Here is a 72089-nt window from a genome sequence, read left to right on the forward strand (position 1 = left end):
CCTTTTCTCCCCTTAACATTATCAAAGATCACCTATAAGTTCGATTTTAGAACAAGAATTTTGAAAATTTTCCGGGAGAGACCCCAAACACCTCTATTTCTACGTGCTCATCTTCGAGTACTAACCGACTCCTTTTCAAAACCAGAAGTTTAATCACCTCATTCTCTCCATAAACAATTGTATATATACACTATTCAATAAGAGATGGAAGCTTCGAAGCCATTTTTTTATGGGGAAACACGTTTAAAAGCCTCCCTCCCCCCCGCCCCCCCCCCCAAAAAAAAAATAATTTATTTTCTGGTTGCGCATCTGCTTTTGCTCCTTAGATTCCAGACACTTCTTATACTGTGTCCCAGCTCCCCCTACTTCTACAAAGTTCCTACGCCTCTGAATTCAATTGCATCTGAGTTCATTTCAACCACTCATAAAAATAAATGTATAAATAAACAAATATTCAATTTATCAGAGATTATCTTAATTTGTTAAAGGCTTTAGAAAATCAATACTTTTGTCAGGAAATAGAAAAATGAAATAAAGGGGAATTCAAATGCTCTATGACAATGGTGCCCAGCATACGGCTTTCAAAACTGATTCATGTTACCAGCTGAAATATCTGGTATAGATAAATGAATTTACTGAAAAATGTGGCTGTATTTTAAAGAATCTAAATTTAAGCATCAGTTATATTGCATTCTCTATATTTTTACTTCACTTAAATTTATATGTTAAAGCCAAACAAGAACAGTTTATAAATAGTTTCTACAGTATGCACTCACATTTTTTCAATCACAAGCACAAGTGAGCTCTTTGATGAGGTAGTGGCATTCACGTAAAAGTTTAAGACAGGAGTTTAATTTTTTTTCTCCTCAATCTTGACTAAAACCATTAAAAAAATTAATTTATTGTTTTCTGAAAATTACTCAGGACTGCTGAAATAACACTTTCTGGAAAAAAATTTGTTCAATATAACTGTGCCATGTGATTTCGTGATAGGATTTGTAGGACCATAGGAGCTATTTGTTGGTCAGAAAATAAAATAAAAAATATTAATATTATTAAAATAATTGGGACTTGAACAACGTGCCCCACTGTCCAACATACCCCACCTACCCCTACAATTTTGCTGTGGATATTCCTAAGTGAAATGCAGGAAAAACAAGCAAGTTTTCTCACGGTTCCTATAAAATTTGGAATCACGAACAATCATTACTTATTTTAGTCATCATAAACTGATGATTTCTCTTCTTAAGAGCAAAGATGATGCACACTAAAAAATATGTACATAATATTATGTACATAAATGAATGAAAAACACAATCTATGCTTGTCAAAAGAGATTGATGAATTAAAATATTCCCTGTAATATGTGTTTTACTTTTTCATGTGTTTTTAGAACACCCTGTTATTTGAAATTAAACTTGACAACACACTTAATGCAAAGTAGTTGAAATACAGCTCTATTTCAAATAAAGTGTGTTTATTTATTTTCCATTTATAATTTTATGAACTACTTTAAAAAACAGAGCCGTGTCCAAGGGGAGGGTTTTAGGGGTTAAATCCCTCCCATTGAAAAACAACAACAACAATGAATTATGAAATGATTTTTCAAAATGTATTTTAAGTTTTAATTAATTTTAGAGTTAATGCAATGATACAGTGTTCACCATCTTTAATATTTCCCTGGCATTCCTTTAAAAATTAACACTTTCCTTGTAGGATTCCCAAGCACCTTGATTGCTAAATGTTTGAAAAAAGAAATGGTTGAACAATCCGGCAATGCTGAGCATGCAGGGGAAAGTTATTTAAAAGGAGTATTAGACAATAATATAGCCAAAAGAGAGAAAAAAAAAACAAAAAAAAAAAAAAACAGAGTAACAGGGGAAATGGTTACTTTGCTTATTACTATTAGGTTTTTTCATGGCCAAAATAGGAAAGCTTATTGAGTTTCGGAAAAGAATGTATCCCCAAATCCCTTCCCTTGGATACTTCTTTGGTGTTGGGCGAATTTGTCGTTTCACGTATTCAAAGTATGTTTCTATGCGAAACAGCAATTGTTTGGTGTAAAATTAATATTTTCATTAAATTCCTGTTTAATATTATTTGATGAAAAAGAAAAGAAAGTAACTAGCATTTGGTGGCATAAAAGAACTATGTATTCAGTTTTTCCACTTTTGCAAATTGTCAAAGAGTTAAAAATAAAAATTAAAAAAAAAAAAATAAATAAAAAGAAATAGATATCATTAACAAAAAAAAAAAAAAAAAAAAAAGAAGAAGAAGGAGCTTAGTTATAGAACTAAAAAGCATTCAACATGTTTAGTTAGTTTACCTTTGACAATCTAAGTTATAAAGGGAAAAAGTTTAAACCCCTCCCTTTTTGAAATCCTGGACACGGGCCTGTTAAAAAACATTTGTGCCAATTCAAAACATCAGCCGTATTGATGATTTAGCACATTTGAAGAGTTTTACTTCAGCTTTTAAATTTATTTGCCCTTAATGTTTTTTAAGTTTCTTCCAGATATTCTGCAACTTAAAGAAAGCTCAACTACTAATTAAATTGTAGTCCTGATGCTGATGTTCTAGAAAACTCATGATAATATTGTACTGTTTGCTTAAAAAATTGTACAATAGAATGATCTCCAGTATTAAGTTTACAAGGATGTCCAGAAATCACTTTCAACTACGACATATAAATCAACGAAAATTTTGTGTTTAAATGCTAAATAGTGTAATTAAATGAAATTTTGATCTTCTTCATACAGACAATGCTGTATTTCTGATTTGTTACGCTTATTATCAAATTTATTATCATTCATTTGTATAATAGTATTGAAATGTAAAGAGGTTAAACAAACAATACTTTTGCAACAGAAATTTTGAAATAGTAGCTGGAATTCTGTTTTGATTCTCTAAATTTAGAGTTTTGAATTTGTTTTGTAAATCAACTGCTTTCTTTAGGTTTATTTTTGTTTGTCATGTAAAAATATTGTTTTCAATTGAGATTTATAATAAATTTTTTGGTATTTAAGGCAAGGCTAAAAAATTTAGGTATACATAAAATCATGAAAAATGTATTTAGGTTTGTTTATTGTTATACCTTATTTCAGCATTAAATGAACAGTTCATTTCTGCTTATTCTGTTCCTGTAATTATCCAGAACCCCCCTCCCTCTCAAAGAGAGATTTTTCTCCCCACTTAAACTACAGGACAGAATTTGAATAACTGCAAATAGCTCCAATTTTGGAAGGGATTGGTAGCAACTGTTATCTTAGTCCACTTCTGACTGTCAATGCACCTGTTCTGTTTCTGACTGAGTTCTGGAAGCATTTTTCAGGATATTAGAACATATGTTGTGTTCATCCATCCATGATATGGGGTGATGAATGGAATAACAATCTATATGAAAAAATCTGAACAAAAAATTCAATTTATTTCAATCAAGGGAGTTTTTTTTCATAAAAATTCACTTCACGAATAGTATAAGAGAAAATAAATTACAAGCATCAGTATATTTTGCCCTGTGTAATCGAAACTCCCTGATTGAGTAAATGGGAATAAAGCCTATAACAAAATTTATTTTCTTTATGTTTATAAGTGACTGAAAATTTTGATTAAACTAATGTTTTGTCCATAATTATTAATTTTAGAAAATGATACTTTGGAGTAAGGAATTTTTTAAAATTTGGTAATAATAACTACATTTTGAACATCTAAATATTTTGACGTTACGTTGCATTTCAGAAAACAGAAAGATTAATCTTTGCCTATTTTGTTACTTAAGCAGTTATTGATAATAATAGTTTGTCCCAAAATCTATAAAAACTACAAATCCTGTTTCGGTACCCTGAATTTGAGTTTAATTGCCTAGTTGAGAAAAATGTCTTTGTTTCCTTTTTTTTCCTCGTGTAAAAATGTTGGAAATTCTGTGTTTGAAATAAAGTTTACAGATGTAACAACACCAAAAAATAAATTGAACATTAGAGACTTTGATTGTAATTTTTATGTGGTAATGACCTGAAGACTTAGTATGGAATAAATGAGTTTTCTTCATGCTAAGTTGTATTTAAAATATCTGTCAAAATTAAATGTAAACATTGCTTTTCCACGAAAATTGAAAATAAGTACAAGTCCTCTACTGGTGCTGTGAATGATTTTTTCTTTGTAATATTGTTTTGATGTGAAAATATTGTTCAAAATTTAAGTAATAGATGTATGATGCAGAGAAATAAATAAATAACAATAGATACATTTGTTTCTTATTCATATGAGTTGAAAATAAGTAATGTTTAAAATTACACCCCCTCAACTCCTCAATTTATTTCTGAATATTTCTATCTACATCAAATTAAAGTAATAATTTTAAATTTTATTCAAATTAATATTTTAACCATGATTACCTACTGAACAACTAAAATATTTAGAGGTTCTTGGTATTTTTTCTTTATTTTTTTTTGGGGGGGGGGGGAGAGGTTACCTCGTTTTAACCATCTACCTATTTCTAGTATTATGCTTTCAAATTTTCCTTTGCATATTTACCTTTCAAATTTTTAATTTAATGTCTAACTTAATCACAATTAAATCAGAAAATTGTACAGGGTAAACTTAAACATGCAATTTTTTAATAGCAAACCATTTTTATTAGTAATATTGCTTTTTAGATGGTTACAGGAAATATTTTTAGATTTAAAACTCTTTATAACGCTTGCCTTTCCGAAACAAAAACAAGCAATTTCTAATGTGCATTATCTGTCGTTCATTTATTTATTTTCATTTTCTTACCCTTTTTTTATCACTTCATTTATTTTGAATTAATTAAATTCTATTACATGGAGGTGAGAATTCACATACTGTGAACCAAAAAAGTAAAAAAGAAATAAAAATTGTTACAAAAAAAAACTGTTGGCAGATTTAAATGGATATATTTTTGCTGAAATTAAAAAATAATAAATTATTCCTTAGATTTAACTGTAAAAGGCATGTGACAGCAAAGTTGCACTTTTTGAAAATTAGCATATTAGTGACTGAAGTTTTTAATTAAACTAATGTTTTCTTTTTCGGATGAAAATGCTGGAAATTTTGTGTTTTAAATAAAGTTTATAGATACAATAACACCAAAAAATAAATTGAACAACAGAGATCTATGTTGTTTACAACAACAACAAGATTACAACCATAATATCATGCTATTGACCTGAAAACTTAGCACGAAATAAATGAGTTTTCCTCATGCTAAATAGTTTTTAATTTTTAGTTTTTGCTTTCTGATAAAAATTCAAAGTACGTACAAATCCTTTTTTGGTGCTCTGAAATGTTTTAATTTTATTTCATTAAAAAAAATGTCTACTACCTAACTCCTTTCATTCTAGTATTGTTTTGGTATAAAAATGTTGAAAATTTTAAATAATAGATAGTGTACTTTCAAGAAATAAATGTAAAACAATGGAGACATCTGTTTCTTATGCATATACGAATGTTGGAAAAATATAATGTGTCAAAATACACGCCCCCCCCCCCTTAACTTCCCAATTTATTTCTGGATATTTCTATCTGCATCTAGTTTCAAATAAAAATGACCTCTGATTAATATAATTTCAGTTTTCAACTTTATACAAATTAATCTATTAACTAGGTGTAACCACTAAACCATTGAAATATTCAGAGGTTCTTAATCTCTTTTTTTGGAAGGGGGGAGCGAGATAGGATCCCCGCAGTGTGGGGGTGCCCCACGTCTTAAGGGGTCCAACCGCCTATGAAATTGAAGAAAAAAAATTGAAAAAAAAAAAAACCTATCACTAAGACTTATTTAACGTTACAAATATACACTGATGGTCTCTGGGGAGGGGCTGATTTTGTTGCAGGGAGGCCCAATAGATCTGGGCCTGGATAGGATACCTTGTTTTAAGCTTCTACATATTTCTAGTATTACTCTTTCAAACTTTCCTTTACATATACATATGTGCCACACTCCTAACAGCTCCCCCCCCCCCCCCCCGTAGGTGGGAATCCCAGGCATATATTTCCTTTCGGAATTTTTAAACTAATGCTAGACTTTGTTCCATTTAAATCAGAAAATTGTATTTTTTTCCTTTTATTAAAAATAAAGAAGTAATGCTTTTGATATCAATACAAGAAATATTTCTATGTTCAAAAATCTTTATAAAGCTTAATTCAATGTAGCAAAAACAAGCAATTTTTTATGTTCGTTATTTGTTGTTTATTTAATTTTTTTTTTCATATTCTTAATCGGTTTTTATTTCTTTATTCATTTTGAATCAATTAAAACTATAATATAATTTTCGTTGTCTCGGAATCTTTTGATTAGTTTAAAATTAATCGTATTAAAGAGAATAAGGTTTAAGAAAAAAATCTGCTTTTAATTCTGCTGACACAGGCCCATTTTGTCTTTTTTTAATGTTTAAATCAAAATCGAGCGTTTCATTTATTGACAGCATGCATTTTCGAATCCGCGGGGCGCGTGCTTACATCCTTCAGAACCCGTTTCAGCCGCTCTTCTCGCTCCCGCTTGTGATTATTTTTTTAAATGAAACTCGAAAGCGAACAAGGAGCCAATCTTGCAGCTTGGCGGCAACCCTATCGTCCCCTGTAACCGGTTGCGCTTTCCGAGCGTAGCTGTTGTCGCAACTCTGAAAACTACGTTTTCATAGGGTGCGTTCGACGAACCTCACCGGTTAACCAGTAAGTAACCGGTTACTTACCGCAGCGTTCTATGATCAACCGGTTACCACACTGGTTACCATTCTAAGCAGTTGATTGGTTGATTGGAGCACATGATCATTAGTTGTCACGTGATTAACTAACCGGTCGCTCTCGGTCGTTGCTCATCGAACGCAACCATATAGGGACTCTAATATTTACCGCAGCAAACCGCTAATAAAATGAGAGATATAAGCTGTAAGCCTCTCCTCCAACAAACTGAAAGCTGAATGGACACGAAAAAATAAACATTTTCGCTCACGCTTGGTTTGCACGTGGAATTTTTACATTATGAGACTCTGTAAGCACATAATAGTAATGTAGGATAAAAGTCTAAAAGAAAGAAAGTTAAAACCATTTTCACTCTGAACTTTTAGTTATTCCTTTTCTCTTTGTCTCTTACATACTGCAAAGTAAGGATTATCTGTTTTCATTTACAACCAAGAAATCTACTTAGATCATCAATTTACTCTTATATCATGGTTAAATTTGCAATAAATTTAAGCTTTTTAAAAAATGTATAAAATCCATTTCTGAAAATCTACGAATTGTTTTTCCTAATGTCTGAGATTTTAGACTAGGGGGACCCGGGGAAAAAAGGGTAGTTGGGGTAAAATGGGTATAGTTGTATTTTTCTTGATTTTATTCTACTACTGGACAACATTTTTTGAAAATAAAAAAATATGATGAAAATGTTTACATATCAGGCAACATTTTGACTTGAGAAAAAAAAATCTAACAACTCATTTACCAGGCTTAGCAACAGTTTTATTTTTCAGAACACAAAACAATGCGTTTATAGTGAGTGATAAACTTCTTCTAGAAAAATTTACAGGAAGAGTTTCGGAAAATTTTTATTTGGATTTGATAGAAAAAGAATTTTTCTATCAGAAAACTCAAAAAATAAGTAAATTTTAATATTTACAAAAATTTTATAGTACTTTTAGTTGTGCAGGGTAAAATGGGTATAGCCAACATTTTCAAGTTAAAGACATTGAATGCATGAAGATTAAAAAACTTAAATTATCTTTGCTAGACAAATGTTAGATATTATTCATCTTTTAAACAAAAGTATGTTTTTAAAAAGTTTTATAAATAATTACGCTGCATTTATTTGTTTTATTTTAATTACTATAACTTATGCCAATTAGTGCTTAAAGGTATTATATTTTTCGATTATTATCGATATAATTAATGATTACTGTAGGTTAGTAATTTACTGTAAGTTTATTATGTATGTGGTTCATTGCTACACATTATAAAACATAGTAAGTATTGATAGCTAATATGCTGTCTTTTTAATTTCCCAGAACATAGTCTAAGTATTACCTCACTCACAATCACAACAGAATCCTTATGTCTCATATCAAAGTTGTGCTGAATAACTAAATCCTTCTGCTCTACCTATTGGTTCACAGCCATTTTTTAGCGCTGGTAAGGAAATGAAAAATTTACAAAAAAAAGTAAGTCCAAACAAAAGTGGGAAAAGTTTTAATTACAGAGCAGGTGGCTGCAAGATTGTACAAGAACAGGCAAGAGACAAACAAAAGCAAAAAAAAAAATAAATAAATACACATAAAATAAATAAATTTAAAAAAAAGACATTAACAATAATTGATAAAATAACTAATGAAGTAGAAGTGAAAACTTGTGGTTTTCTAGTTAATCCCAGCAATTGGCGACAGGGCCGTTGTTGGAAGTCATAGGTTTAATCGCTGAAATGTCATCTGAAGGTGACTATGCTGAGAAGTTTGCTACAAAATCATCTGCCAAATTATCCCATGTGCTCCCCAAGAAAGATGACATTGATGTTGTGCAGGCATTACAAAGTTGTAAAAATACTTCCTCAGCCAAGCCACAAGTCTTTGCCAATGCGCCTTTTATTCATAAATTTGATTCTGTAAACATTTTTTGTGGTTGTTTTGGATTAAAGTTTTTATCCTCCAATGCAATTATACTCAATTTAAAAAAAAAAAAATCCCCTTTAGTGCAGTGTAGTTCAACTTTCAGGGGTCTGTCCAGGATTTTTCACAGGGTCCGTTTTTTGTGAAAAATCAAATAATTTTGTGAAAAATGAATTAATTTTGTAAAAAATTTCGCAAAAAAAAAAATTGTTAAAATGAAATTTTAAAATTTAGAGATGGCACAAACTGCATCAATTAAACTTAAAGTTGAGTGTTTTTTCTCTTTTATGTCGAGAAAGTCATTCTGGAGTGTTTTTCTGATATTTGGAGTGGGGGGGGGCATCGCTCTCTCATGTATCAATATTTATCTACCATTTTACATTATGTTAAATTATACTAGAAATACTTCTGTACAGTATTTAAAATAACTGTGACAAAAAAATAAATAAATAATATAAAATTCTGAATAGGGTTCAGCATTTAACTTTTTGACCCCCCAAGACACTCTTAAAAAGCACAGAATTTCGTTTAAAACTTATAAATTCCGTGATTTTAACAAAAATAAAAAGATATTTTAATTGTTTACCTCTTAACAAAGCGTAATAATCATCAAAAATTCGAAAAATCGGATTCCCATAGCGGATGCAAAGAGATCGCAATTCTCAAAGTGAAGGTATCGAAAGTATAAAAACAGCTTGTAAAAGAAATATTTTTGATAAAATTATTTTAAAATTGCATTTTAGAGTCCTATGATAAACATTTCATTAATATCTGTGGACACAGTTGACGCAAAAAAATAAATAAATAAATAAATAAAATAAGATAATAAATAAAATAAAATAAACCATCTATTCAGCATTTTAACTTTTGACTCATAACAGAAAATGGAATTTTGCTTTAAAAACTTGAAATGAGAGTTCTAACAGAAATAAAGAGACTTCATTTATTTGCATCTTAATAAAGCGAAGTTAGCTTGAAAAACGAACAAAATATGATTCTCATATCGGATGTTAAAATATTGCATTTTTCAAAATGTAGACATCTAAAGAAAAAAAAAAACGGTAATTAAAAGAGTTTATTTAAAGTTAAACTTCCTTGTTAGCATCGAAAAATCAAAACCCATATAATTTTCTCCCAAAATAACAATTAAACATTGCACTGCACCGTAAAAGCGCAAATATTGACAAGCTGGCAAAATGATGAGAATATTTTCTAATCAAGTCCTTATAAAGGTTCAACGCCAGATGCTAAGTGGTGATAATTTTGAAGTTGTTAACCCTATCTGAAGCGATCAAATTTTTTCCTCACCCTTACTATCCCTTTGCAGTTTTGAGTTCATTTTGCAGATACAGTGAAACCTGTGTAAGTTGACCACTCGCGGTGCAGTACTTTGCTGGTCAACTTAGACAGGTGGTCAACTTATAAAGGGCGGTAATGATTTTTTTTTTTTTTTTTGTCATTTCTTGAACCATGTATTCATTTTGTGAGTAATTCACCCTTATTCTTTCTGTTCAACTCACTTTCATTGTTTAACATTATTGAAAGTGAAACAATAATTAAAAATACTATTCAAATAATTTTGTTATTTTTTCCTTGTTTTTAACTATATTAGACACTGTAGTTTTAAAAATACCCATGTACCGGTAAATTTTCTCTGGCTTTCTCCCCATTTTCAATTAATTTCAATATAATATTTCATACTTTTTATTATTCTTAAGTTCAACTAACTTTCTTTTTCAAAGCCTTTTTTGTGCAACTTATAGCAAAAAGAGCAATAAGCGCGACTCTCCCAGTTCATAAAGGCAAAATTAAAATGTCATATCTCTTAATCCCTTGCACCAGAAACATGTAACTTTACTCATTAGCAGGCCTGCATACGCACAGTGCGAGGGACCCGCGTCCTTAAAGGGGCTAACGGCCCAAGAAATTGAAGAAAAAATAGAAAAAACTAGCACTAAGACTTATTCACTTTACAGACACTGCTGGCCACTAGGGAGGGGCCCTACATATTTTGTTGCAGGGGGGCTTAAAATGTATAGATCCGGGCCTGCTCTTTTTAGCTCTATTCCTGTGTTGCCACAACATATTGCAACTGAAAGAAAAGACTTTGAACTTTTCTACTGACACCTATTTTCATTGAACAGAGTACAAAAAGCTATCTCAAATAGAACAACAAATGAAAAACAAGTTTGGAGAGTAAAGAGCAGCATAAGCGCATAAGCTTTATGCTGCTGTTTAGTTAGTAAAATGCTAGTCTGTCATCAAAGCATTAAAAACCTTTTTGGAAACCTTTAAAAAAAAGAAAATAATAATAATAATAATAATAATTATTATTATTATTATTATTATTAATAAAAAAAATAATTTGCAGAAGAAAGCTTAAAAAAATAAACCAAGTGGTCAACTTACAAAGGGTTTCTTACAACACTTCAAACCAAATTTAGCGTACATTAGTGGTCTAGATAGAGAGGTGGTCAAGTTACAGAGGTTTTCCTTCATTATATGAGATAGGACTAATTCCGTTCCTGACAAAAGCGATCAACATAGACAGGTGGTCAACTTACAAGGGTGGTCAACTTAACAGGTTTTACTGTATATATTATTAATGTTTATTAAATCATGAGTGGAGAAAAGTGCTTACCAATGCCTTTTCAGAAAAGTTTACAACAACACCGCTGCTAATTAGCTGTGATAAAACAAACAACCATTATATTTATTTGGCAGTAGCAATTATTTATTGCTTGCAGGAGCATCGCAAGAGTGCTGATTTTTTTTTTCTTTTCAAAATTAGCCGATTTTGTATAAGTTGATCCCTCTAATTTGACTTTAAAAAAGGTTCCAACAATTATTGGTTTATACACAGAAATATGCATTATTTTGCTTTTAGATTTGCTCTTTCAATAAACAATTTGTGAAAGATCCGATCTTGTTTATCAGAATTTTGTGAAGGGTCCGTTTTGTTTGATCGGGATTTTGTGAAAAGTCCGTTTTGGTTGATCGGATTTTTGTGAAGGGTCCGTTAACGGACCCAAATATCCTCTGACCAGACCCCTGACTTTAAACAGCATATACCCATTTTACCCCAGAGCATGGGGTAAAATGGGTATATACACAGGGGTAAAATAGGTATACCCCTTTGCACTAAATTTAAAGTAAAAAGTTAACACAAACTATGTCTAAATTAGACCTAAGATACACAATGTATAGAATATTGAACAAAAATACAATTATATTTCATGATATTTCTGCTATGGGTAACTGAAATTAAAAATGCTGTTTTTTATACCCATTTTACCTCGGGTGATCCTATGTTTTATGTTCTATCTTTCTAATATACTTATTAAAGACCGACCGAAAGCGCCCGAATTCAGGGTTTGATTTGAAATAGGTGACACCACATAGGCGGATTTAGGACTGAGTTCCTGGGGGGGGGCAGGATTTTTTTTTTAAGCGACATTTTTATTGCCCCCCCCCCCCCCCCCCCCCCACTCCTATGTTTTTGTCTGTTTCCTGTGATGCATAAGTCCATGCTTTACTTTTTGTGTGTTGTTTTCATTAATGTGTTTTCATGCTGTCCTTTTTGAATTGACCTTAAGAGAGGGAGCTGGTATCAAGAGAGTGACGCAGGGCTCCCTTTTAAGTGGGAAATAGAATATCTCCGATTTTAGGGGACCCGGGGGTTTCTCCCCCGGAGGAAATTTTGTAAAATGGATATAAAATTCTGCATTTTGAAGCCTTATAAAGGTTAATTGGATAGACATAGAAATTGATAACTAGATTATACAGTTGTACAGTATTGTTCAAACTTTGTAAGAAACAGCCATTTTAAGTTTGAAAGAAAAAATAAACTAGTTTTCTCATTGCAATAACCTTTTTTTAATTATAAGTAGTGCAGAAAACAAAAAGGAATAGAGGTAGTGTATCATTTTTTTTTCCTGGCTAAACAGATTAACAATATGCAGTAGAAGTAATTGGAACCTACTAAGTTTAGGATTTTCAGAGACTTATCTAATTATTTTCAAGGACTCTAGAATAAATAAAATTATTTAACGCACTTCATTTGTACTTCCCAGTGTCTGATATTTTAGTACTTGATTGTAAATTTTTGCAGTCCTGTTCTAACTTTGGGAGAATTAGCTATTTTAACTTTAAAAGAAAAAAGAAACCATAGATTTCTCATGACAACAACTTTTCTTCAGTTGCAAGTGGGGCAGAAAACGAAAAGAAATAGAAGTAGTGTGTATTTTTTTTCCGTGCTAAACAGATAGACAATATGCAGAAGAAGTAAGATAAAAGCAATCAATGCAAAAGAATTTCCAAAATACTGCATTCAGGATTGAATAAATAGCAAGATATGAAACATGTGAGTCACAAAAATTTATTTCAAATAATATGTTACAAACATGAGAACCATGATTTTTACATTTTTAATACAGGATGTGGCAAGGAGCTGAATTTGACATATGTTGGCATTCCTCCCCCTCTACCATTTGTTAGAAATTTTAAAATTTAAGGTTTGTAACCACACGTTTCCAAATATTCAAGGTTTTCAAGCACTTAAAAATGAAATTAGTTTTTTCGAGCAATTTCCGTTTTTTGAGGAACAAATCATTAATTTTTCTTTTTGGGAGTTAGGGACTCACTTCAAAGCAGGGGCCCTAAGCAACAGCTTGTTTATCTTATAGGCAAATTAGACCCTATTTGTAATTCACTCCTACCTGTAAATTTTTGCTTGATTTTTTGTAGTTTTTACGAAAATTCGTCAGTTTTTACGGTTAAAGGATTTTTACGATTTTACCAATCTTTGTTAGGTTTTTATAGACTTTTGTAAAATTTCAGTAAATTTTTCCAAAACTTCTGATGACTCAATTATTTAGATTTCAATAATGACAAGGACTGACTCACTTAGACTTAGATGATTATGACTTACCTTACTTTTTAAACAGTATTTATAAAGTAAGTAAAATTGTACTCTCCCTCTAAGTAAAAAGATTCATTTAATCAGAACTCTCAGATAACTGAAATTTATTCAGTTTGCAATAGTATTTATTCTCTCTCTCTTTTTAAAAAGAGAGAGAGAAGGAAAAAAACTATGTTTTTTAGAATTTCTCAAAAGGCCAATTAATATACTAAGAACATAAATATTTTGCACAAATAAATACTTGAAATGTGGACACAAATCATAATGAGTAGATCGTTCTGTTAGCGCGAATGGGGGAGGGGGGAGATTTTCCCCTTTGCTTTAGGTTCTAATTTGTTAAAATAATCGTAAATTATTATAAGTGTTGCAGCTTAATGTATAGCTCGTTTAGCCTATATTTTCTTTCGTATGCTTGCCCAAATGGTTTTCAGTCCAAAATAGTGAATTTAGACACATTTTCAGCACCCCAGTGACAGTTGTACTATTTGTATTTAATGTTCGTTTTTTTTTTTTTTTTTCTTTTCTCCCATCAAAAAGGACATTTGCTTTTCTCTTCATTTTCATTGAACTATTCAAAAAAGAAAAAATCATGTTTTTTTTGTTTTAAGATTTTGGAAGATGTGTTATTACTACATAAAGTCCTCCCAAAACTGGGGGGCATTGCCCCCTATGCCCCCCTATAAATCCACCCATGCCCTTCTGAACTATTCAAAAAAGAAAAAAAAATATATATATTTTTTTTTAATTTTTGGAAGATGTGTTGTTACTACATAAAGTCTTCCCAAAACTGGGGGGGGGGGCATTGCCCCCCCCCCCATAAATCCACCCATGTGACCCCAACAGAGGTCTTAAATGCAAGGCCCGTCATTTCATTATTATTTCCATGGGACTCATTTGTATTGAAAAACAACAAAAACCATCCCAGTTGTACATTGGCGTAACTACATACCGCACGACCCTGCAACGCTGGCGGGCTGGGAGTTGGAAGAGACCAGAACATTTTTGTGCTTTGTTTTCATTCAATTTTATAAAAAAAATTCTGTGAATCAAAATTAGTTTGAAAAGCTTATATTGATTCTGGGCCCCCCTAGAGCACCAGAACCTATTGACCCCTATTTTGATATCGAAGCCCTAGTCCAGACACTTTTTCAGGGCCCTCTTGTAGCCAAACATTACAATTTTTGCCGTTTGCTAAAACAGTTTTAGCCAATTTGGGACCCCCAAATAGCAAGGACCTTAGGTCATGGCCTATTTAGTAATTGGGCCATGAGTGGAAAGAAGGGGGTCCACGGCTCAACTTCCATTCCTTGAAAGCCAAACCTTGGAATGGTGCAAAAAGTATTATATTGCCTTCCCTAGGCCACCTGCCGCGGAGAGAAGGGAAAATCCCTGAAAAAGGAGGAAAAAGTCCTGATTGTAAAGGAACCTGGAAACGGACAGCCAAACGACGTTTTTTGGTGGGATCTGGATTGGAGAGGGAGAGTGGGATGGGGTCTGAAAATTTTAGAGCATCGTTTTTATTTTATGTTATTGATTTTTTTCCGGAAATGAAACTTCGTTTGAAAAGCTTGTATTCGTTCTAGGGCTCCCTAGGACTATAATATTATTCAAGATCGTCTAAAATTACGATTTTGGAGCAATAATAAAAATTTCTGTGAGAGTCTTAAAAACCTTCTTTTCTTATCATCTTTTAATCTGACCCACATTTGAAGTTCTAGGGCTTTTATTTAGAAAATTTTTCAGATGAGAGACTCGAACCCTCCATCAACCCAATATTATCGAAAGTCGCCCAAAATTTAGGGTTTTATGACTTTGATTTTCAAAAAATGCTGGGAGAGCCTCGGAACTTCATACCTTCTCATTATTTTTTTAAAAATAAACTGTTACTTGCCCTACTGACAGGGTTGCCACTGAGGTCCGCTGCCAAAAATAGTTGCTTTAGTAGCCTGTGATATGAAAAAGTCTCTAAATAGTCGCCAGATGCAGAAAAGAGTTTTCTGACTTGTGTCAAATCCTTTTTAAAGAAACTTTCTGGCATGATTTCTTGATAAGACTGACAGCATAAAAAGAAATAGAAATGTAGCTTTTGCGCTATTTCCAATCGTATGAAAATTAGCTCTCATTTCCAAAAAAAATTCTCTTAAAAGGCATCATTAAGAATGCAAACAATAGTAAAAATAGTAGCAGCGGAAACAAACTTTTATAAAGATCCCACAATCGAAAAAACAGAACTTTTCATTCAAGAATATGAAAATCACAAATTTTTAATTGTGAATATGTTTATTACATTTAATTTTCCTAGTTTTTAAAGTGCTTATTTTCAACAAAAAAAAATGAAAGTGGTAAAATGTTCCTGTTTTTTGTTTTCTTTTTCCCCCGGAAACTAGGAGGTGAATTTGTAAGCAAATTTTCAACTCTTTTGCTCTAAGGGAAAAAGTGAAGAGTTTTTCTGTATTTTAGTCGTTTTTTCACTTAGGAAATTGCCATGTCTTACAACTGATTGCAAAATAGTGGTTTTTGGCAATATTTTTGGTAAAATAGTCCCTATAGTCACCTTTGCTTCAAAATAGTAACTTTAGTCGCCAGTGACAGACCAGTATTGCAAATTTAATCTTAAGTTATTCATTGCGTCTGCTACATTTGTTATTAAATATTCCGTCCCCCCCCCTTCCCCCGTGGGTGAGCAAAACTATGCTACGATAAAGGTTGGCAGCTCTTTGTATAGCTAACCACTTTTTCCTTAGATTATTTCGTAGAACGCTAACAAAACGTTTTTCGGGGATTTCTCCTTGAACTTGAAGTGCATTGGGGTACAAAACAATACTTGTAAGTACCAGTGCTTGCCATATTTAATCATAGAAAGAAAGGCAACATGAAGGCAAAAATCACAGATGAAGAAAACCGCTTCTCCTTAGGCGCGCTATTGTTAAAACTCTTGCCACACTTTCTGTAGATTATCGTCAAACTGCCAAGTGCATCTTAAACGAAGCCAACTGCACTTCTGTCGGTTTCTCCTTGAGTGCGTTCATAAAGTCGAACATGTTCAACGAGTGAAGCGAGTTAACCGAACGAGGCGTTCAAAAAGAGAACGCGTTATCTAACTGGTCGTTCAGAAAGTGTAACTCGGTTAGTTTCGTGAAGCGAAATTCTTAACGAAGCTCACGAAGGAAAGAGGTGGTTTGCTCAGTTAGAAAACATGGCGGCGCCCAGTGCATGCAATGTTTATGTTTTAAATGTGATATATGCGAGGTTTATAATGAGTTTATTGTTGAGCATATGAAATCTTGTAGCGATAAAACAACAGGGTTTGCAGAGTTGAGAAAATTTCAGTAAAAAAAATCGAAATAAATACTTCATACTTTAATTATTCATTTGCTCTAGACAACTATGACACAAAATAATAATAATAATAGTAATAATGCATTTTGAATTTTACTAGCCTTTACCGATGCATTGTACTTTACTTTTAGTCTAGTAATCCAAATACACCTTTGCCTATCATTTCTTAACGGGGGGAAAATGAGTCGGAGATGGGAAATTTTAAATCAAAAACACATTTTGCATTTTCCTGTAACTCATCAAGAAATAATTCAAAATACCTTTCTTAAGTCAGGTCATATCTGATTTTATAAAAGTTAGTAGATTTATAGTAAAATGTTTTCTATCCAAAAAGAGTCGGCGTGACTTTTTCTGCATATACCGGGGATACATCAATTTAAGAGTAAACAAGAGACTGTTTTCTATAAAAAAAATTTAGATTTAATAGAAAATAACAATATTTTCAAACAGTAGGGCAGAAAATAGAATGTGTGGGAACATATTTTTTTCTTTTTTAAAAAAAGTACTACAGTCAACGCTCGATATAACGACCATCTCCATCCCAGAGAAAAAGGTCTTTATAACGAGTGGTCGTTATAAGAGGTATAAATTTAAAAAATGTACACCGTCATCATGCATGCCCAAGTAAATGCCCAAATGTTTTTTATCATAGGAATTTTTAGAAAAGTAGTGTACAAAATATTATGACAGAATATTGAACAAGTTTTAAAGTAGAAAATATAGGGAGGAAAATGTTACACACTTTCAGATCTGCTAGTACTACTACTACCACAACAATTTCTGAAGATAAAACCAGAAACAGAGGTCTGCCTTTTTAGCAGACGTGATTTTTGCAAAACATTATCTTCTGTTTCAGATATAGGTGGTAAATTGTGTTTCTCTTGCTTTCCAAAGAAACATTTAAAAGTCCCTCGAGAACCCCAAATCTTTAAAAATACTAGATTCAAACACCAAACTACCAATACATCTGTCAACTCCCTTTTCTTAGGAATCTGGAATTTTCTCGATTTTTCCTCCCATTATTTTTTCTGTGCCACCTGTGGTGAATGGTAATCCCCCCCCCCACCCCCTCTTAAAGTTGGATTTGACATTGAAAACTTCAGGCAGATGTCCGTAAATCAATGTCATTTTAAGCTACAAATTTGTTTTATTGGAAAGAACACAAGAAACCGCTGATTCGGTCGCTGTATTGGATTAGACGATACAGAACGGTCGTTATAACGAAAGCAAATTAACATAGAGTTTATAGGAACAAAGTTGGGACCTACCACTGGTCGTTATAATGGGACGGTCTTTATAATGTGTGGTCGTTATAATGAGCGTCGACTGTATTTATTGTTCTGTGTTAAGAAACAATGATGGAATCGAAAAAATTATCTCGATTAAGACGAAATTTAGTTGAAAGGAATCTGAAAATTTGTTTTCTTCTTTTTATTTTATTCAAAAGAAGAATCCTCTAGTCTTTTTTTCATTACTAACTTCAAAATACATATCCTCCGAAAAAGCAATGATCTGCGTCGTGTGCTAACCTAACGTCCACCATCTTTAATTTTAACTGACTGTTCAAAAAGTGAACGCGGGTAACGAAAAACCGAAGAGTTATCATTCGTTAAGCCAGTGAGTTTCGTTAGACTTTTTGAACACACCCCTTATCAGTTAGAGCGTAGCGGAAGAACGGATGATTTCACTTCTTGAGTCATTTGACGTCACATTTGCTTGAACTTTAAAAATTATTTTAAAAAAACTACTTATCGTATCGCAAACATTTTTTCACCGATGATATTCATGCATATTATTCTATCATATAAAAATAAAATTGAAAAATTGAAAACTTCTCTTTTTGGTTATGATGATGCAATCCAAAGCTTTTGTTCCAAATTTCACTCCAAGATAAAATTTCGAAGGCTGAGGTTTTCTGCGTTTTAGTTGCTGTAAACAACAATTATTCATTTGCATCTTTAAATGATTTATCTAATTTACAGGGATATTTTTGATGATTCTGAGATTAAAAAAAAGCATCAACTTATCTGATATATGTTAAGTACATAATAAATTTTGAACTTCCACCATTCTTTAAACCCCTCCTTTGTAAAGATGTTTTTTCATCATTCTTTGTAATTTCACTTTGATGAAATTTACAACAAGGCAAGTAAAGAAGCAATTGGACATACATTTTTCCTACTTCGTAATGTGTCACTGTGTTGAAGAATAAAATATTGAGTGCATCCTATTGTAGTTTTCAAGATTGAATTTGAAATTTTTTATCATCCACTACGAAAATCAAGCTCATAAATTACATTTAAGTTTTAAAAAAATAAAGATATTTGTTGTCCTAAAAATATCCTAAAATTTTATCGCAATTGTGTCCAAAAATTTTTGAAATCATCACTCTAACCCCTGCCATCCGCTCATGTTTGTAAACACATTGATTTCTCAAAGCCTGGTGTGTAGATGAGCCAGCTTCCTCTCCTGACCCATTTTTGCTTCCTTTTACAAAAAAGGAAGTATTGTATTCACAAAAAAAAATTTTACTCAATAATCAACCTTAATTTCCATTTTACGCACCCCAAATGAATGTTGAGTTTTTTTTTCGTCTCGACTACGATAAGTGCCTAAGACACGCGAAATATCCATTTTGACAATTCCCGGGTTAATTACAACGACTTTTCTCATGGCGTCTGTATGTACGTATGTATGTACGGATGTGCTTTTGTATGTCGCATAACCCAAGAGCGGTATGTCCTAGAACAGACTGGGGGCCACCTCCCCCCCCCCCCAGTCTTGGAAACCCCCTCCCCCATAAATCCGCCCATGTGGGGATCATGGAGCAGACTGTGCCGTTAGAAATTTGTGAGGGTGAAATGCATATTTTTCTCGTTTCTAATTCTTGTGGGAGGGCTTTGCAGTGTTTGGTCCATTGCTCTTGGGAGGAATGGCACCTCTAATTTATGTAGTACTTAACTAGCCTTTACAGTTACTATTTCAGAATGTAGAAGTCAGACTGGTAATACAATATATTTTGTTTATTATATAAATAACCATTGTTTTCTAGTAGAATTAGAAATGAGAATTTAAATTCAGGCATTATGATGATGCCTAGGATAAATTTTTAGGCATTAAAATGAACAATAAAGGTGGCATTTATGGTGAATCAAGCATATACTATCGTATGAATGTTTTTTTTTCTTTCATATTGAAGAGAAATGCTACCTATTGCCAATAACATAAATAAAAGAAATCTGAAAAAATGTATGAAACCAAATATTTGTGGGGCACTCTATGGTGATCTCGCCATATATATATTAACGAAAGAACAGAACGACGTTCATTAGCAAGAGAGAACAAAAACTAGCTTTATTTTCAAACATGGATGCCAGCACTAGAGATTTGAATATCATAACAGTTGCCACTCAATATGAAAACAAAAAGTAATATATTTTTAAGAACAAAATATTATTTAATAAATATTTGTAAAAGTAATTTTAATATTTTAAAATTACTTTTAGAAATTTTTTCTTCAGTCACGGGCCTCAATCATGAAAAAGAAGAGTCTGAAATGAAAAGTTTCAATGCAAATCAAAACACTAGGATCGAATCTGACATCCAGGTTTGAAAATCTTTGCATTTGTTCAAAATTTTTGTCTCAATATGCGACGGACGACTACTTATGCCTAACTCTGTCACTAGCCTTAGCAGTAATGTTAACCAACCATAATGCCTTGTCTTCGAGAAATTCCACTGTGGAGTAAGTTTTACAACTAAAAACAGCTGACTTTTGATGCTTAATAATATGATAAGAAACATTAATTTTTTATTGACAGTCATACACAAATCAAAGATGATGAAAAGGATCTTTTAAACAGAAAAGAATAACTTTGACTTCAAGATCCAGCCCTTCTCCTACCCCACTGCCATTTCTGATTATTATTATTTTTTTTCTTTACTCTGCTCATTGTTTTTGGCTTGTAATTCATCTTATTTATACTTATAAAAATATATATGTGTGTTTTCACATATTACAATTTTTTTATTTATTTTTCATTTATCACTTAGAAATGTTACACGAAGAAAATCAAGACAAGATGGAATCAGTAGCATCAAATATTTTGGTCCAGTTCAAAAATGAAGCTGGTGAAATTGGTAGTCCCCCTTTTGATATGCCAGTAAATGTTACTGCTCAACAGTTACAAATTATCTGTAATTCAGTACTTAAAAAAGTAAGTGTTTTAATTGCGACATTTGTTAATCAAATCTTAGAAGTTGTTATTTTATTCAGAAAATTAATATACTGTTTTAGGGGCATTCCAAGGTATTTTTGACATTTATGTAGAGTCCATAACGTGACCTTTTTTGCCATAACTTTTTAATTTACTGTTTGATTAGTATATTATTTTATTTTGATCTTTTCCTACCAACACACCAGCTCAAATTAAAATAATTTGCAAATCAAACGGTAAATTAAATAGTTATGGCAAAAAAAGGTCACGTTACGGACTCTACATAATGTCAAAAATACCGTGGAATGCCCCTTTATTGAATTGCATATAATCTATCTCTCTCTGTTTATAATGCATCTTACGTTTATGAACTTTCTAAAACATGGCAGCTTTCAAATAAATGAGTAATAATGAGTAATATGAGCTTAATACCATTTATTTCTTCATCTTCTACTGAACTCCCGATTTTGCACAAGTCAATCAATAATCAGAAACATGTATTTTCTCAGTAAAAAGCAAATACCAATGTTTTTGTCAAAAATTTGTAAGTTTAAATTCGTTTGCTTTTGTTTTATTTATTTATTTATTTATTCATACACAAATTCTGTATTGATGTTAAGTTCTGTTGTGCAAAAAAACGAACATTTTTACTGTACCGTATACATTTTCACTTTTTGAAAAAAGTATTATACATCAATGCAGCTAAGGTTTTGAGGAAGGATAATTTTTACCTTATGTATCCCTCGGTTTAGACATTTTTCAGTTTACCTGCAATTTGTATTATCCTCGGCACTTGTGCCATCTAATTCTGTTGATAATCGGGCGTTTACTATACATTAAAATCTTACTGAATGTTTGTACAGTAATTCATGCCAGCTTCAGAGTGACAAAAGAGTTAAAGGTCAAACCAGGCGTCAAAATTTTTGAAGCAACCATTTTTGCCCAATTTTATAATTTTGTTGTAGTATTAAGTTAATTAAAGTATTAATTGAAACCTTTTTGCTCTAAATTGCCCTGCTTTAATTTTGCAATGTCTTATTATTTTATTGTTAATTCATCATGCAATACAAATCTTATTGAGCAAAAATAAAAATCTGTTTTTCAATATAATCATGATGTTTTTATCAGCATGTCATATAATGCATTTGAAACAAAAAACATAATATTACCCGCAGATTATATGCCGTTTTTTATTATAATGAAATATTGCAGCGAACTTGTAGGGACCGCAAATTTTGTTTCTTTAAAGGGAAATTCATTCTAATGAAATTTAAGCAGTATTATAGATATTAAATGGAACTGAAAATTTATTTTGTTGTAACCAGATTTCACTGTGTCTGCCAAGGTATTTTTTGCATTGCATGCAGGATTATACTGTAAATCCTATTGCAATGAAATTCAAAAGACTGCAAAATTTTATTGAATGTAATGGAATTGAAGCAATATAGTGGTAATTAAATCAAGACTGAAATTTTATTTTGTTGAAATGTATATTTCGTTCTATTCGTATTCATTGTAATGGGATTTCGCCAGTATTTCAAAAAATGCTGTACAAGTCTTTACTTTCCAAATGAGTATTTTTGCTTAAAAATTAAAAGAAGAAAAAAGCATGAAAGAAGGCTTAATGCATCTTAAAAATATCGTGAAAAACAAAAAAAAGTAAAAAATAAATATAATAATTAAATAAATATCGAAAAATTAAAAATTGGAAAGTAGGGTATTGAGATGGGGGAAAATGTATGTTTGTCACCCCCCCCCTCTAATAACTTTTGAATGAATAGTCCGATTCGAACAAACTTTTTTTGGTTCGAAAGATCTCGGCAAGGACACCTCATTCCCATATTTCACTTTTTGATTTGAACTATTTTTTGTTCAATTTTGAATAGTTCAAAAAAACTTAACATTAGCGCCTACGGGGAAATTCAAGGCAATTCTGAACTGTGAGGCGAATTTGCTTCAAACAAACTTTGTAGGAAAAAGCTTTTGATGAAAAACTTATATCTATACATATAATAAAATAAGATGTTTGTGTGTGTTTGTGGCGGCCATCCCGGGAAAACGGTAAGGCCTAGAAAGATGACCCTGGCGCAAAAAGAAGAATGGCGTAAAAAGGCGGACCAGCTGGTTGCCGAAGGCGGCTAGTATAAAATATATTTTTGATTTAAACAATTTTCTGTTCAATTTTGAACAGTTCAAATCCTTAACATTAGCGCCTACGGGGAAACTGAAAGTCAATGTAGATTCTGTACTTGAAGGCGGATTTTTTTGAAACAAATTTTGTTGGAAATAGCTCTTGACGCCAGACTCCGACTCCGATAATTTAGGGACACCTGACTCCGAATTCGACTCCTGTGCCAGATAATTAATCGGACTCCGACTTCCCGACTTCGACTCTGACTTCGTAGCTTTGGCAAAAATTTATACACAGAGGACAAATGACCGACTCCGATTCTTGGATATTCGACTCTGACTCCTTTCTCTCAAAATGAGATTGACTCCAACTCCTACACAAAGATATGCGCAGACAATTTTTTTTTTTTTTTTGACAATGAAAATTATTTTTTTAAGTTGACATTTTATTGTTTTTATTTATTTTGGTAGGTGCATCAATTAATTTTAAAAAGTAATTTTGGCAGCAGGGGGAAAAGAAACTTTTTTTTTTGATATGATGTATTTATTTAAATGAGCTTATTAATTTCAATTTTTTTTTTTTTTTTTTTGAAAGCTGTTAAAGATTTTTTTAATGGAAAAAAGTGTATTAGCTGCTTTGTTTAAAAAGTGCTGCTATTTTATTTGTTCATTTTTTTTTTTTACGCATTTAATTTTTTTTTTAGATGAGTGAGGAATATTTTATTCCTAGAAATCAGCTTGAAATATTAAAAATATGTTTGAAACAATTTGGTATTTTAGCTATTTTTGAGAATATTGATCAGGTACTAGAAAGTAGTATGGGTATACGGGAAAGTAGGCTTGTTTAGTTCTAGATGGAACTTCTTGTTAGTTATATCCTGATTAGAATGCAATCTACAGATATTCTCAGGAATCTGTGACGATTGTTGCTGCATCATAATGTTTTTGATGCCAGGCCATTTTAAAAATATGTTTTATGTGCTCCCCCCCCCCCTGGCCCCGTGCTTCCATTTCTACTAGAGTCGAATGCCATAAATTTCTTTCTTCATCACTGGTCATTCACAACATTTTTTAAGAAAAGCCCTTGTATGCAATATGTTTAGCATTTCAATAACAATAAAGGAAAGGAATTCATTGTAAATAGGCTTCAAATATAATGAATATATTCATTCAGAAAAGCTAATTTTATTTTGGTGTGCAAAATTTCAGGAAGAACCAGTACCTTTTCTTTTCTTTGTTGATGATGTACAAATTAAAGAAAGCTTGGCAAGCACATTAAAAGATAAACCTTCAAGCACTGAAAAAATTCTTGATATTGTGTATGCTGAACAAGCTGTTTTCCGTGTCCGACCTGTCACTCGATGTACAAGCTCATTACCTGGGCATGCTGAAGCTGTAATTTCTGCATCTTTTAGTCCAGATGGCCGGTAAGTTTGTTGAATTTTATGGTTTGTATCGATGCATGTGCAGTTAGACCAAATTGTATTAACACATCGACACCATTATTTCAATGCAAAAAGAGACTTTGGAAAAAAGATTAGTTGTGAAATATCAAATGTGTTTTGATCATTTTTGTTCCTGTAAAATCAGTTGTTGGAAGCATTCTACTCTAAAAATAGAATGAAAACCAGGTTTAAAATCCATCTTTGTCGTTAAATTCATCTTTGTTATAACATTACAGTATGTTTTACAATTTACTTTCATTAAAAAGAAACTTTATATGAATATTGTACAAATGACACAAGGTTGCAAGATTCATTTATTCAATTTCAGGTACTTAGCTAGTGGTTCTGGGGACACAACTGTGAGATTATGGGATGTAAATACTGAAACACCACAATATACTTGTAAAGGTAATATGCTTTTTTATAGAATTTTGGTTGTTCTTTTCTTACTTGCATTTCTGCGATAATGGAGGTAAATAAAGCTGGATGAAGGTATGCCATGTAACTCTCTTGCATTTTTTCCCTAGGTCACAAACATTGGGTGTTGTGTATTTCATGGTCTCCCAATGGTATGAAATTAGCATCAGGGTGTAAAAATGGCCAGGTATTTTATCTTATTACTTAGTTTAGAAATACTTCAAAACCATATTATAAACTAATTTTTTGTGCAACACTCAACATTGTTGTTAAAATGTCTATATCCTTTTTGTAAATATCCTAACATACATCTGTACATTTTATCATGCAGTAGTATAAGCAATAGCAACATTATTTATCTTAAGTCTTTGGGGGGAAAATGTAAAAATTTAAACAATATTTAAAAAGCATAAAATTAGCAAAACAAAAGAAAATATCTTAATCAAGTTTTTAGGTAACATGGAACTTATTTTCCAATGCAAAATGTCGTCAGCTTATGGATATGAAGTTATGAAGACATCTGACAACAATGTCTTTTCTCAGATTAAAGTCAGTTTTGTTGCCTGTTTTTACGTTCATATAGTCATATTTTCTTATATTAAAAATGATCATAATTTCATCCAGTAAATGCTCAATGGCTTAAAGTATGTTACTTTTAACTGTTTGCTTCATTTTCATGTTAATTATCCTCCTTTAACTCAAAGTTTTTTAGAAATGACTTCAAGTTTGGTGGCTAGAACAGAAAATCACAAGTAAAAAATGAAAAATTTTTTCATTATCTTGCTATTTCTGAAGCATCAGCAATAAGAACTGTTTTTTGAAAATGTGGTTCTTTTACTGAAACACAGTAAAACTTAGTAAAGTTGAAAAATCATTATTAAAGGAGTTGATAAAGCAGAATGTGAGTACTCTGACTTAATAAAATTTGACCAAGACATCAAGGTTTGATATGAAGAAATTGTGCAAAACAAGGATTCAAACTTAAGTGCTGCTGAATCCCGGTAGCAGAAACTGCGAGATATGCGTTGCAGAATTTTCAGCGGCCTGTCAACAATTTTACCAAAGAACAAAACGAAAAAAATAAAGAAGAAAAAGCAGTACAACTTGGCAAAGATCGTTTAGAGATCGTTTTTTGACTGGAAAGGCAATGGATGCTTCAGCATTTCAGCTGTAGAAACATAGTCGCCATATTTGGTCACTCACAAGATCGAAGTAGATAAGATGCTTAAGTGCCTAAGTTTTCAAAGACAAAGCAGAATTGGATGTTTTATTTTTTAACTGCAAACTAATGAAAATAACTTAAAATGTGTAGCATTTTCTTTTAAATAATTTTCTTGAGAAATGAAAAGTTTTATATTTAAAATTTTACCTTATCATCATTACTTTGGGCGCAAAAACACTGAAAACTTTTCAACTAAGTGTAGTCTCATGAGGAATTTTTTTTTTTTTTTTTTTTGCAACAGATTCAGAAATTTATATCTTAATTTTTGGCAAAGTCTTGCATGTTTGGTCATTCCCAAGATGTTGGTACGCAAAACTCGTTAAATGTCTACATTTTCATAAGCAGAATTGGATGTTTACTCTTATGCGAATTGTTGAAAATTATGCAAAATGTGCCTTTTTTTTCCGATAATTCTCAATTACTTTCACGAAAAATGCAAAATTTTATTTTTAGAATATTATTTTATTTTCATTGCCTTAGAAGCTATTGTGCTAAAAACTGACTATTTCATCTAAATTGGTTTAAGGATTTGAATTTATTACTACTATTATGTAACAAATTCAAAAATTGATTTATAATCATGAATTTTTTGTGTAGACGCCATGTTTGGTCATTCACAAGATAGAAATAGACAAGACTATTACTTGCCTAAGTTTCCAAAAACAGAATTGGATGCTTACCTCAATACAAACTATAGAAGATTACATAAAATGTACAGGTTTTTTTTTTTAATTATTTTCATAAAAATGAATTAGTACCTGCACAATTGTATTTAATCCCCATTGCCTTGGAAGATTTGCTAGAAACTAAAAAATTCATCTAAAATGCAGTTTTCTGCTAACTTCTCATTTACTAATTTAATTATTTATTCATTTTTCGAAATTAAAATTTAAAAACCTATTTTAGCTTAAATTTTTGATATTGATATAAATGTGTATTGAATAATTGCTTTTCATAGTGTGCAGAGTGCTATTTATTTTTAAGAAAGTATTGAAAACTGCCCCCCCCCCCCTCTTTTTATACTTTAAAACTTGGCGACAATGGTAGCCACTAAGTTTTTCAGTTCTAGTGGCCACTGACCAGTTGGAAAATTTCTGAGTCTTGACCTTTACAAGGGACTTGTGTATTTTATGAAAACTTAAAATGAAATTGATAATAATGGTGCAGTTTATTTTCAACTTCCCAAAATAGTGACGCAGACTGGCTAAAAAGTTTCTGCTACTGAGTGCTGAAGAAGAAATATTTATAAAAAAAGTTTAAGGATTTACCCTTTCACGAATCAGAAAACTGTTTACTGTAACTTGAAATGACCAATTATCTTTAAAAAATCGAAATATGAAGACAAGTAGGTTTTATTTAGTTTTTTGCTTTTGTTCTTAATGTTTTTAACTAAGTGTTGTATAGTAAAGTCAAACCAAACAACGTAAGTAGAAGCACAAATTTGTAATGTCTTTTCATCCATAAGCTCATTATTTTTTGCATTGAAAAAGGCGTTCCCTGTAACGCCGAAACACGTGTCTGCTGTAATTTACAAATTTGTGCTTCTACTTACGTTGTTTGGTTTGACTTTAAGTGTTGTATGTTCCCTTTAATAAGATAATTTATATGTTCTGTAATTTTATCAGTTACTTACAAATCAATATATTAAAGTATCATTGCTTTTCTTAACTAAAATGTTGATAACCGAAACTGCTGGTAAATCAAAGTTTTTCTTCAGTCCCGCTAGATTCAAGTTGTTACAATTGACTGTATCATGCTACTTTCATCTGTTCAATGTAACTTTAGTTTTGATTTATTCAAGAGATTCATATGTTATGTGTTGTATTCTTTTTCAATGTGTTTTAGATTATGATTTGGGATCCTAAAACTGGAAAACAGTTAGGCAGAGCACTAACTGGCCATGGTGCCTATGTATCTGCTCTTTGTTGGGAGCCTTTGCATTTGTAAGTTTTTTTACAAACATTTCATTTTTACTTCCTTTTACAAAAAAGGAAGTATTGTATTCGCAAACAAATTTCCACTCAAAAATCGACCTAATTTCTATTTTGCTCACCCCTGAATGAATGTTGAGTTTTTTTTTCAACCCAACCACAGGTGCACATATACCTAAGAAGGTATAGATGCCCGATATATCCATTTTGACGATTCCCGAGTTAAATACAACGAGTTTTCTCGTGACATCTGTATGTACGTACAGTCGGACCTCCATATATCGAAGTAGCAAATTGCCGGAAAAAAATTCGATATATAGAAATTTCGATATATAGAAACAATCTTATTTTATCATAAAAATATCCTAAAACATTAAAATTAAAACTAATTTTCGTGCATGAAACCCAACTGCTAATTTAAACGAGCATCGGATTAAATGAAAGTTAATAATTAAAAATTTAACAGAAATTACATTTTTGCTCCTTCATACACCTTCATTCTTCGGAAATTCAACTTGAACCGCCACAATAGGGGATTTTCGTTTTAACAATGTAATCGAGAGAAAAGTAAAAAATCAATCTACTTAACTTGAATGATTTTTACTGAAGCTAAAAATACTAGGAATGATAATCAACAGACAAAAGGGATAACTTGAAACTGATTTTAGTGTTACTGGTTGCAACTAAGATTTGAAATAAACTTGAGGGAATGTAAAAACTCCAGAACGGAACAACGACCCTATCTACACACCCCTGAACCCCATATTCCTTATGAGTTTTGTAACAACCTTTAGTGACTATAGTTTTCTCCGCTAACCTTCATTTTTCATAAGACAAACAGTCTAAAGTGGAAAAAAACCTACGAATGTCTCGAAAAAAATTTCGATATATAGAGATTTTTTCGATATATAGAAACAATTTTTCTATGTAGTGAACATAGAAATTTGCTGGGATTTCGATATATAGAAAATTTCGATATGTGGAAGTTCGATATACGGAGGTCCGACTGTATGTATGTTTCTATACTAATAATATAAAGTAGTAGCGTTTGTTTATTTGAACACACTAATCTCAGGAACTACTCGTTCGAATAGAAAAATTATTTTTGTTCTGAGAAGTTTTTTCATTGAGGAAGGCTAAAACATCACACTATGACAAATAGGAGTGGAACAGCAATAAAATATGTTATGAAAACGGGAAAATTTATATTATAATATAAAATGCTTGGAACGCAGAATATGCGTAGCCACGGTGGCTCGACCTGAAGATGCGGGCTCCTTGATCAAAAAAGTGTGAGTTCGAATCAGCCATGAGGCAAATCATGAGGGACTTTTTCAGAGAAAATCCTAAACGATGCTAAAAATGATTTCTACAAAATAAATTATATATATGGATCATTGTCTTATTTTTCTTATTAAATATTAACTAATAATATAAAACTGAAGAGTTTGCTTGTTTGAACGTACTAATCTCAGGAACTCTACTGGTTTGAATTGAAAAATTATTTTTGTGTTGAATAGTCCATTTATTGAGAAAGGCTATATAACATCATGATATGACTAATAGTGCAGCAGCTATAGAAAATGTTATCAAAACAAAAATTTATATTTATGCTAATATTATAAAGCTGAAGTGTTTGAATGCGCTAATCTCAGGAACTATTGGTTCGAATTGAAAAATTATTTTTGTGTTGAATCGTCTATTTACCCGGTAGCAGAAACTGCGAGACGCGAGACGCACATCGCAGATTTTTCTGCAGTCTGCAGGTAATTTTACAAAAGAACAAAAAGAAAGAAAAAATAAATAAATACATAAAAGAAAAAAAATAAATACAACCTGTCAAAGATCGTTTGGAGATCGCTTTTTGAGCGATGGATGCTTCAGCATTTCAGCTAGAAACATAGTCGCCATATTTGGTCATTCACAAAATCGAAGTAGAAAAGTGCAGAAGTTTTCAAAAACAAAGATAAATTGGATATTTTATTTTTCTGCCAAGAAATGAAAATAACTTAAAATGTGCAGCAAATCGTTTTTTTATTTTTATTTTTTAAAATAATTTTCTTGAGAAATGAAAAATTTTATGTGAAAATTTCACCTTATCCTCATTTCTTTGGACGCAAAAGCGCTAAAACTTTTCAACTAAAGTTAAAGTCATGAGGATTTTTTATTTTTAAAATTTTTTTTGCAACAAATTCAGAAATTTATATTTTAATTTTTAGCGTAGTTGTCATGTTTGGTACGTCACAAGATGTTGGTATGTAAGACTCATGAAGTGCCTACGTTCTCAAAAACGGAATTGGATGTTTATTTTTTCGGATAATTCTTAATTATTGTGTTTTAAAAGGCAAAATTTTATCTTCAGAATATTATCTTATCTTCATTGCTTTAGAGGCTAATGTGCTAAAAACCGACAATTTCACCTAAATTGTAGTTTTTTTAAGGATTTTGAATTTATTACTACTTTTATGTAATAAATTCAATTATCTATTTATAAACATGAATTTTTCACGTAGACGCCATGTTTGGTCATTTGCAAGCTGGAAAGAAACGATACTATTACTTACTCCAAAAACAGAATTGGATGTTTACCTCAACACAAACTATTGAAGATAACATAAATTGTTCAATAAATCATTTTTTCCCTTTTTATAAAATATTTTTTTTTTTTTTTTTGAAAAATGCGAATTATTTATTATCTGCACAGTTGTGTTTGATCCTCATTGATTTGTAGGCTTTGCTATAAGCTAAATATTTCACCTAAAGTGCAGTTTCCTGCCAACTTCTCATTTACTAATTTAAAAATTTTAAAAACCTATTTCAATGCAAATTTCCCATATTAAAATTAATGTCTCGAATAATTGTTTTTCATAGTGTGTAGAGTTCTATTTATTTTTATGAAAGTAGTGAAGGCTGCTACCTCCCCTCCTACTTGTGCTTTAAAACTCAGCAACAGTGGTGGCCACTAAGTTTTTCGGGTCTAGTGGCCACTGGCCAGTTAGAAAATTGTCCAAGTCTTGACCTTCACAAAGAACTTGTGCATTTTATGAAAACTTAAAATAAAACTAATAATAATGCTGCAGATTATTTTCAACTACCAAAAATAGTGTCGCAGACTGGCTAGAAAGTTTCTGCTACTGGGTCTATTTATTGAGGAAGGCTATAGGCTATTTTTTTAAAATCAGATTGACCGAAACTTTGTAATTGCAAGTTAAATGTTTAATTAATTGTTTAGTTCTATGAATTCCTAATAGATGGCGGGGTAAGTTAACTGTTCCAGAGGGCGCCGGCCGACAGTGTCGATAGTTGCGACGAACTATGCCCATGCTACGCTGTTGTGATCAGCTCACAGATTTTTGAATGCGTTTTTTTTTTTTTTTTTTTTTTTTTTGATGATCAGGTACCTAATTTGATTTTGTAGAATTTTTCTATTGGGTTTTGTTTTCTTAATTCTTCAACGTTTGTTTCTGTTCTTAAGACAGTTACTTATCTATGTTCAATTGTGATTGTTCTTTATAACATTTTTATTATAGCGTTGTTCATTTGGCGAAATACTTTAAATTACAAAGGGAAAAAAAAGTTTCACTCACTAAAGGGCATGGTTACGGTAGCGTGGTTGTTTGGCCCGTTAAGCGATGAACTATATAGTTGAAGGATTATTTTCCTATTTAAAGCTACCGTTAATATTTTTATGTGTTTCAGCAAATACTTTTAAATTACAAAGAGACTTTGATAGGTCTTTTGAAAACGTGCACAAGCATTTTAGATGAAGAAAAATGATCATTTCACATCAGAAAGGGGTGGAGGCAGTGGCGTAGCCATGGGGGGATAAGGGGGTCAGAACCCCCCCCCCCCCCCATGAGCCCCAAAAAATCATTTTTCAGTCGAACCTGAAGGGGTCTGTTTATGAGCTAAAAGATTTTTATTTAATATAATAGCTTTTATGACGGTAAAAAGCTTATGTCTTCCTGTTATATATATATATATATATATATATATATATATATATATATATATATATATATATATATATATATATATATATATATATATATGTGTGTGTGTGTGTGTGTGTGTGTGTATCAACTTGAGAGCATGGCTTTACTTTAAACTTCAAAAATACTACCCCCTAACCCCCCCAAGGATTTTTTCTCGCTACGCCACTGGGTGGAGGCGTGGATTTTTTTTGTTCAACGGACTTCCTTTATTTTCTTAGCACAGGCATCACCATGCGGGTACTGCTAGTGTGCATATGTACATATGTGCGCATGAATGTCGCATAACTCAAGAACGGTGTGTCTTAGAAAGTTGAAATTTGTTATGTAGACTCCTAGTGGGATCTAGTTGTGTACCTCCCTTTTTGGTTGCATTTGGATATTTCTAAAGTGGTCTTTTGCACCTTTTTGGGGGGAAATCATTGTTAGTTTCAATGCAAACTCAAGTGGTGTTATAATTTTGCGGACACTTGCTAATATATCGCCAGTCTTTTGTCGCCAACTTGGCGACAAATTTGGCGATTTTTTTTTATTTTTTTATGTGGTTTCAATTTGGCCACTGTTTCGGATATTCAGAGAGTTAACTATTAAATCACATTAAAATTTCCTATAATGGGGAAAATAACATTAAATTGGTGTAAAAGGAAGTCATGTGATGCACACATCAGCTTGTTCTATATAAATTTAATCCATACTGAAATTTTTAGATTTTAAATTTGCATTTTGTTTGTCTTGAGCTATATTGTTTTTCAATATAAAAATGATTAATATTTTAAGTTTTTCGCCTCCTAATACTTTTATGATTGCAGTTGGGTGCACTTCCTTTTTATTAAAGAGTTTTCATTTATTTTAAACACTTACATAGTTTTAGTGATTTAGGTTGCTTTTTCTGAGCTTAAAATTCGTCAAGGGCGGATACAAAAAATATTCAAGCTGGGGCAATTGCTTTATAAAATTGATTTTATAAATTATTGGTAAAAAATTCCAGAGGGGTGTACTTAAACCCCATCCCTTATTTTAATGTCATTAAAGGCGTCCTGTTATTGCCCTTTTTTTTTTTTTTTTTTTTGAGTTTGATTTAAAAATCCTTCCAGGGGAGAGCCTCCTAATCCCATCTAATATCATTTAAGATTGTCTAAAATTTAGTTTTTGAGACTTCAAAAAACTTTCTGTTCCTGCAAAGTTCCGGTTCCAATCACTAAAGTGTTAACAGACGTGCTACAATATGTTTTCAAGCCTACAATTTCGAAAAAATTCCAAAAATGAACTTTCTTTTTCATAATATTGTTGAAGATCGTCTAAGATTGCATTTTTTTGGAACTTCAGTGTAGGAGATATGCTAAGGGAGAGTTCCTGCATTTCGGCTCGAGGAGCCGAATCCCCTCTCCCTTGTGTCCGTCTTTGAAACTCGGTTACTTAAGAAAACATGCCTGCTTTCCAGAGGGACACTTTCAAGAGTGCTGATACTTGCAATTTAAAAACGATTTTCCATTTGTCAGTTTTTACAATCCTCCCCCAACTCTCTGCTTGAGTTTTTAAATTGAAACTTTTTCGGATAGAATTAGTAGTATTTTTCAACTTTTTTTTTCTGATATTATGTTTTTTGGTATAAAAATATATGTATAGTATGTACATTTTTATAAGTCTGAAACTTCTGCTTTCAATTCTACCAAAACAAAAAGATATTTACCCACTTGTGTGAGATAGGAAAGAAGGGACATTCCTGATACATTACCCTACATTTATTATTGAGCATTTCTTTTTTCTACCTTGTAATCTTACTTTGTTCAAATGAAAACTTTTTTTCAATTGTGAGATAGTTTGCATTTTGTGTTCTAGTATCAAAAATACTATACCAAAATGTATTATTTCTTTTTATTCAATATATGGCAGAATAATTGAAATCCAAAAAAAAATTTTGTGTAAAAAACTGTATTCATTAAAATATAAAAACCACATACGTTATTAGAGAAATGAAAACTGCACCATTACTTTCAACTAAAGCTGTGAGGACGTGTGTCATGGTGGCTTCTGGGTCATTTTGATAGAGGTTCGCACACAAATTTCCGAAATCAACTATGAAGAAACAATGTTACAGAAGCCACTTTTTTAATTTAATTTTATCTAATTTGTTTATTGTCAAGGCAAAAAAAAAAAAATCAATACCATTGAATTGAGTGGGGTTATTAATTATGCTTTTTTCAACTAAGAGAATCAATAGAATGCTCAGTCTGTCATAATTTTCCTCATAGTGAAATTCTTTAAATTGTTATTTTACGTCTTTTCACTGGGGAAAATTAAAACTGAAAAGGGAGGCAATACATGTATCCGAAGGCTAAAGGTATGTGTCAGCCAAATTCATTTGTCAAGCATTAAGTATGGTTTTAACACACACTTGTGACAGCAAAATTTAACCAAGAACGAAATATCAAAAGATTTTGGTAAGTAATCAAATATGGCAGCCTTTCATTATCAGGAGCACCAAAGAAAAAAAAATCTTGAGATCAGATTATTATGCCATGCTGCTTTTTCTCATTCTGCTTCTTGTATGGTTTTTATACCTAGTGTCGGATCTACAATTTTTCCAAACTGAGGCAAAACTTAAAACTGCAACCCTTACCCATCTTCCTTCAAGTTTTTATGTCTACTTTCAACAAAAAAAAAAGCACAGAAATAGGATGACTTTGCCTCCCTCAGAAGTTGCTGCCCGGAGCAAGGACCTTAGCTTGCTCCCCTAGGTTCAACACTGTTTATACCATAAACTGTTTTCAAGTTAGGTTTGGCATTGCACATACACTAGATGATCAAAAGCTTCTAGTGACCACCATGTATGGCACTTAGCCTATGTATCGGCACGTTGAAATGAAAATGCAAAGCATATATTATCAATATACAACAAGTCAAAAGTACTACTTCTTGCCTAAATGAAGATTAATTATATTTATTGAGGTATTTTAATGGTTCTCTACAACATCAAGATAATATCAGTGATTAAACAACTATGGTAGGGGCTAACTTAACCTGGCAGCATTGTGAAGGCTATGCAGATCCTAATCACTACTTTACAATGCTGCCGGGCTAGGTTTGCCCCAACCGTGGCTGTCCTAAAGACCTGTATTCATTAGTTCGCGAAAATATTAAAAATTTCATAACAAGTGGATTCTGGGACTTTAAATCACTAGCGCCAATTCCATGAGCCCCCCCCCCTCCCCCCCCAGTAATTGGTGCTTGTGTCTGTCATTATTTAGAGGAAGTGGCAAGTGTTTTTCTTGCTTGATGAGTCTCAAAGAGAATTTTGAAATTTATGACAAAAATGTAGGTCTTTAGGAAACTCTAAATATTGAGGCAAATACTCTAACATACTAAAAGATATTTTTGTCCACCTCTACTTGCATTTTCAGTATTTAAAAGGAGTGCTATTACTTTGCTCCAAATATGGATAGCCTATAAGGATTTTAATTTTCAAACTTTTTCAGGGGAAAGTCTTCAAACCTCCCCTTTCTCAACATCGCTAAAAGGTGGTCTGAAGTTGTTTCCAGAACTTTTATTTTGAAATATTTCAGGGAAATGCTTTGAATCCCATTCCTTCCCCTAACAACATCAAAAATGGACAACTTTCTTAAGACTGAGATTTCAAATTTACTGGGTAAGAATCCCCTAGAACCATTTGAATTTGTAGTTTTAGGAATTCAGTTTCAAAAATTTGGCAGGGAAAAGTCTGAATTCCATCATTACTTAAGAACAGTTCTTTATTTATTCATTTATTTATTTATTTTTATTTAAAAGATGGAGCTACACACACGTATTAAACAAGCAAGTTCTCTTTATAATGTGTATTTTCTACTCTGATACACCATGGATAAGTTAATCATTGCTTTTAAGTTTAGCATTTCTGAGCATTTAAATTTTTTTGACACATTTTTTTTTCAAGGTGCTGCAATTATGCTGATGCAACATTCCTGTCAAAAACTTCTTTAGTTTAGTCAAAAAATTTAAATACCAATTTTTAAATCATCTCACTTTGAAAACGCCATGTCACAAAATGCGGGTTTCTATAAACTTTGCACACTGGAAAATATGATGTATTTTTACAAATATCTAAAATTATTAATTGTTTTGAGGGGGAGGGCACATGGGGCTACATACCTCCTAGACCTCTAGTGACATCTGCTCTCCCCCCCCCTGTTTTAAATATTTGTCTCACATTGAATCACTATAAACGTTTATGTTTGCTTCTTTATAGTTTATACTTTTCTTGAATTTTTATAGAAATGCTGAGTGTAGGCGAATAGCCAGTGCTTCAAAGGACCGTACTGTTAGAATTTGGGATGTTATAACATGCCAGACTCTCTTCCTTCTCTCTTCTCACACCGCAGGTATTACTTGCGTCAAATGGGGAGGTACTGGGTTGATATATTCTTCCTCTCAAGACCGTACCATAATAGTTTGGAGAGCCAGTGATGTAATTATTTTTACTTTTGTTTTTAATATCAAGTAATCTAAGACTTGAATAAAAGTATGATAACATTTATATGTATACATGTACAAATAAAAGCAATTAAAAAGAGTTTTGAAACTCTGCAAATCAGTGGTTTGAAGTGATTTGTTGTTATAAAACCAAAACCCTTCATCAATGCGTAAATGAACGATGGAACACAAAGTCAGACAACGGACAAGTGAAGGAGAAAAGTAAGACAAGTCATTCACTTGTCCGTCGTCTGACTTTGTGTTCCATCGTTCATTTATGTATTGATTAATGAAAAATACCCTGCGTTGCCTGAATCAGTAATAATTGTGAGAAACAATTGCTACTTTCTTTCGTTTTCTGTTTTAACTGAAAGAACTCATAACACTGCTTTGACACGATTAAAAATCGAGCTTCTTCCTTACCCATAAAAGTAAAATAGCAAGAATTATAATGAACGAACGAGTATTCATTTAGAAACGGAAGCACAAATTTAAGCATAAAAATTTGAAGAATTTCCAAAATATGAACTAACAAAAACAAAGATCACCAAAAAAAACGTGCACTTTATTTAATTAAAGAGTACACACACAAAAAAAAGAAGAAAAAAGCTCTCTACTAACTACATGTGCAAAAAGTAGAGTTTCCCAATGTTTAAATGACTTTAAACTCATGTTTGCTCCGAAGAAGCCTTGATTTAAAACTTTCAATATGATTACTATTAATATTGATGTTGTAAGGCAACAAACTTTTGTAACAATGGGTTTTGTATTCAGTCATTCAATGGAGAAATTACATGAAATTTACTGTTTTACATCGTAACTTTTTTAAACTAAGTTTTTTAGACATAAATTATAGACTATGTTACTTCCTGATAATGTAGCTATCTGTGGTGAAAAAATGGTTAAAATCTGTCTAGTACTGAAGTTTATCCCGGTCATTCTTAAATACATACAGAAGTAGCCATTTATGTATATATAGATGACGATTCCTAAGAAAGCAATAAATGTCATGATTGCTCCAGAGAAGCCTTGATTCAAAATTTTTATTACGATTACTTTTAATATTGCTGTTGTTAGGCAACAAATTTTGTAACAATGGACTTTATCTTTGATCATTTAATGGGTAAATTATATGACGTTTTCTGTTTTCCATCATAACTTTTTTAAACTAAGTTTTTAGTGATAAATTATAGCCTAAAATGTTTCCTGATAATGTAGCTATCTATGGTGAAAAAATGATTAAAATCCGTCCACACACAGTAGTTTTAAAGCTTACCTCGGACATACACTCATACAGAAGTAGCCATTTATGTATATAGATGAAGGGGTTTGATTTTATAACCTTGAAACAGCTGTTAGCAGAGTTTTATACTCTTTTTAATTGCTTTTATTTGTACATGTATACAGGTTGTCATACTTTTACCCTTTTCATTGTATAAAGTTTTCATCTGCTTCTTTTACGTAATGTAAGACTTTATTCCTTAAACAGTATTTCTGAAATCAGTTCACAAGACTTGAGTTACTTTGTTAAACCAGTGCATAACAATCTGAAGTTTCTGTAGTTTTTTTTTTTTTTTTTTTTTTTTTTTTTTTTTTTTTTAACTCGATCAAGTAAATCTTTTGGATCCACCTCCTGCTTGTTTCAATGTTAATTTAACTTTATAGGACCTAAAAATGCCTAAAAATAACCTGAAAAATATTTTTAATGCCCTTAAAATTAAAGAGGAAAAATCCTCTTATAAATAACAAGAATATCAATCTTTCCTAAAATTGCAATTGTTTTAGCAGATATTTGGAAAAGTTAATGCAATTCTGCATTTATTTTTTCTTAAAGTTTGAAATAAATGTTTGCTAAAATTCCAAAAAAAAAATTGAAGGAGGGGACAATTTATTTATACTTTTAATGTTTTGTCTAACACATTAATATTTTCTACTTAAATTGTGGCTTTCTTAAAAGCTTCTACTTTAGGAATTTACATGAGGTCAATATTGTATCAAGTTAGTGCATTTTGACACGATCAAATGTGAAATAGTGTCTCTTTTCTGAGAGATTTTTTCTTTTTTTTCCATGTCTATCTGTGTGTGTGTGTGCACCAAAGCTTCTTGTGAAGCTATACAGATGAAATAGGTACATGTTTAAAGAACCAACTGTCTTACTGACAAATTTCTATAATTTTAGAAGTTACTGCTTCCCTTGTCAAAAATTTTTCCCTCTTAGTTTGAAAACTAAAGCTTTAGTTCAAAACATTTCTTAACTTTGTGATTTTACCGTGGCAGATTTTTATTGAAGAAAGATATTTTTCTTTTAATTAAGGTACGGTGAAATCTATTAGTTCAAAGTGAAAGAAAGTGTTATGGGCGGTAACTTACTGAATATACATTAAAATCCGTTAGCTATTCAGAAATTAACAGAATTGTTGCTTTGTCGATTGCAAATTTCATGCCTCATATGATTTTAAAAGGCTTCTTTTCTGACCAAGACTTTACTGGTACTAGGGCTTGATTTAAGTGTAAGCCCATGAAGCACGGGCTTTGGGACCCCCTAGCTTGGATGGGCCTCAAAAAAAAATTTTTTTTTTTTTTTCAAATGAATGTTTTTTATTTGTTTTGCACTATAAATTTTTCTATCTCTGTTTTAACAAGGTTAATGAGTTCAGCAGAAAACTCTCTCCCATGTAGTGAGAAAACTATCTGGAGTGACATCTAGTGTAGAATGAGACCACTCAGTTATTATTCCTGTTAGTACGGAGCTCACTATTACTGCCTAAGGCATTTATTTTGTTTCTGTTGGTTTACAATATTTTAAGCTGTTTAAATATTTTGTAGTTTATTTATGTAAGTTTCAAATTACAAATACATTGATTCAGAAATTAAATAGCTTCACAACTTCCTTTCCAAGGATAATTTGTTGACATTTGAAAACATTTTTGAGGACACATAACAAAAGACAAAAAGATGTGCGATTGAGCACGTTCTTCGGTTCTGCAAGTCAAAGGGGACCCCCACAGATTTGTTGTGTTTACAGGTTCGTTACAGGCCTTGAAATTTCTTAACTGGGTCCCTGAGTGGTACCCCTACTATAGTAAAAGTCTGCTCATGATTGTGTCTGCAGTTATTCCTAGTAAATCTGTAGCACAAGTTAACAGCTCATAATCCAATTTTAACTTAAATTAGAAATTTTTATTCATAGATTTATGATCTTTTAGAGGCAAAATAATTCAGTGTTTTCCATTAGGAATCTTTCTGAAAATCAAGTCATAATATCTTTTTTAATCACTTGTTTACTACATTGAACAAGTTTTGTAATCTTAATATATAAAAATCTTCTGTGCGGACGTTTGTCACTATAAGGCTTTTAAACAGCTGGACCGATTTTGATCACATTTTTTGTGTATAATTAAGTTGTGGCAAGCATGGTTTCAAAGGGAGATGGATCGAATCAGAAACTTCTTTGTTCATTAATTAATTAATTTAAAGTTTGTATGGTTATTTCTCCCTCATGATTAATATTTATTTTAATCTATTGTTGAGCGAGAACTTAAATAAATATTTAACCTGTTGCCAAAGGACAATAAGAAACCAGCTCTGCTTTTTGTAATGAAATTCCCTACTGTAATATGTCAATTTAGAATAGATAAAGTGTTGCCAGAGAGAGTGAAGCGTTCATTTCTTGAAAGCAACAATTTTAGGCCCCGTGATATATTTTAAAGTAAAGTACTGGAAGGTTCACGCAAAACGTGTGTTCTGTCGTCGTAGTTGAACCATGTGACCGGATCGGTGCTTTAGGTCTTCCTAACCAAATGATCAGAAAGTACCGTACCTAGCAACATTTGCTTCTCGGCTGAAATGAACCCGAGTTTTGGCACTAATGTCATGAATACTTTAAGGATTATCTAACTAATCAGTACATTATTAAAGGAAAAGATGAGGCAGTTTAAAGACTAAACAAATTTTTTTTCTCGTCCAGATAAATTACAACAGGGTAATTCTGTACACAAAAGATCAGTGCAGTGGAAGATCATCTTTGGTGGAAAGAACAAATTAGGCTATATATGATGCTTAAAAAGTTTTCGTTCAAAAGATCGGACCGCTAATCAGTCAGAGTTGGCTTCTCTCACTGATCGGATGGATTACAGTAGCGTGGTGGCGTGGCGACTTTGGCTATAAACAATAGAGTTGGGTGATCATTTGTTTACATTTTAAATCTAGTGTTAATGTAAGTTATTGTATTTTTTGTTTATTTGGAGAAATATTTCAAATTGCAAAGAATTGTTTTTCGTTTTTAAAGAGTTTTTAGTAATTTTAGTTGAAGAATGTATTTATTTTACATCGGGAGGGGGAGGGATAAATGATTTTCGCTTATTCAGAGAACTGTTTTTACCTTTATCATTTTTCTAAATGATATTTTTTCGATTGTTTTATTCTTTTTCATATGGGAGATGTTTCAGCGGGATTTCCCGTCTGTTCTAGATGGGTATTTAGATTTTTACACTTAATATCTGAAGACGCTTTTTTCCTTTGAGTATGGCTGAAGGAACAAACCATCAAGTACGGGAGAAAAAATAATTAAGAAAACAGCTGCTCAGTGGGCATTAGATAATTCAAGTTGTAATAAATATATGCATTCTGAAACCATAGCAGCTTAAAACATTTTTTTACTTATTTTTTTCAACAGAACGATTCAAACACTTAATAGTTTATTGAAATTTTTTAACTTTTCAATTTACCAAGTTTGAACAGAACAACGTTGTCGGGTCCTCTAATTTTAATTATAAAATCGTGATACATTTCAACCTGTTTTAATGCATATGTTCTCCCTATTCAATCACTCAACTAAGCTGTCTAATTATAGTTATAAATGAAATTTTGTCCCAGACTCCTTGTGAAATTAAACAAATACAGTAAGATCTCATTACAGATATACCAATGCAATAAAATATCTGTTTGAAAGAAATGTCTGTTTCAATGAAATAAATGTTCAGTCCAGTTTTAATTGCCATTACGTTGCCTGAATTCCGTTGCAAGGAACAAAATTTGTGGTCCTTTGAAGTTTGTTGCAATGAAATTTAACTGTATTAATAGATTTAAAGCCTATTTTTTCTACCCCCCCCCCTCAGAATAAATCCTACCTCCAATTTAGTATTCAGTGTTAACTATAGGCATACTAGAAATATGTGCTGTAATAGTCTAAAATAATATTGTTTAAACTAATTGCTGGTATTCAAACTAATCTGCAAACAGTGGTTCTTATTTGTGATACTATTTTTCCTAGTAAATTCTTTTTCATTTATTCTAGGGTACACTTTGTCGGACACTTCAAGCTCATGGGCACTGGGTCAATACTATTGCTTTGAATACTGATTACTTATTGAGAACAGGACCTTATGATCCAAGCAAAGCAAGTATTGTCTACAGAGATATTGCTGAAACAGGTAATATTAATTTTGTATTTTGTTTTGTAACTTAATTTTAACCTTATGCTTTTTTTCCCTTCTACTGTTAGGTTTAATTTATTTAACCTTATTTTAATTGCAAGCCCTTTGTTTTGCCTAAATATAAATAAATTTTTCTTATTAAAACCAGGAAAATATTTTGTAGAATAAGTTTTCGCCCTAAAAATGATTGTGTTCCTTACCCATGTTTACAAAATGATTACAACATAGGCGGCTTGTGCACCAAAAAGTGGGGGGTCAAAGGAAATACAGGGAGGAAGCAGGTTACATGGTTGGTGCCCCTTAATGCTGACTTTTTTCAAAAAGTGGACAGTTAAATTTTAATGTCATTTTTGATTTAATGACACTCTCTAAAAAGATTAGGAACATGGCCGCAAAAATCAGGAGAGAATGCTAAAGTCAACTCCCTCCTTTGAATTCAAAGCTCTATTTTAAATTTAATGAAATAAATAACAGGAGATAAAGATTAAACACTCACTTATTTAAGTCGATTCTTCTTTTCTTTAAACATGTGAATCGATATATGCAATAATGTGGGCAGGGAAATCTTAAAGCTTCAATATTTGTTTTTAGGAAACATAATACCAATAATATTAGTGTCGTACTACTTTCAAATTCTTTGCCTAACAAACTTCATAAAATTATTTTTTTAATTGTTTTTGATCTGAATACAACTACTTGGTTGCTGTTATGCATTGACTGTAACTTGCTTTTTATTAATTTGTTTTTTATTTATTTAAAGCTGAAGAATTATCTAATACTGCTTTGAAGAGATATAACAGCATAACAGTAAGTATACGTAGCTTTAGAAGAGAAATAATTATTTTATTTCAATAACAATTAAAAATTCTTGCAAAATGCATGTAGTTAAAAAATCAAGATAACAGTGACCTCACTTGGTCAAATACAAGTAATATTTACAGTGGTTTCGAACTTTCGATGAGAATGGAACAGGACACCTTTGTTTTCGATAAAAAGAATTTGTGCAGTGATAAAAACTCTGAGTGACCATGATCCCCTTTTGTGCTTATTGAGACCATTTTCTCTTATACCAGTAGGGTTGCTCATATACTGCAGGCTCAAAGAGTTGGAAGTAATTTGTGATTTCTTCCTGATCAGTAAGCATTAAGCATTCTTATTAAATTCTCTCCTGTTTTTGAAAAGTTTTAATACTGTTTTTTTCTTTAGTTGTGGGGGGATGTGTTGGGAGTTTTGATTTTTTTTTATGTCATATTAAAAACGTTAAAAATGTGATATTAAAATCATCACATGCAAAATATTTTTATAAGCTTATTGGGTAATCTCAAATTCCGTCCTGTTACTTTCAAACGCAAAAGCCCAGCCATTTCAAATTCGCATCAAAAGTTGCTGAAAAGCTGTAGACATATAATTAGCCTTGTCCCCATTAAAGTGAACTTAATCTGAGTGTTTGGGCATAGCTATTGTCTTGAAAGTGAGGTGTCTGGCACAGTTAGGCTGCCTTGCAGCGAGCCCTTGTCAGTGACTCTTCAACATTTTGTTCATTTTACAACCAGTTATCCAATCTTGTTGTGTCATTGATAGTATAGAACTAAGATAAAACTGCATTCCAGGATCATGTTTCCCATGAACTTCACAGAACAAGGATAGTCATAATTTGACTAACTGAAAAGCATACATGTCCAATTTTATGTATTGTGCATAAAATGTACACATTTTAGCTACTTTTTACACTTTTGCTCTGTAGTCTCGAATTTTTCCACAATTTGAAATCCATATACACCAGGGTTTTCACTGCAGTCGCATTTTTCACACAATGCGAAAATACTATCTCAATACTAATGAAAATAAGTAAAGCATTTTTGCTTTTTTGCTAATATAAAAAGTAAATTGATTGTTAAAAAGAAACTGCATGATCCGAGAGAGGAAGCATGACGATAGTCAACTTAATCTTTTTAAATCTTAGCTAAGATGTGTAAATTATTATTAAGTTTAACATTATCTAATCTTAATGGGCATTATGTTCCTCCAATAAATACATTATTGGAAGAGGGGACTTGCAACATTTTAAAAACCAAGCATGTGTTTTCTTAATGGTAAGCATAATCCAAGATTTTTTATTTTACATTTAAAAAAACAACTACAGTGTTTGTTTCTTTAAAGATATTTCAAAAGAAGTTTGAATTTAATTTTCAACTGGAGATAAAGCACATTAAAGCTTTTAGAAAGATATGAGAACATGTAACATTTCAGCATTTTGCTGAAACGTTTTCCTCAATTTCAGCTTTTATGCTGAAGAGCTTTTGAACTCCGCTTAAACTCTGATTTGCATCCACTTCTGTACAGTTTGCATATTTCTTATTTATAATTTGATTATATGTTTGGACATAAATCACATTAAATGTACCGTTATTTAAAATCCTTCTTATGTTTCAGTTAGTAGTTGAGAACTTACACACTCATTATTTTGACATGGCTACTCAAAAATTTCAATCTGGTTCAGGGGCGGACTGGCTGACTTTGGCCCAGTCGGCAAAAGAGTATTTTGGCCCACCTCTGTCAATTAAGTTAAATCAACCAGCACCGGACCTCGATTCTTCTGAGTACAGCAAACACATTAAATTACACATTTTTATGTGTCTTCAAAGAAGGAAACTAATGGTTATAAGTTTGAAAAGGCATATTTTTAGGCTTCTATACTGACAACATAGGAAAGACATGAGGAAAGGGAGGAATCGGGTAAATTCCCCCGGAAATTTTCAAAATTGATTGATCTATGTGATATAGTAATCACATATATTTTCATTGATTCGCGTTTTTATTTCATGTGTTCTGATTTTTTATTTAATGGCGTCGTTTCCGAGTTTTCGGCGGCCATGTTTTTCCTTCTTCCTCCCGCAATGTGTTGTCTCACGCCTTTTTCGCTCATTGGCCGTAGGCGTTGTCTTGTTCGGTGATGTCATTTTCCCGCGTTCCCATTCGCTGCGCTAGGTGACGCCGCGTATGGATATCTGTTTTTCACGCGACCGCGTGGGTTTTTAGTTGGATGTCTCATAAAATTTTTCGTCAAGAGTCGTGTGCTAGCCGTGATACGTATTGGAGCGTTGGTTAGGAGCGCGGACGCTTGACCTGTGAATGGGTCGTATGCAATGGCGACGACTGCGATGCAAAATCTTGATGCATCGGCATAAAAAAGGATGTAAATTGTAAAATAATTGCACAGGAGCCTTAGAGCCCTGTATCTCTAAAAAAATGATAGTTTAGTTACGAATGTGATCCTATATTTAATCTAGATTTTCTAAAAAAAAGATTGAAAAATGTTCACGTCCACGTGGAAGTAGCTCCGATCATGCACGGATGAAAACCCTTTCTTTTTTACACGATGATCATTGCATATGATCAGAGAAGACTGGTGATGCACCTGTAGCTGTGAGACCAGGATAGTGAAAGCAGTACGCGCGGTCGACATGAATTTAGTTCTGATTCCCGCTGCGCCATTTTCGTCCTGTGTAATGGTGATTTCTCCGTCATCGCCGTGGTATAGCGGCCGGCTCCATGTGGTTTTACATCATCTTCCTCGCTGATGTCTCTACGATGAGTTCTTTCGCTGCAACAACAGACCGCGCCCTTTTTTAAGCCTCCCCATGTACGATGCACATCCCTCTGCTGTGACAACGTAATTCCCTGCAATAGACTGGACTGTGAACTTAACTTACCTAAATTTTTCATATTGTAATCTTTTATATTCCCTTCTTTGTTTTGATTACGCCGCGGGAGCTTCCTAGGATCTTGATATTCGTCGTGTAAGTGATGATCATCGGAATAAATTTTCACATGTGACGCGAAATGAGTTGTGCTTATTGTGTCTCCACTACATGGGAGTAAGTCAAACCTTTTCTCTGTGTTCCACGTAGGCACCAAACATTGAGACGTCCTGGAGTTTTGCGAAAACACTTAAAATGCGATCGGCCTAAATTTTTTTCCTCATTTGTTTTTTTTTAATTTAAGTTGGTGGTTCATGTTTTCTAACAAATTCGAAAGAATTAACCACATTTCCACCACAATCTATATAGGCATAAGGAGAAAAGTATAGGGAGAAGGGGTTCTAGTTTCCTTCTAAGCGATATTTTCAAAGTTGACGTCAAAAACCGCAATTTTACAATTTTTGGTAACGTTGAGGAAAGGGAAAAGAATTGGGTTTCCCCCTGGATTTTGTTTTCTTAACTTTTTTTTTTGTCAAAATCGAAGTCTATTTTATTCTGTCTTTGTTTACAATAGAATGTTGAGGGCTCTTCCCAGAAGTTCTCCGAAGTGGGAAGTTTTAGAAATGCAATTTTAGGTTTCCCTTGGTAAAATTAATGGAACAGGGAAGCATTGGGAGCTCTTTACGAAAACGTTTCAACTTTGAACTATAAAAAATGCAAAACTATCATTGGTCACATTTGAGAAAAGAGGAGGCTCAGTGATCTCATTTAGAAGCATTTAAAAACTGATGTTTACTCTACCCAATTTTAAACTACATTTAGTTGCAATAGGGAATCCGGCGACTCTCCTTCGGAATTTTTTGACATTGAACTTTTAAAAACATAATCTTATTACATGTTTTGAAAACAATGAAAGGAAAGGGGACAGGTTTCTCGAGTGTTTCCCCCAAGATTTCCTGCTGTCTTTCTTAAATTAAACATGAGGTACTTCTTTTAGGTAGGGTATAGAATATCTCCAATTTTAGGGGTCCGGGGTCTCCCCCCTGAAGAATTTTCTTAAAGTAGATAATAAAATTCTGCATTTTGAAACCTTATAACGGGTAATAGGAACTACAAAAATCTTGGGGGGGGGGGAAATATGCAAAATACTATTTTGTAAATTTCGATAATACACAGTAAAAATTGTTTTCGGGTCAACAAATCAATGACAGGAGTCCTCAGAGAGAAAAAGCAAGGAAGAAGAGAAGATTATGCATTGTTATTTGCATACATCGTCTGTAGGTTCAATGCAATTTGTTTTTGATCACATTTCCAACCCACTCACAAATACAACAATGAATTAAATACAAAATGATCAATAGTAAAAAATGCTTTAAAAGAAATGGTGTTCAGATTTAGAAAATTGGTAACAAGAGAGTAACATATGCTACCCATTTGGACAATTCATAATTTATACACTTGATAAGAAATAAAATTGAAGCACGCTGCTTAGGAATTTCAAAGACTCATCTAATCCATTTCAAGCACTCGAGACCAATTAAAATCATTTAAGCCACTTCATTTGCCCTTTCCAGCATCTGAAATTTAGTACTAAATTGTACAGTTTTACAGTATTGTTCTAACTTTGTAAGAAACAACTATTTTAAGTTTAAAAGAAAAAAAACTATAGATCTCCCACAACAACAACGTTTTTACAATTACAAGTGGTGCAGAAAATGAAAAGGAGTAGAGGTAGTTTATTATCTTTTTTTTTTTCAGACTAAACAGATTAAAAATATATGTAGTAGAAGTAAGATAAAAGCAAGCAATAACAAAATAATTTTAAAAGTACTGCATTCGGGATTAAATAAAAAGCAAGATGAGAAACATGTGAGTCATAAAAATTTGTTATAAGTTTCAGAAACACGAGAACCATGATTTTTACATTTTTGATGCAGGATGCAGTAAGGAGCTGAATTTGTCATATTTTCACATTCCTTCCCCCTACCCCCTTCTATTTGGGATTGGTAGCAACACTTTTCCAAATTTTCAAGTTTTTCAAGCACTAGAAAATGAAATTTATTTTTTCAAGTACTTTTCTTTCTTTTAAGGAACAAATCATGAAATTTTTGGGAATTGGGGATTTTCAACAAAGCGAGTTCCCTAAGCTAGAGCTCGTTTAGTTCATAGATCAATCCATTTTTTTAATCATTGGTTTTTTTTTTTTTTTTTTTTCTAATTTGTTGAAATAATCGTTGATTATTTTTATCAAAAGCAGCTGAATACATAGCTTGTTCGGCTGTTATTTTCACTTAAATACTTGCCCTAATGGTTTTCAGTTCAAAATCGTCGTTTTCAACACCTTTTTAGCTACCCAGTGACAGCTAAGCTGCTTGTAATAGTGAAAGTTTATGGTGTCTTTTTTCTGCCCCCCCCCCCCCCCCATCAGAAAAAGACAGTCACTATTTTCTTCATTTTCACTACTGAACTATTCAAGAAAGGAAAAAAAAAAAAACATGGTTTTAAAGATTTTGGAAAGTATGTTGTTACTATGAATTAAGACCCCAAACTTGGAGGACATTGCCCCCCTTGCCCCTCCTCCACACCCATAAATCCGCCCATTCTTTTCCTCTTAAAAGTTTAAACAATACTTCACAAAAGCAAATCTTTTTTCAAAAGGTAAAGATTCACATAAGCTTCTCCTTGAAACATCACTCTCTCGTTTCAATGACTTATCCACAAGAGTATGATTAGAATATATCTGAATGTTTTCTGCGTAACCTTTAATACTAAGCATCAGAAAGCTTTGCAATATTTTTAAAATAATTACTTTCGAAAACATTTGAACTTTGTATGTACCTATAAAACCAAAAAGTAAAAGAATCACCTTTTGTGTTTCCAAAAACTTCTTTTAAAAAGTACCCTTTTATCTGAAAGCGCACTACCACTTTTTTGATCTGGGGGAAACACTGGATCCCTCTGTGCATTTTTTTTTCTGAATCAATTTTAGGCTATAGTGCCGATAAAAGGGAGCTCTCCCACGAAAATTTCAAAAAGTGAAATTTTAAGTTGTCTTGAGTGATTTTAAGGGAATGGCGAAGGTTCACACACAAAGACTTTGTCTGGCAATTTTTCGATGGTTTAAATCTGAAAAACATAATTGAGTGCTTTGGTGCAAGAACCGGGTTAGTTCAGACTCACTCATTTTTGGTAAGACCGACAAATAACATCATTGTCCGGTAGAAAGGCTAATATCTTTCCCACGTTATTTACTAGAAAGCAGAGGTCTGAACTTACATTTGTGTCCCGTTGATGCTCCAATCGGAACTCCTATAGTCTATTCTATACTATCAGCCACATGCAAAAATGAATTTAAAAAAGAAAAAAGTTTTAACTAAACTGGTTCTTGTCCTCAATTATAGACTTAAGACTACTTTTGGTGACTTTACGACTACAAAGGGACCTCATATCTGAAATACCTTACATACCCCGTTAAGTATAAATCTAGCCCTGATTACAGCTAATGTTGTTCCAAAAAGAAAAAAAAACGAATCTTCTAAGTCAAAATTGTGTCCTGTTTCAGATTCAGTTAATCATAGTCCAGACTTGTTTTCCCGTCGTATAGCGATAATTTACAATAGACCAATGAAATGTTTTGCCAACTGACAGCATTTAGTTGAATCTGTCACAAACCAGTGAATACCAGGTGCGTTCACAGAGATTTTGGGGCCCATCACAAATAACTTTTACGTTCCTCCCTTTATCTTGTTTACCCCTACGTCCCCACATATATTTCACACCTCATTTAAAAAATCTCGAACCTCCTTGAGGATTAGAATGGGGCCAACAGGTATCCCTTCTCCCATCCCCTCTTGCACATGTCCCTGCTTGTGCTCATATTTCAACTCCCCCAAAGCATGGCCCACGTGTTTATAGCAGGGTCGGGGCTACTTTGTGTAATGGTGCAGGCCCCTTCATTTTTGTTAATAGATGCATAAATATAAGTTTTTAACGCTCTTTTTTCGTACCGGGTATTTTTAAGGTTGCGTCGGACCCCAATTTCTCTGGCCCCCTCCTGTTTTCTCAACGTGGGAGCAATGGCCTCCAGAGCTCTAAAAGCTAGAGAGAAAGTTGATAAGAGAGGAAAGCATTTGCACATGTGAACTTCGGCTTTTTACTTTGGTCCCAACTTGGTGTGGGAAAAAAAAACTGTTTCTAAACGCTATTTTCACATAGAATAAACAAATTACATGATTTCTTTAATGACACTTTGAAAAATGTTTGTTGGGAATTTAAATGTATTAAGTTCAATAAAAAAGTTGCTTGAAGTGGCCCACTCGGCGGTTGGCCCAGTCAGGATCCTCGACTAGCCAATCTGGCCACTCCGCCCCTGATCCGGTTACATCTAATTGATTCAAGCCAATACCACTTGTAAAAGTCTTGCTTTTAGAAACAAGTTGAACAGCGTAAAAATCAAAAATTTAATTTTCCAGATTTCTGGAACATTTGCCTTAAATAAGTCACCTAAAGAGTAGATTGATACTGTGCAAAGAACAGTGAAAGATTTTTGTAAAGACTCATGTGAAAGCATTTAAAGTCAGTAATAAACAGCTGGAGTGTTTTAAAAGTAGAAACAACGTTTGATATAGTATTAACATCATAACGCACAAACATAGAAACCCTGTTTGTGAAACCCTGGCATGTTTCAAGTTGCAAAGAACTCCTTTTTCAATACAAAAATGAGTGAGTTAATAGATATTAAGTATGCATACTTATTCATCTAAATAAGAAATAAAAAATTCAGTATTTTTAAAATTATTGACAGTTTTTTTGAAAGTCAAAATACTGTTTTAAGCTATCTGTATAGTAAACAACGTCTAAAGATTTTGATTTTGAAACTTTTTTAATTATCAAACAACTTTTGACTAATTGACTCCAGCAGCTTTTCTGCAGAGACTTCTTATATTAATAAAATTTTTACAGCAAGGAGTTACGATTTCTTTTACAAAGTAATAATATTATTCCCAGCTGAACATTCGAAACGAATTTACTACTTTCTTTCAGTAAAAACTCTAAAGACAAACTATATGTGCTTTTTTTTTTCAGTCAAATAAACACATCAGTAAAAAATCTTTGTGTTTTCCTGAACTTCCTTTTTTTTCCTTTCTTTTTTTTTTTTTTTTAAGTGTGTACCTCTTTGTTTTTGAGTTAAAGCAGTTGAAAAGTAATGAAATGATGCTTTTTTTTTTCTTTTAAATTCTTTAAAAATTTCTTTCTTAATTTCAGAAAGGTGAACCTGAAATTATGATTTCTGGCTCGGATGATTTCACTATGTATTTATGGACTCCAGAAAATAGTAAAAAACCCTTAACAAGAATGACAGGACATCAAAACTTAATTAATGATGTCAAGTTTTCACCTGATATGAGATTAATTGCAAGTGCTTCTTTTGACAAATCTATAAAAATATGGAATGGAAGAACTGGAAAGTATGTTGTTTTAAAGAATGATTTCTAACTTGTGATAAAATTAATTGTTAGTTTTAACTCAATATATGATTTTAAATAGAATTTTTTATTTTATTAGAAAGTATCTTTAGTTAAAATGCAGTTATAGGCTATCCTTATTAAAATTAATGGAACGAAAAAGGATCAGGGATTCTCCACCAAAACGTTTCGGCATTGAACTATTTAAAAAAAACGCTAAACTACCTCTGATCAGGTTCCAGAGAGGGGGGGATTAGTGATCTATCTCATTTGGAAGCATTTCAAATATAAGATCTACCCATCATAATTTTAAACTACAATTAGTGACGATAGAGAATCTGGCGACTCTCCTTTGGAAATTTTTTGACATTGAAATTTTAAAACCATAATCTTATGTTATGTTTAGAAACCATAAAGGGAAGGGAACAGGTTTCCTCCAAGATTTTTTTAAGGGGGTGCCATGCCCTTCCATTTTTAAACTAACCTTCCACTCCTTACTTAACCCACCCTCCTTGCCCCTTAGACGTTTCAATAAAACTTCACAAGAGCAAACTTTTTTTTTTTGGATAGCTAAAGATTCACACAAGCCTGTCTTTTAAACATCACCCCCTTGTTTCAATTACTGATTCACTAGAATCTGATCAGAATATATCGCTCATTTGGAAGAAGAGTGAGTGCCACAATAGGAAATTTTAATCTTTCTCTTTTTTTCGCTTAAAGGGCTTCAAATGATGTGATCGTCACTAATCGCTTTGCATCAAAAAAAAAAAATCAATAAAAATCGCACCTTAGAACCTCAATTTCAAAAAAAATTCAGGACAGCTCTCCCGGCTCTCACTGTTCCCCAACATCATTAGTAGCATCATCTAAAATTTTGTTTCAAAAACTAATTTTTACAAGGGGGGGGGAGAGATTTCCTGAACTCATCCCTTTCTCTAACATCGTTAAAGATAACATACAATTACTGTATTAGGATATCAGTTACAAAAACTTTCTGGGGCGGGTTCCGAATGCCATTACTTCCAGTGAAAAAGCTTTAGATGGCCTAAAACTGTATTTCTAACGCTTCCATTTGAAAAATTTCGGTGGAGCACCCCCAGCCGTCCCTCCCCCCCTTTTTTGAATATCATCAAACAAGAACAAAAAAAGAAAAAAAATGCCTCATTTTGTCAAACGGGGAGGGGGGACGCAAAACCTTCAACTGTCACTGGACGCAACTATACCTCAGGTAATGGCTGGGGGGGGGGGGGGCAATACGATTTTGTTAGACTTCCGATATGTGAGGAGAGGCGTAGTCTCTAAGTTTGGCCTAGGGCGTAAATAGATGTTAATCCGACCCTGTCTTCGTATTGTGGCACTCTTCTTCTAAATGAATGATATATCTGAATGTTTTCATCTTCATTTTTAAAACTACACTTCAAAAAGCTTTTCATTATTTGAAAAACAATTACTATCGGAAAATTTTTGGACTTTGTATGCATTAGTATACCAAAAAGTTAAAAAAGCACCTCTTCTGTGACAAATCTTCTATCAGAAAGTGCCCTTTTAATTGAATTAAAGTGCACTTTTATCTGAAAGCGCCCTGTCCCTTTTTTGGCCTGGAGGAAACACTATTTCCCTCTGGTCTTTCTTTTTTTTTTTGAAACTAAATTTTAATTTTAATAAAACTGATATTAAAAATCAATTTTAGGCTTTAGTGCAGATAAAAGGACTACCGAGTTCTCCCACAGAAATTTCTATAAGTGAAATTTTAAGAAACCTTTAGTGAATTTAAAGGGACAGAGAAAGTTTGACGATTTTGCCTTTAAATTTTCGATATTTAAATCTGAAAAACACAATTGTAGCCTTGAGAAAGCCTTGATGTTACCAAAAGTAGAGTCAAGATGAGGCTCTTCCCCGAAGTTTTTCGAATTTGACATTCTAAAAACGCGACTTTAAGCTTCATTTAGAAACAGTAGGAGACATAAAAGGTGGGATGTGGCAATTTTTATGATTATTTACACAAACCCGTTTTTTACTAGCACTCAGTTATAACGAGCAAATGTCAGCATCCCTTTGCACTCGACCCACTCGTAAGCGAATTCGACTGTATATGTGATTCCAAAAGCCCTTCATATCTCATTTGCCTGATACTACTATAAAATATATTTATTTCAGATTTATTTCTACTTTGCGTGGACATGTGCAACAAGTTTATCAAATCTCTTGGTCTGCCGACAGCAGGTTACTTGTTAGTGGAAGTGCTGACTCTACTCTGAAAGTGTGGGACTTGATGACTAACAAAATTATGCTTGATTTGCCTGGCCATGCAGATGAGGTATATTTGTACTTATTGGTTGTTCATGAATTAAATCAGATAGTTTGAATTTCCAAAAGTTGATGTTAATTGCAGATTATATGTGAGAAACTTATCAAGACTGAGAAAAATTGAATAGCTTGGCTCAGAAGCCTGTGTAGGAAAAAAAAAGAAAAAAAAAACTTTTTCACTGCATTTATATTTGAAATTTTAGACGAATTATTTTGATCAGAAAACTGTGTAATGATTATACTGTGTACTCAAGGTAGTAACACAACCTGGAAAACCTGAAAATCAGGGAAATTTATATTTCTGGAAAAAAATAGGGAATTATCAGGATATTTTTTTAATTGCTAAAAAAATCAGAGAAAATTATAATTTGCATTCACCAAACCGCCTCCCTGTACAACATAACTTCCTAAACATTCTAAAATTATTTTTAAAAACTGCTACAAATTAACAAACCCTTGAGATTCAGCCCGACAAAAAATTAGGAAAAACGACCCTTAATCAGATAATTTTCTCTTAATTACTTTTTAATTTTCTCAAAAGTTCTATCATGTCAGTAATTATTGAAATCGATATTTTTTTTTCATACAGCTAATTAAAATTGTAACATTTTTGCATCAATGTGATGCAAAATGTTAAATTGTTTTCGTTTTTGATTGTGTTAAGCTTTGTTGAAAGGCTAAAATTTGTGTTTATTTTCATTAACACATTCAAAAATGTTGAATCGAAATTCTATGATCATTTTAAGTGTGAGTTTTCAAATGTTTTTTCATTAAATGTTTAACAGGGTTCGTACGGGTCATGGAAATCCTGGAAAGTCATGGAAAAAAAATAACAGAATTTCAGACCTGGAAAAGTCATGGAAAATTGAAATTTTCATTGAAAGTCATGGAAATTTATTTCAAGTCATGGAAAAATATCCTGGACAAAGAGAAAGGAACAGTAACTAAAGGAGCATTAGAAATCTTGAGTGATTTAACAGTATTGTGCATAAAAGCTATTAAAAGTGGAAAATTGAACGATCCAAAAATCAAATCTGAATTTTGAAATCTCATTGCATCCACTTCTGTCGCAGCCGCTTGCCATTTTTTGCGATGTGATTTTACTGCCTGGACATCATTTATTTTGAATTTTCTGTTATTTTCAACACTTCTTATGTTTCATATTCTGTAGTAGCAAAATTTCACGTTCTTAGTTTTGCCACGCCCACTCAAAGAAAGCAATTCAGTTGCATGCGAGTTCGATTCCATCACTTGTAAGAACCTTATGATTAAAATTTTCAGAGTTTATCTTAATTTGTTGAATGTTTTAGAAAATATAGATATTAAGTGAGGCGACAGAATACAGAAAAAGAGGAATTCAAATGCTCTAAAACAGTAGTGCCCAACATACGGCACGCAAAACTAATCCATGCGACCCACTGCTACGTTCAATGTCGGGAATTAAACGTGTTCTGAAATTTCTGTACCTATTAATTTATATGCATTTGAAAATGCAAATTTGTAAACAAAACAAATATACTTTTGAATCAGAAGATTGATTCATTACTGAATGATTTTTTCAAAAAAGATCTGGTTTGGAAACATAAAGAACTAAACTATGTGGCTTTACTTTAAAGAACCAAAATACTGTCAAGTTATGTGGATGATTAAAGGCACTGTTGACACTAAAATGTAACTTTTGAAGCAAATTTATTGAAACTCAATGATGACTCATTCAACCTTTGTCTCATTCAATATCATTCTGCCTGTTTTTTAAAAAAAATCATACATTTAAGCATCATCATATTTGCTTCACTGCATTTTTACTTTACTTAAATTTATATGATAAAGACAAATAAGAATAGTTTAGTTTTTTAAGTGTGCACTTATATTTTTTCCACAACGAGTAAGTGCTTCAATGAGGCTGTGGGACGTTTGCTAATGCTCATTTCCAAATATTACCAAGTTTGAGATTAAATAGTGCTATTCTCTTCATGTAACAAGGTCATGAAAATTTTCATTGAAAGTCATGAAAAAGTCTTGGAAAAGTCATGGAATTTTTTCATCCGAATAGAGTATGAACCCTGGTTTAACCAAATACAATTTAATTGAATAAAACTTAGTCTTAAAGCATACCTCCCCCCTGCATTAAAAAAAAAAAAATCGAACTAATCTCCCCAGTTTTTCTTTCTAAAACAGCATTAATGCGATATTAATGTGGTTCTACTTTTTTAGATCTGTGGGATGATGAATATTAGTTATTTTAATTTGAATATGCTCTTCTGAGGAAAATTTTTTCCTTTAAAAGAAGTAATTAAATTAATAGTTTTTAAATGCAAATTTCTATAACGACTTTGTTATATGTTTTAATGCATTTATCAATTCATTTCTTTTTTTTGCATTACATAAAATTGTGTTGTAATTTAAAGAGTTATTTTGAAAATAAGTAAACTTAGTGTAAAGAAAAACAAATAAAAGAAAAAGGGAAAAAAATTTTGTTGAATTAATAACATTTTTTAAGACATTTTGACAAAATATTTTCTAAGCTTTGTGCATAAACTTGTTTTCTATAGTGTGTATTAGCGCATCTGTCCATTAATCAGTTCCGTTTTTAAATTTGTTAGGTTTATGCTGTTGACTGGAGTCCTGATGGACAAAGAGTTGTGAGCGGAGGTAAAGACAAAGTAATTAAAATGTAAGTGAAGTTTTACTTTTATCGTAAGCATTCCTTTTTTAATCATCCTCAAAAAGAGAAGTTTACGGGTAAGTAAAGTTTGAAAGAGAGGGTTTAAAATATATTGTTTTTTTAATGATTTTTTGACCCTATTTGCATATGGATGAAAAATAAATAAGTAATTTTCATACAAATTGGCTAGACCTACCTTGATGCTTTACTAATTAAATAACTTGGTTGGAGGAAGGGTTTTAATGTGAAATTCATTTCTTAACAAGTTGGTTGCTGTGAAGCAGTAATATTAACATGAATTATGATAAAAGTTGTGAATGAAGGGCACCTCAAAAATAAACATAAAATTCATTAATTTTCAATAAAAATTACGCTTTCTGTTGAAGATTAAAGATCTTAATTTATATATCCGTAATAAAATTCTGTAATTTATTGATGAAGTAAAAGTCTAGAGTTCATCTTGATGATTTAAAAGATTACTATAAAATAACACATTATGCACATCACAACCAAAATGCATGAAATATCAAAGAATTCAAATAGTTTTAAATTGTTAACAGTCAGTTTAACGCAATTTATTTCTTACAAGAACATATTAACTCACTTCAAAAATGGTATACATTTTGGATATTTTGTATTAAACTTTCTGTTGTTCTCTTAAATAATAGGTGAAACATATTTTTAAAAAGAAAAAGAAAGAAAATTGAAGTTTATTTACTTGCATATATTTTGCAATTTCGAAACACTTAAGGTGCTAGAAGTAGTTTCTTGAAACTCCAAAATGTTTGTATACAATTTTCATTGCAAATATATTATGATTTTCCAATGTAATGATAGGAAGAATGGTGTATATTTAAGTAGCTATTGTCAGTTTTTCTTAGCTACGTTGTTATTTTATTATCTTATTATATATCCTGAGGCAACATCACAGATAAACAATTATTTGAATTACCTTTTAAAAAAAAAAAGCATCAGGTCTAGAATTCAAAATATCTCACATGGATGATAATTTTAAACAGTTGTTGTTCAAACAAACTTGTTCTGTACTGTTCTGAACATACTCATTAGTTAATAGCTTCTTTTTTTCCCTTTGCTCATATTTTAACAAATTTTATTTCTCTTTCAGATGGCGAAGGTAATTGCATGAACAATCAGCAACTTATTTTAGCACATTGTATATACACTTTTTTTTTTTAAATCAATAAATTGCTTTTTGTTCATTTGTAGTTCATTTCTAAAACACTTTGTATGTTATTACACCTGCATGAAATAACATTTTTGTTCAAGCAATTTATACTATGATGGTCTTTTCCGTATTTTTGCTAAGCAAGTTGTTAATTAAACTATTATTAGAAACTTTGCAGAATGATAAATTTTTCTTGTGTTTGATTTATTACATATTTTGAAAGAAGCATGCGGGAGATGAACTTTTAGAAAAATGTGCAAAGAAATATTTTCGCAGATAGTCAATACAAGGCTGTCATTTATTCCTAATGTTCAGTTAAAAAACTACTTTTTTTTTTTTTCATTTTATAGTTTTTTGCTGGCAACAACTTTTTTATCTAACTAAGCTGATAGAGTTTTATTTTCAGTTATATCTAAACTAAATAAGCTTAATTTGAGAAAATGTTGAAAAAAAATGCCTACAAACTTTTGGAAGGTAATGATCATTTTAGAAAGATAAAATACAAGTAAAATATTTTTTTAATTAAAAAAACAATTGTAAATTGTGAACTGAACCAACCCTATATTTTGTGGGTCCTTTTGCAAGTGTAAGTATATGCCATGACTCCTCCCCTCATAAAAGAAATTGCATTTGAAATAAAATTAAAATGCTCAAAATTGTAAAAGCTGTTAACCATTTTTCATTTTTAAACAGTATGTTAGGAATTGTCAAATTAAACAATACACAGAGGTTTTTTTTCACTATAATGACAGATCAAAAAACTTTTCAGTCTTAACTGAACAAGATTTCACACTGTGCCAGAGGTTGGCATTAACTACCGAGTTTTAAATAATGTTCAACTTCTTATATGATTAATTGATCTTCCTAATGCTGCAACAGAAAAAGTCCAAAACATTAAATTTTTGTAGCAGCAATGATCCAGACACAAAATGGGCTAATTTAATTTGGATCAATTTTTAGTGATGGAGCCTGTTAGGTAAATGCATAAATAAAACACAATAATTTTTAAAATATGACTTTCTACATTAAAAAATATTTCACTAGATAATGCAACCAACATTGAAAAAAGTTGTTATGAAAGACTTTTAAACCCCAAAGCAGAATACTACTAAATTTGCGACATGCGTCGCAGAACAGATTGCCTGAGCTGCAGAACAATTCTGTTCAAATGTGAGAGGAAATTGCAGACAAAATTTTCTGCCAAAATTCTAGATTTCTGTAAAATTTCTGTTAAAAATCTTCTAACTCAAGATAGAACTTTGCAAAAATTCAGATTTCTTCAAATTAGGAGAAAATCTAAAATTATCGCAAATTACGATAGTTTGGCAGAAAACTCACGAAAAAAACGTTTAAATTTGATAAGTGATCTGTAGGAACTTTAGATTTGCTTTGAACTAGAAGAATTTGTTCTGCAGAAATTTCATATTCTAATTCTGAAAAGATTCTGATTTTTCTAAAGTTTTTAATTCCACTTTTCTGTATTTTTCCCAATTAATCTTGATCCACTGCAATTTCCTCCAGAAACATATGTTTAAAAAGCATGCCAACATTGAAACACGTCCATTGCCGAAAATTGTGTGTCTTGTTCGAAATTTCAATCCTTTTGCATTCTGAAAATATTTCAACCATTTAGAAAGTTTTGAAGTGTTTTATTATATGCTACCCTAACTTGACTCATTTTATTCATTATTTTAGTAATTTATTCAGCTATTGATATTATTTTAATTGCTCCTTCATGCCATGTAAAATTAACCAAGAAAAAAAACATGGTTTGACACCTAGGTTCGGATTTTTATAAAATTTTGTATCTTTGCTCTTTTTATGCACTTTAGAAAGTATATAAAATATTTTTGGAGAATCTCTGTCGGTTTAGGTTCTACAGAAATGCAGAGCAACAGTCAAGTTTTAAAATCTGAAGAAAAAAAAACTCTATGAAACGATTTTGATTTAGGGCTCCCAATTTGTGAAAAAGGTCACGTTGGTTACTTCTGTATACAATGCTTGAAGTACTTGCAGAACAATTTTGGTCAAATGATTTTACGTTGCAGGCTTTGGAGGCTTTTATACATTAATGCTGTGTGTGTCACACTTGCAAATCTTTTTGGGTGCGTTATTCTTTTGCTAAGAAAGTTTGAAAATATGCAAAAATCTAGGGGTAAAGTTGATCAAATTTTGATTCTCACAAAATATTTTATTCGAGTGAGATGCTAAAAGTAAATTTGATTTAGTTAATGTAAATTAAGCATGGCTAATTTTATTCATTTAAGGTTTTTTTTTTTTTTTTTTTGAGCAATCACGAGTTGCTTATTACCTTCACTTGACCAAAATTGATGCTGTTCTGAATTTTCAGATTACCATGACAACGGCTGTTTTATTTTTTTATTTAGAGCAAAATTTTCGTAGTTATAGCTACACATCGTCTGAGGCTTATCTCAAGCAGACTTAGCATTTAAAAAAGGCTTTTTTTTGTGTGTGTAAAATTAATTTTTTCAAGAAAAAACTTATCTAGCTGAACTCTTAAACAGCAAAACTTCATCTTAATACAAAATTTCCAGATTACTAATTCCCATCTTTTAAGATTGATATGAAATAAAAATACATAACGTTATACGCTGCAAATAATCTTTATTATAAGTGTACTAACTGGTGAATATGGGTTATTAATTCTTTATTTGTATTACCGCATACGAATCACTATTTTTTGTGGATATGTCTCATATTACCAGGAGCGTGCACAGAAATTTTGGGGCCGTCAAAAATGACTTTTACGGGCCCCCATTCATATTATTTATCCCTACGTATATTTCGCCCCTTTTGGGCCCCCTTTTGGCTCGGGCCCGGGTCAACAGGTGTCCCTTCTCCCCCCCCCCCCCCCCCCCCCCCGTGCACGCCCCTGATGCGTACTACCGATTCTAGAAAATCCCCAGTCATAATTTGACGGGTGTAACTTTCTTGACCATTTCCAGTCTCTTCCATTTGTAGAGACAAGAAATCCAACGAGTAGGTACTTATCGCAATTCGTGATTGTAAAAAACATAATTTGAATTCAAGATGTCGAAATTCAAATGCGAATCTTGGATGCTCTCTTTTGTGCGTGTGTGGGGGGGCGGTCATTTCTAAGCCTTTCTGGAAAAAGAAAATAACCATTAAAATTTGTGAGCCTAAGTATAACTTGGTTTCAATTAGATCTAAATGCAATGTATCAACTTGACCGAAACAACGCCATTACGTTAACGCAGAAACGTGGGGAAAAACATCAGCGAATATCAGAAACTTCCGTTAGCAAAAATCATATCTTCTATTTAAAGATCACAAATCTTTGTTTAATAAGATATAATTGCTTAAACACCCTACGCGACAGTTGAAAACAAACAATAATAATTTAGTTTTGTGCGCAAGAAAACATTTTTTTCTACGGAAAACTTGCAAACAAAAAAAGACAGCTGTCGAATAGTCATAACTCGGCAGCAGGAAAAATTCAGTATCATAAAAAGAATGATGCGTAGGAGCATTGCGTCAAAAAGAATTTCTCCCGAATCTCTTGAAACAATTTCGTTTTTAAACGTATGACTAAAAAGGAAGTTAAGGCATTTTGAAGAATAAAAAAGTATGATTGCTCACCTAAATCCCAGAGCTGTTTTATTCTTGAAAATACTTTTTTCTTTCATTAAACTAGCAAGATTCTGAACACTATTACAAGCCAACACTCACTGACTAGTTCTACCGAATTGGATTGAAATGTACCGGACAGAAGAAGTTCTCACGGCGATTTTCCAAGGTCAACTGAACCCCGAGTTTGCATTTAACGTGAAATTTGAGCCATAAAAATGCCTTTCCTTTTGTTACTTCTTATCTAACACCCCACTTTCTCAGGGAGACACATGACCCTGAACAAAAAAGCGGGAATTCTCAGATCTCAAAAAAAAGTTCTGAGTTAGGGTAGAGCACGAAATATTCTGGATGAAGCATTCCGGAGGAAAGAAACAAATATATTTTGAAACTTTAAAACTTATACATACAAAAAAAAACCTTTTTTTTTTTTAATGTCCAAATTCTCTCTGCTGGAAAAATACAAACAAAGGCACCAGAAGCCTGGGCCCCTTTAGACGCAGGGGCCCTTTTTTGTGCAATCAGCCCGCGCCTAAAATCCATGATTAACTGTCAATTCCATGAGTTTTGAGCATTTTCCACTCAAAACTATGATTTTCCATTGCAAATCCTCAAAAGAAACAGTATTTTCTCCCAGAAAAATCCAAAGACACCTAAAGCCTGGGGCCCTTTTAGAATCAGGGGGCCCTACTGGGAGCCTTTAGCCCGCGCCTAAAATCCATGACTAACTGTCAATTCCATGAGTTTTGAACATTTTTCACTCAAAATAATAACTTTCCACGGCAAATCCTCAAAAGAAAGTTTTTTCTCCCAGAAAAATCCAAACGAGGACACCAGAAGCCTGGGGCCCCTTTACACGCAGGGGACCTATTGGAAGCAATCAGCCCGCGCCTAAAATCCATGCCTAACTGTCAATTTCCAGGAGTTTTGAGCATTTTCACTCAAAATTATAATTTTCCAAGGCAAATCCTCAAAAAAAAAAAGTTTTGAGGAAGTGACATTTTTTGTGGCTTCGAGGCCCCTTGCTTTGCTGGAGGCCCCAGCTAGCGTCTCATGCGCCTATGCGATGATCCGCCACGCCACTGGTCATTCTAAGTGACAATAGTTAATACAAAATTAGTTCTATGAATTCAATTATTTGTTTGAGAATATTTTATGATTAAAAGGGCTTCGCAAAACTGCATCGGAGACGTCTACTTTTGCTCTTGCGCCGCCACTGACAAAGACAAGCTTACAACTTGCTCTCTTGTCTTCTGGTGATCTTTGATGACTTAAAACCTTTTGTCGAGGGCTGGATAGAGTATAAGAAACAACTGAATAAATGAGGATTAAAAACGCTCTTGCTAAAATTCCGGCATCACAATATTATTTTTGATTTACCCCCTTTGTACCTCTATCGTGAACCACCAGTTGCGAACCCAGGGGTGCCCACAGGGAGGGGGGATTATAGCGCAAGTTGCGCCATCAAAATTTTTGGGGGGGATTAAAAAATTTTGAAAAATTTATTAATATAAATTTATTTATCGATTTATTTTTAAGTCAAATTATTTTTTATTTTATTTTATTCTGTTTATATTTCATTTCATTTATTTATTTAGTTTGCGTGTGTGTTATTGGTGTAGCACAGAACATTTCTAATAAATATTAATAATAATTAAAAATGAATGAATATTTTAAAAAATAAATTAATTTAAAAATATTTTTAAAAAATAAATAAATAAAAAATATTTTTAAAAATAAATAAAATAAAAAGGGAGTTAAAAATAAAAAGAGAAAGAGGGTTGAGAAAAATTTTGTGGGGGAATTTGCGCTATTGAACTTGGGGGGGGGGCACCCCTGTGGGAACCGATGCCTTAGGAGATTTTTCAATGAGCTTATCGCCGCGATGTGTATGTGCTTGTAAAATCTAAATAATTTTATCAATTCAACAAGAAGTTCTGTCTAGAACTAGACAAGCTTACTTTCCCGTATACCCATACTACTTTCTAGTACCTGATCAATATACTCAAAAATAGCTAAAATCGCGAATTTTTTCAAACATATTTTTAAAATACTGTTACAAATCCTGTAAATAGTAATTATTGTAGTAACGTAACCTGTAAATAATTTCCCGTAATGAATATACAACCCCTTAACATATGGCTAAAGTATACAACCCCCTATTCTTTTTATTTTCATTGATAAAATTTGATAACGGTCTACGCATTTCTCGAAGCAAAAAGAATGTTGTAGAAAATTCTTGGATGTTTATAAAAGCCGTTAGCGATGGATAAACGGGGAGTTTTCGTTTCAGATTTCGAACTGTGAGTGTGTATTAGCTCTGTTTATAGCGAGGCATTTCGCTGTGTTGTTTTCGTATTTGGAAGTAAATACGTGTGTAAACGTTGAGTTTACGGTGTTGTGTGATAATTGCATTATTGCTGATGAATAATTTAGCAGTTGTTGACGATCTTTCCTGTACATAGTGTAAATAAATTTCCTGTGTTTTTATCAAGAACTGTGTTTTCATTTCAAGAAAGTGGAAGTCGCACCGAATCCGTTACAATTTGGCGCCCAACGTGGGGCTACTTCAGGACTTTCTTGCAGTAAGTGTGACTTTGGACATTTTTTCATACAGACTTTTTAAATTTGGACTTTAATTTTATGGTGATTACTCGCGCAATGGATGAACAATTAAAACAACTGCTTGATGCAATCAACTCTGTGAAGAGTGATATGGCGGCTAATCAAGAACAATTAAAAAATGATATGGCGGCTAATCAAGAACAATGGAAAAGTGATTTAATGGTGCTGAAAAAGGATTTAGCTTCTAACCAAGAGGAAATTAAAAACGACCTTACTTCGGTAAAGACTGTGATGGAAAATAAATTTAATGAGATAGAGCATCGAGTTGATGCTTTTGATGAAAAATTTGAAACAGTAGAAAACCGTATCGCAACAGTTGAGAATCATGTGGATGAGAAAATTAAAGACATGGAAAGGAGATTGGCGACCGCGGAAAGCAGCTCTGTACAGTTTTGCGCTCCCACATCTGTTGCTCGACCGTCCATTAAACTTGCCACATTTGATGGGAAAAGTTCGTGGCAGGTGTACAAAACCCAATTCATGATAGTGGCGGAAGCGAACGGATGGGACTCTGCTACCAAGGCCTGCCATCTTGCAGCATCCCTGAGAGGTGACGCAGCGGACATTCTTCAGACCCTTCCGGACAGCCAGCGCCTGGATTTCGCCGCCCTCACATCTGCGTTGGAGCTTCGCTTCGGTGAGAAGTGCCAGAAAGATTTCAGCCGACTCCAGTTGAAGTCCCGTTTCCAGAAAACCGGGGAAACCCTGCAAGAGCTAGCGGCGGACGTCGAGAGACTGTCTCATCTTGCTTTTTGCGACTGTCCTGCGGATGTTCGAGACAACCTGGCACTCAACTACTACATCGACGGGGTTCGAGATCCGGAAATCCAGAAAGCTCTACGGATGGCGGATGTCAAAGACCTGAGTTCTGCTGTTGTGTATGCGATGAAGTTGGAGGCCGCCCAGCAAGCAACCCGCAAGGATCGCCATTCAATCCGCGGCGTGAAAACTGATGAGCCTGATCCGGTTTCGTCACGCTTTGCTGAACTGGAAAAGCAAATAAAAGAAATTGCAGGAATCCTCAAAAGGACTTCGGCCCCCAAGTACCAAAATGGACAATCACTTAAGTGCTGGAAATGTGGCGGCGAGGGTCACTTACGAAGAAATTGTGAAGCTCGCCAAGAAACCAGAGGGAAGAGCACCTCTCCCTCGCAGGTCCAGGAAAACTAAGCCATGGCAATCTCGCGGGGCGGAGGTCGCCAAATTGGAATGAGCCCCATCTTAAAGTTTTCCAGATTTCATCGACGAGTGGCGGCAGTAATGGACTGTTTGTTTACGCTTATGTAAACGGGTTTCCCTGCGAACTGATTATTGACACTGGAGCCAATGTTACAATCATTAGAGCAGATGTGGCTCGTCAATTTGGACTCAACATTCTATGGACGCCGCCCTGTGTTACCCTCCAAACTGTGACAGGTGACAAGATCGAGATTGAAGGTAAAGTAAACTTAGAAATTGTGTTTGGAAATGCCACTTACCATCATACGGCATTCGTTGCTGCTATCACAGACCCCTTCATTCTCGGATTGGACTTTTTAAAGAAGTATGACTTTAACCTCGACTTCAAGACTAACGAGCTGCACTCGACGAGAGAAGACATAGCAGTCTTTCCCGCAGAAAGTGATGTAAAATCCGCTCATCAAATAATTGCCCAAACAGATTTGTCAATTCCCTCAAGGTCAGAATCATTAATACCCGGCTCCATTGAAGAAAGCAATAGTTTTCGTTTTGGACTCATTGAAGCCCCCAACTTAAGCAATAACCTAAAAGGAGTGCTGGTGGCATCTACGCTTGTGGACCTTTCTATGGATGTAATTCCTGTGAGAGTCGCCAACGTGAGTGAAAGGCCAAGAAATATCCGAAAAGGTGAAGTGTTGGCAACTTGTACTCCAGTAAACTGCATCATTAGAAGAATCAATTCCCCCGAGACTGTGTCTTCTGAGTCCTTGACATCGAGGTTAATTGGGAGTGCGCCATTATCGAAAGATCAAAGAACTGCTGCGGAACAATTGGTGGAGGACTTCAAGCATCTGTTTTCATCTACATCGGAGGATGTGGGCAGGACGAATTTAACGCAGCATAGGATCTGCACTGGAGAACACCTCCTTATTAAACAGCATCCAAGACGACTACCGTTCGCCAAGAAGGAAGAGGTTGAGACCCTCCTGAAAGAGATGAAGGAGAACGATGTAATCGAACCGTTATCCAGTCCTTGGGCGTCTCCCATCGTCTTGGTCCGAAAGAAAGATGGCTCCACCAGATTTTGTGTCGATTACCGACGGCTGAATGAAATCACCAAGAAAGACAGTTACCCTCTTCCACGGATAGACGACACCTTGGACACTCTTTCCGGACACAAGTGGTTTTCGACCCTGGACTTGAAGAGCGGCTACTGGCAGGTTGAGATACACCCTGATGACCGAGAGAAGACAGCGTTTACAACTGGACAAGGCTTATGGCAGTTTAAAGTGATGCCCTTCGGCCTCTGCAATGCACCAGCTACGTTCGAGCGTCTTATGGAGACAGTGTTAAGAGGACTTTCCTACGAATCCTGTCTGGTCTACTTAGACGATATCATCATCGTGGGACGCAGTTTCGAAGAACATCTGGCAAATCTTAGAAAGGTGCTGCAGAGGCTTAAGGAAGCCAATCTGAAGTTAAGCCCGTCCAAATGTAATTTGTTCCGCCGGGAAGTGAACTACCTTGGTCACATCATCTCTTCTGAAGGTGTACAAACCGATCCAGAAAAGGTAGCTGCGGTCAAGAGTTGGAGTCGTCCCGAAAACATCCATCAGCTGCGAAGTTTCCTGGGGCTCTGCACGTACTACAGGAAGTTTGTAAAGGGTTTTTCCAACATTGCACGACCTTTGCATAAGCTGACGGAGAGCAAGCAAAAGTTTGAATGGTCCAAAGAATGCGAAGATGCATTTCTACGACTGAAGGAGGCTTTAACATCAACGCCTATCCTCGCCTATCCTCAACCTGAAAAATCCTTCATCCTGGACACTGATGCGAGCAACGAGGGCATCGGAGCTGTTTTATCCCAAGAAATTGACGGAAATGAACATGTCATCGCTTACTGGAGCAAATGCTTATCAAAGTCGGAGCGAAATTACTGCGTCACCAGAAAGGAGTTACTGGCCATAGTGAAAGCTGTAGAACACTTCCATCATTACCTCTACGGCCGAAAATTTCTGCTTCGGACAGATCATGCCTCATTAACTTGGCTTTTGAACTTCAAAAATCCGGAAGGCCAGATAGCCAGATGGATACAGCGGCTCCAGGAATATGACATGGAAATCAAGCATCGAAAAGGGTTATCTCACGGTAATGCTGACGCTTTATCAAGGAGACCCTGTCCTGAGAACTGCCACTATTGTTCCCGAATCGAGAAACAGTATGGAACGAATAGCCCTACCGCCTATCAGGTGACAGTGACTCCAATATCATCAGAACCTGATCCATGGAGTGACGACCAAGTTCGAAAAGATCAACTTGAAGACCCCGACATAAAACCAATTTTGGAGTTCATGGAAAGTGACAGTCGGCGACCTAGCTGGCAGGACGTTTCCATCTTCAGTCCTGCAACAAAAAGATACTGGGGTTTATGGAACTCGCTCCATTTACGGAACGGCGTGCTACACCGAAAATGGGAATCTGACGACGGCAAAACATCTAGGTGGCAGTTACTACTTCCCCGATCAAGGATTTCAGATGTTCTGAAAGAAATACATAGTAGTGCGACTGGGGGACATTTTGGTGTCTTGAAAACCCTCAATAAAGTTCGGGAGCGCTTCTTCTGGAGCAAGGCGAAGGATGACGTGGAGAAGTGGTGCCATTCTTGTGACGCCTGTGCTGCTCGTAAAGGACCGAAGAAGAGAAGCAGAGGGAAGCTACATCTGTACAACGTTGGAGCTCCTTTCGAACGAATTGGGATCGACATCCTGGGTCCTCTACCAAGAACTGCTGATGGGAACAAATACATTCTTGTTTCCATCGACTATTTCACCAAATGGCCCGAAGCGTATCCCATTCCAGATCAAGAAGCTACCACCGTAGCAGAGACTCTAGTTCAACATTGGATCTCGAGATATGGAACACCTTTGCAGATTCATTCCGATCAAGGGAGGAATTTCATCTCTGCTGTGTTTAAGGGCCTATGTCAAAGTCTTGGAATTGAGAAAACTAGGACAACACCACTACACCCACAATCGGACGGCATGGTGGAGAGATTTAACCGCACAATCCTGAACAATCTCTCACTTATGGTATCCAGAAATCAACAGGATTGGGACAAGAAGCTACCTTTGTTCCTGCTGGCCTACCGCAGTGCTGTCCACGAGACTACTGGATTTGCCCCATCTCAGATGCTCTTCGGACGAGAGCTTCGGCTACCTTGTGATCTCGTCTTCGGTCGTCCTCCGGATGCGCCTTCATCGCCTGAGGAGTACATCCAGGATCTCCAGGCCCGGTTGGAAGACGTTCATAACTTCGCACGAGAGCGAATCAACATCGCGGCGGAGAAGATGAAGACCCGATACGACACAAGGTCTACTGGACATGAATTCAACGAAGGCGACAAGGTTTGGTTATGGAATCCCATCCGACGGAAAGGTCTGTCACCCAAATTGCAGTCGCATTGGGATGGACCCTACAAAGTCCTTAACCGACTAAATGACGTCGTAGTGAGGATCCAAAAATCACCTAATGCAAAACCTAGGGTTGTACATTATGATCGGTTAGCCCCATACTATGGCCATAGTTCATGAGTATTACGTAAACAACCATGGTTGATAACATAAAAGTTGTAGATAATTTTTGCTTTTAATGTTTAGTAATATTTCTTGTTATTATTGTGTTTTCTGTATCTGTTAGTTATTATTTAATGTGTGTATTTGTGAACATGTGATAGGAGTTTGGCACCCTTTCTGGGGATTGTACTGCCCGGGACGTGCAGTCCTTAGGAAGGGGGCAATGTTACAAATCCTGTAAATAGTAATTATTGTAGTAACGTAACCTGTAAATAATTTCCCGTAATGAATATACAACCCCTTAACATATGGCTAAAGTATACAACCCCCTATTCTTTTTATTTTCATTGATAAAATTTGATAACGGTCTACGCATTTCTCGAAGCAAAAAGAGTTGTAGAAAATTCTTGGATGTTTATAAAAGCCGTTAGCGATGGATAAATGGGGAGTTTTCGTTTCAGATTTCGAACTGTGAGTGTGTATTAGCTCTGTTTATAGCGAGGCATTTCGCTGTGTTGTTTTCGTATTTGGAAGTAAATACGTGTGTAAACGTTGAGTTTACGGTGTTGTGTGATAATTGCATTATTGCTGATGAATAATTTAGCAGTTGTTGACGATCTTTCCTGTACATAGTGTAAATAAATTTCCTGTGTTTTTATCAAGAACTGTGTTTTCATTTCAAGAAAGTGGAAGTCGCACCGAATCCGTTACAATACTTTAAGTTGATTTCTAGGAATAAAATATTCCTCACTCATCTAAAAAAAATCGATGTGTAAAAAAAAAAAAAAGCAGCAATTTTTAAACAAAGCAGCTAATTCGGAACTCCAGCGCTCGAATACGCTACCTTGCGGTGATTTACAAAACTGCCGATGAAACTAAAACATTGCCACGTTGCGTTCCACGTTTGTCTGTTGACGTAAACACAGGCAGTTTGTTCTGAGTATTTATTAACGCAATCGATGAGTCTTAGTTTGCTTTCAGCTACAGAAATTAATTCGTCCCTTAGTAGTATTCTCGAGCTTCTCAAAATAATGTTAGTTTTCCTTATTTCCTTCTAAAATATGAGTTGATTGAAAATGGTGAAAGCGAAAACTGGATAAACAAACTTGGATAACGTTATACAAGGTAAAAAATTTTATTGTTTTGTATGAATTTGTAAGAATATGAGTTTTTTTTAATCTTAAATTAATTTAACTAACCATCTTTTACAGCAGCATTTAGTTGGAATGGACGGTATGCAAAATATTTTCTTGAATATATTATCGTAGAACAAAATGAAAAATGTTTCACCAAGAAAGAATTTACTTTATTCCTTTTATTATCAGCTGAAAGGTTTCGCCAAATTTGTTTAGGGTTATAGTTTTAGTATTGTGCGAGCAAAGTAGCTTTGGCGAGATTTCGCGTTTTTAGTTAAGCTATTTTTAATTTTTATCATGAGTGGAATAAAATGGTAGTAAGATTACAGAATTCGATAAGTAAAAAGAAATGATGGTCAAACAACTGAAAAGAAAACTACCACCATATATCCGTAAGAATTCTGTAGATGATTTGCATAACTTGACATAATTAAATCGTAACTCAGAAATTAGAAAAATCGAAACAGAAAAATTTTAAATTAGCCGATTTGGGAATTCGAGAGAAATAACTCAGCAACAAATGCAAAACAATAAGCGCTAGCCAAGCAAGGCAAAGTATCATTTTCTTTCGATAATAATTTGTAATGTCACATTGAATTTTCTAGCATTAATTGTTGTTCTTGTCAGGCCACAATTATTATTTAATTTTATCAAGAATTGATAAATATCGAATTCAACATCGTGGAAATAGCTGCTTAGAACTACGAACTACGTAGTTTGCATTAATCTTTGACGTTTAGTAATGCTTCTTGAATTCTCATTTCTTTCTACGTGGCCCAGAATATCCACAAGACTTTGAAAATTAATTTAAAAAGAATAAAGCGAAAAATATCATACATACGAACAAAAATCACAACACTTTTAGCATTTTCTTCGTTACCACATGCGTTTGTTTTAGTTTTTAAGTCAGGCATTAGACAGTGACTGCAGTGCCCCCTATAGTTCGTTGGAGTTGCGAATACACTTTTTTCCAATAAAAAAATCTTTAACAGCTTTCAAAACGAAAAAATTATAATTAAAATTCATAAGCTCATTAAAATAAATACATCATATCCATAGACTAATAATAAGAGTAGACCGAGCTATGGCAACCCTTTTGCTGCTCATAAACCAAACCATGTGATTGGTGAATATCCTAGCAACAGCAGACGTTAATCGTAGCAGACGATCAACGCCAGCGCGAAATAAAATAAATAGAATTGATGGAACACGGAAGAAGGATCTTTTATGGAGTCCAATTTGTAAATTTGTTATTCTAAGTTGTAAATATTTTGTTAATATAGTGAGTTTTTCGTTTAGATAGTATTGTGCATTTTCTTTAGTCAATTTCAATAACTCTCTAAGCAATAAAAGATGCAAGCGACCAAGAAGAATCAGCAAACGGTAAGATTTTTACCTATAGTTTCAATTTAAGATACCGATTAGTACATTTTTGCGTTAACGCAAAACGTTTACGCCATTTCGTTCGCGCCAACGCTGACAGCTCCAAATGAAATAAAAGTTACCGAAAACGGATCAAAAACTATTACTAATGTCAAAATAATGCATAATTAAAAGAAAAACAGTTCAATCTCTGCACCTGGAAGTTTTTTTTAATGAAAATACATTGTCTTAAAATACATGTCGAGTTCCTTAACTATAGATAATGCTGCAAACTAGCAACCATGCTGCCAAAGTCTTCGCCAAGCCCTTCCACTAGTCACATGATACATCTATGAACCAATTTTCTTTATCAGCAAGAATGAGAAAGCTCGGTCTACTCTTATTATTAGTCTATGATCATATCAAAATAATAAAAATATCGTTTCTTTTTCCCCTGTTGCCAAAAACAATTTTTTAAATGAATTAATGCACTTACCAAAATAAATAAAAACAATAAAATGTCAACTTAAAGAAATAATTTTCAATGTCAAAAGAAAAAAAAAAAAATCGTCTGCGCATATCTTTATGTAGAAACATAAATGACTTCGAGTTTAGTCGCCGAAAACTGAATACCTAAATTAAAACTTCAGCGTAAAAATAAAAACAAGTCAGATCAACAATAATTATTTCACAGTCAAAACCATAGCGTCGGAGTCGGAGTCAATCTCATTTTGAGATAAAGGAGTCGGAGTCGAATATCTAAGAATCGGAGTCAGTCATTTGTCCTCCGTGTATAAATTTTTGCCAAGGCTACGAAGATAGAGTCGAAGTCGGGGAGTCGGAGTCCGATTAATTGTCGGGCACAGGAGCCGGAGTCGGAGTCAAGTGCCCCTAAATTCTCGGAGTCGAAGTCTGGAGTTTGGCGTCAAGAGCTATTTCCAACAAAATTTGTTTGAAGTAAATCCGCCTTCAAGTACGGAATCTACATTGACTTTCAGTTTCCCCGTAGGCGCTAATGTTAAGGGATTTGAACTGTTCAAAATTGAACGGAAAATTGTTCAAATCAAAAAGATATTTTATATACAAGTTTTTCATCAAACGCTTTTTCCTACAAAGTTTGTTTGAAGCAAATTCGCCTCACAGTTCGGAAT

At 33.2% G+C, this 72089-nt stretch overlaps 1 protein-coding gene across 4 annotated transcripts; it reads left to right on the forward strand.

The window, feature by feature from the left end:
* Positions 1-6881: 6881 nt before the first annotated feature.
* LOC129221998 (notchless protein homolog 1-like) lies at positions 6882-57489 on the forward strand. Of its 4 annotated transcripts, none has more exons than XM_054856409.1 (13): positions 6882-7124; positions 20929-21092; positions 24432-24649; positions 24996-25075; positions 25195-25271; positions 28152-28249; positions 36499-36691; positions 41993-42128; positions 42892-42938; positions 51098-51300; positions 53455-53614; positions 56208-56278; positions 57396-57489. In XM_054856409.1, the coding sequence occupies exons 2-13, from the start codon at positions 20931-20933 to the stop codon at positions 57406-57408; spliced, it is 1458 nt and encodes a 485-aa protein (XP_054712384.1). In that variant the 5' UTR covers positions 6882-7124; positions 20929-20930; the 3' UTR covers positions 57409-57489. The 4 variants fall into 4 exon arrangements, with proteins under 4 accessions (XP_054712384.1, XP_054712385.1, XP_054712386.1 ...); XM_054856410.1 differs by having other exon boundaries at positions 6916-7012; XM_054856411.1 differs by lacking the exon at positions 6882-7124 and adding an exon at positions 7418-7618.
* The last annotated feature ends 14600 nt before the right edge of the window (positions 57490-72089 follow it).

Source organism: Uloborus diversus, chromosome 5 (assembly GCF_026930045.1).
Source record: "Uloborus diversus isolate 005 chromosome 5, Udiv.v.3.1, whole genome shotgun sequence".
Lineage (NCBI taxonomy): Eukaryota > Metazoa > Arthropoda > Arachnida > Araneae > Uloboridae > Uloborus > Uloborus diversus.

What these genes read in the sequence shown, in the direction of transcription:
- LOC129221998 (XM_054856409.1), top strand. Translation starts at nt 20,931, where the DNA reads ATGTTACACGAAGAAAATCAAGACAAGATGGAATCAGTAGCATCAAAT. An exon ending in TCTTTTAGTCCAGATGGCCG is followed by an intron (nt 24,650 to 24,995) that starts GTAAGTTTGTTG and finishes ATTCAATTTCAG; the next exon opens with GTACTTAGCTAGTGGTTCTG. An exon ending in ACCACAATATACTTGTAAAG is followed by an intron (nt 25,076 to 25,194) that starts GTAATATGCTTT and finishes TTTTTTCCCTAG; the next exon opens with GTCACAAACATTGGGTGTTG.